At 33.0% G+C, this 72,089-nt stretch overlaps 1 protein-coding gene across 1 annotated transcript; it reads right to left on the bottom strand.

Moving 5' to 3' along the window:
- Positions 1 to 26,878: 26,878 nt before the first annotated feature.
- On the bottom strand, positions 26,879 to 28,017 carry LOC130673837 (uncharacterized). Its single transcript, XM_057479049.1, has 2 exons — positions 27,537 to 28,017; positions 26,879 to 27,452 (listed from the first exon to the last, which is right to left on the bottom strand). Exons 1-2 carry the CDS (start codon positions 28,015 to 28,017, stop codon positions 27,343 to 27,345), a joined length of 591 nt encoding a protein of 196 aa, XP_057335032.1. The 3' UTR covers positions 26,879 to 27,342.
- Between the last annotated feature and the right edge of the window lie 44,072 nt (positions 28,018 to 72,089).

Raw genomic sequence — 72,089 nt, forward strand, 5'->3', positions numbered from 1 at the left:
TCGGGTCCATTTTGTTCAAAGGTGGTGCAAACAACTGTTTATAACAATTTAATTGTTTAAATCGAAATAACTCCCGAACCACTGGTTAGTTGGGGCAGTGTACAGGAAAAAAAATATCCAGAATAAAAAAATACACAAAAAAGGTATCATATGTTTTTTTTTCATCTCGGATATTTCGCGAGATATAATAAAAAAACGAGCCGGCACTCGGACCTCTCCCTCTCGCACTAGCGACTGCCTATGTGCGAGCTCTCGCTCCGCCAAATCGCGTCAGATGCTTAATAGGCCGGAATTTTTCTGAGTTTTTTCCATTAAAAATCATAGAGAAAAAAAAAAAATCGCAAAAATGTCGATATCACCAATCGACAGCATTTTTTCTGAAACGGATTTCTGTCGTATCGTCAAAAGACGTTTTTTTTTTTTTTTATTTACTAATGTTATAAACAAATGGATTTTTTCAAAATCCAAATTTAGTTCAGAAATCGATAAATTTTCGATACTACCAATCGACACTATTTTTCTGAAACAAATTTTTGTTGCACCGTCAAAAAATGTTTTTTTTTTGTTAACTAATGTTATAAACAAATGGATTTTTTCAAAGTCCAGATTGAGTTCAAAAATCAATAAAATGTCGATACCACCAATCGACAGCATTTTTTCTGAAACGGATTGCTGTCGTATCGTCAAAAGACGTTTTTTTTTTTTTTTATTTACTAATGTTATAAACAAATGGATTTTTTCAAAATCCAAATTTAGTTCAGAAATCGATAAATTTTCGATACTACCAATCGACACTATTTTTCTGAAACAAATTTTTGTTGCATCGTCAAAAAAAGTTTTTTTTTTGTTAACTAATGTTATAAACAAATGGATTTTTGCAAAGTCCAGATTGGGTTAAAAAAATCGATAAATTGTCGATGCTACCAATCGACTGCGTTTTTTCTGAAATGGATTTCTGTCGAATCGTCAAAAAACGCAGTAGATTAGTGATAATGATTTTTTGAACCTAATCTGGACTTTGCAAAAACCCATTTGTTTATAACATTAGTTACCAAAAAAAAAAACGTCTTTTGACGATACAACAGAAATTTGTTTCAGAAAAATAGTGTCGATTGGTAGTATCGAAAATTTATCGATTTTTGAACCCAATCTGGACTTTGCAAAAATCCATTTGTTTATAACATTAGTGAACAAAAAAAAAAAAATACGTCTTTTGACGATACGACAGAAATCCGTTTCAGAAAAAATGCTGTCGATTGGTGGTATCGACATTTTTGCGATTTTTTTTTTTTCTCTATGATTTTTAATGGAAAAAACTCAGAAAAATTCCGGCCTATCAAGCATCTGACGCGATTTGGCGGAGAGAGAGCTCGCACATAGGCAGTCGCTAGTGCGAGAGGGAGAGGTCCGAGTGCCGGCTCGTTTTTTTATTATATCTCGCGAAATATCCGAGATGAAAAAAAAACATATGATACTTTTTTTGTGTATTTTTTTATTCTGAACATTTTTTTTCTTGTACACTGCCCCAACAAACCAGTGGTTCGGGACGTATTTCGATTCAAACAATTAAATTGTTATAAACAATTGTTTGCACCACCTTTGAACAAAATGGACCCGATTTTCGTGATCGTTGGGCCGAATATAGTATTATACTGAATAGCTCAACTGGTAGAGCACTCGGTGCGATACCGACATGGTCTGGGTTCGATTCCCAGTTCGGGCTATCTATATTTTTCTCAATTTATCTATAAATGGTCTCATTGAGAAGGTTAATTGTAAGTTTAGATTTTTCACTATATTTAAAAATTGGTGCAATCTACTTGTGATATTCTGTACAATACTAGCAATTTTCTTGCCATTATATTTTACTGTTTTGTCATTAATTATTATAAATAATATCAAGTTTACTAAATATTACTGTACGTTACCAGCGGTATACTCGCGTTATAAATAATCTCAGAATCAAATAATACATTCAGTGTGCTGTAACTACGTTGTCCACGTAGATAATTATTGAACCTCCAGCGTTTACACCAGGACGGTTCTTATATTGTATCTTGCGGAAACGTCGATTGTAAGTAACTGAATCGTAGTATAGTTGGCAATAAATCTGTACTTTTCTAATTAATTCCTTACTCTATCTATCATCACTATTCATTAGGGTGGCTCATTTGAAACGACTATTTTTTTTTTTTGGTCCATTGACGGAATATTGTTCAAGACATAAAAAAAAAATTTCCCACAAAATTTGAGCCCTTAATTTTAATTTTAAGAACTCGCTAATTGAATTTGAAATTTTCCCATTCATTTAGCATGTAAAGTGGAGGTTTTTTTTTTTAATTATCTATAGCTCTGCTGCATTTCACGTTTATTTACTGTCCATAGGCAGAAGTTGTAGGCAAACCTTTATACTTCAAAAGTTCCTACAGTAAAATTTATGTGACAGGAACGGGGTCAGAGTTAAAAAATGTACAAGTCGATTTTTATCGATTTTTGCGTATTTTTCGAGTTTATCGTAGAAAATATTGTAGTTACCGAAAAAAGGTAAATGACAAAATTGTAGGAAATCAAATTTGCTACAAAAAAGGTCCTGTAAGCCAAGGCTGTAAAATCTGTTGTTTCTGAAATAAATTGAATTATTCATATGAAAATTCAAGATATCTTTGCAGTATATGGTTTGTTAAATTAATAATTTAATTTTCATTTATTAAATGTTTTTTTTGAACATCATATTACTTTTTCATGAAAATATAACTTAAAAAAAATGTATCTATATGGGGCATTCCACGCCAAATCGGACGGTTTCAAAAATTGATTTTTCCGATTTTCTTCGATTTTTGGTATTTTTTAGTACCCCTCAAAAGAGGCTTCCCGGTAAATTTTGAGATCTTTTTGATTAATGGTTCAAAAAATATCGAATTTTCAAAAAAACCGCTCTTTTTATGGTTTTTTGATCATAACTTTCGTAATAATGGTCGAAATTCAATGTTTTTTTATTCAAAATTTTCGTTTTGAGTTGGCCTTTTCAGACAAAAATGCATAACAAATATACAAAATGTTTTTGATCGAAATTTTTGAATTTTAAGTTTTCAACCGTGTTTTTAAAAAAGGGTGTATCCTTCGATTTTCTTGAAAATTTCCTATCTTAAACTTCTGTCCATTCTGCAACTTTTAAGCCCGGTCCAGTAGTGGGCCTTCCATAATTACTATTTTTTTTCGATTTTTCGAAATTAAAAAAAATTTTTTTTTTGCTATAAATTATTATCAGTACCGATTTTTGACATTGTACACTTGTTTATCTTGAATATTATAAATTGATTCCGATATTTTTTCGTTCTGAGTAGGGATTTAAAAGCAGTAAGTAAAAGTTAATGCTATTTATAAGCTGTTATAATAAATACTTTTATTTTTTAAAAAGCAACTATTTCGAAGCAGAAGAAACATTAGATTTGCTATACAATACAGCTAAGATCATTACAGGAGCTCCAAAATTTCATATAATTATTCGGAAAAGCGACAAAACTGTATCAAAAACGTTTTTAATTATTTCCGTGTTCTTTCGAAAATTTTATATTAACGATTGTTTTATGAACTAGAGGACTCCTTAGTGAATATAGCTTCGTCGCTTTTTCGAATAATTATATAAAATTTTGGAACACGGTTGAAAACTTAAAATTCAAAAATCTCGATCAAAAACATTTTGTATAGTTGTTATGCATTTTTGTCTGAAAAGGCCAACTCAAAACGAAAATTTTGAATAAAAAAACATTGAATTTCGACCATTATTACGAAAGTTATGATCAAAAAACCATAAAAAGAGCGGTTTTTTTGAAAATTCGATATTTTTTGAACCATTAATCAAAAAGATCTCAAAATTTACCGGGAAGCCTCTTTTGAGGGGTACTAAAAAATACCAAAAATCGAAGAAAATCGGAAAAATCAATTTTTGGAACCGTCCGATTTGGCGTGGAATGCCCCATATAGATACATTTTTTTTAAGTTATATTTTCATGAAAAAGTAATATGATGTTCAAAAAAAACATTTAATAAATGAAAATTAAATTATTAATTTAACAAACCATATACTGCAAAGATATCTTGAATTTTCATATGAATAATTCAATTTATTTCAGAAACAACAGATTTTACAGCCTTGGCTTACAGGACCTTTTTTGTAGCAAATTTGATTTCCTACAATTTTGTCATTTACCTTTTTTCGGTAACTACAATATTTTCTACGATAAACTCGAAAAATACGCAAAAATCGATAAAAATCGACTTGTACATTTTTTAACTCTGACCCCGTTCCTGTCACATAAATTTTACTGTAGGAACTTTTGAAGTATAAAGGTTTGCCTACAACTTCTGCCTATGGACAGTAAAAAAACGTGAAATGCAGCAGAGCTATAGATAATTAAAAAAAAAACCTCCACTTTACATGCTAAATGAATGGGAAAATTTCAAATTCAATTAGCGAGTTCTTAAAATTAAAATTAAGGGCTCAAATTTTGTGGGAAATTTTTTTTTTATGTCTAGAACAATATTCCGTCAATGGACCAAAAAAAAAAAAATAGTCGTTTCAAATGAGCTACCCTACTATTCATCCTATTTATATCTTAGTTTACTGGTAAGATCCTTAAATAGTTAAACCAAAGTAATATTAATTAAGTTATAAATAATAATTCGACCATCAGCGAGAATAATCTATAAATTATAAGCCGTGAGGTAAGTTAGTAAGTTTTTAACATACGTTGCCGAGTTTGAATAAGTGCGGATCTTTGCTTTGCAAGAACCCCAGCCAACTGCTCTGCCCAAGTAAAATAAAATTTGTTAGAGACCAGCCTAAGCCAAGGTTCAACCCGCGAATTCTGGTGGTTGCTGGTGAAAATCGCGATGATAGAAAGCGATTTGTCTCAATATCAAATAATTAATTAATCATTTATAATTCTAATTATCAGAAACCGTATTGGCAGAGAGCCTAGTATATGGTGGGGACAACTGAAACGATCGCAGCGCTCGCTGTGGATACAATTTCGTTAAATCATGCTCTCTTTGAATATAAACACTTGAAAATTAAGTTTAAAAATAGTTCATAATAGTTATTGTGTCGTTAATGTTTGCGTTTGCTCATCGTTTGAGGTTAAAACAATATTTTATAATTTATTGATTCAAATCCGGTTTGGATAATGATTTTTATCATTGCCTAAAAATTAATTTTTAACCCTTCGTTACTCGCGCTATACGGTGATTCCCTGTACAACACTACTTAAGCTAATAGAGTTGGCGTGAATATGAGTGAGACACTAGAGAAAGCGCTTGTAACGGAAGGTTAAAAAAACATTATGTTTTTTTAGTTACGATTTACAAGCAAATTATCATAAATTAAAATAAAATTATTTTCTTCAATTTTGTTAAAAAACTCAATTGACTATTCTACTATTTTCTAAACCATTATCATTGTAGTTGTCATATATTATTTGTTTTGATTTTATCGGTTAACCTTATTCTATTCTAAAATACTAGTGTTTATTATTTATTAAAATTTTTTATACTTAATTTTTTTATCGAAATATATTCAATTTAATTTTCTCTATCAAAAATACAATTACACTTTTTTATTTATATCATTATAAATTTTTTATTTTGATTTTATAACGAATTTTTATTTTTTACACTGATTTTATATATCGTTTATAATTCTCGAGCATGATTTTTTGTAGCCATCAGATGTCGTTTTCGTCGCGCTCCCTGCCAATAGAATAGACGAATTGGTTTCTATGTGATTTTAAACCTATTTCATTGAATTCTATGGTAACTTTTGCATAGGACTACAGTTGCTGATTCCCACACAAGTTAACCATCTTAACGTGAAAGTTAAACCTTATTGTATTGTCAATGGATACACTATCAAGCCGTATGCCAGGATTCGACGAACGTCCAAAAATCACTTTTCTTTTTTTTTTTTGGTTTTGTAAATTAGAAATACTAATTTTAATCAATTTTTCATTTGTTGCTCTCCAATTGTAAATAAAATATAATAAACATTAGTAATTAATAATAATATAGCGGAAGGATACTTATCTTTATTCGTTAAAAATTTAATTCATGTATCCTATTGATAAATACTCAATTTTTTAATGTATTAATGTCAAACAAAATTAAAAATTATAAAATAAATAATGATAACTTTATTATGTTCTCAAGTAAAATTTAACTTTAATAATATAATGTATGCATAAATAGAATTTTCTGATTATTTGTTAATTGTCAAAAAATCTTCGTTTGAAGTTTGTCGTGACATAGGAATAGGATATATATCTTTTATTTTATTATTTATACAAATTCACTTATATTGTCAATATTAGCTATGTCTGCAGTGAATTTTTATTGTTATAGCTGTTGATTATTATTATCATTATCATAATTATTTTTGTTATTATTATAATTATTATCACGACGATATAGATGATGCAAATTTTTTAGGCTGCTTCAACGTTCAGAAGAACTTAAGGTATGATGTATTTAAGCTGCATTTATTATTAAATATTTATCCATAAAACTGAATAGTTCAAAATTCAATACTATAATATAGATTTATTATTATACATTATATCAGTTGTCGGTCTCCTTATGTAATCATTTTTCTTTTTTTTTTTGGTTTTGTAAAAATACAATAATAATTTTAATCAATTTTTCATTTGTTGCTGTCCAATTCTAAATAAAATATAATAAATATTAGTAAATAATAATAATTAAAATAATAATATAGCGAAAGGATGCTTACCTTTATTCATTAAAAATTTAATTCATGTGTCCTATTGATTAATACTCAATTTTTTAATGTATTAATGTCAAGCAAAATTAAAAATTATAAAATAAATAATAACATTTTTATGATATTCTCCAATAAAGTTTAACTAATAAAATTAAAAAAATTAAAATTATATGAATTATTACAGGCTCAGTGCTTTGGAGTTATCAGATTTGAATCTTTCACGTTTTTCGAAGTCATTTATTATAAGTTTAAAATTATTTATTATATTTTTCTTAATAACATAATAATAACCATAATTATTATTATTATTATTTATACTTATATATTGCAACACGAATTTATTCATTATTATGAGCACGTGGTGACAATGCTTCCATTTTTGGAGGTTATACTTTATTCAGATATTTAATTGTACATGTGATGATTAATAGAGATTTTCAAAAACAGCCGATTTTTTATAGATATTTTATTTGTAGAGATGTTCATTTTTACATATTTTTTTTAAGTAGATGTTCAGTTATGCAAATGTTTCTTTGTAGGAATTTTTTTTTTATTGTAACTTTTTTTTAGTTATCTTTAGAATTAGATTTTTTTTCTATTCATTTATTTAATTAACGAGAATATTTTAAATAGATATTTATGATTTTATACTTTTTTAATTTCATTTTTTTTCAATTATTTATTTTTTTGTTTATTGAAATTAAATTTTATAAACTAATTTATATGGAGATATATTTATTTTTGTAGTTATTTTTTTTATTGTTTTTTTAATTTAGTTTTTTTTAATTATGAATATTTTCACATAGACATAAAAATTTTTTACAAATTTTTAAATATTGACCATATTTTTTTTAGTGATTTATAAATCTAGAGATTTTTTTTATAGGGACTTTTTTTTATTCACTTATTTTACAATACATATTTATAATTTTACATTTAATTAATATACATATATTTTTAAATATTGTATTTTTTTTTTACAATTTTTTATTTTTATATTTTTTATTTGTATAAAAAAATTATACATGTTTTCATTTTGAGATGTTTTTGTTTTCCCGATGCTATGCTACCGCGGAAGAATTAATGGCCGATATTGTACATATTTAAATAATTAAAACACTAAATCTTAAGAAGTGGGGGTGACTGGGGCAAGAGGCCCCTTTGAGCCGTTTATTACTTTTTGTGGCATAACCATCAATTCATTTTACTTCTGTCTTAATTCGAACAAATTCATGTATATTTCGCCGAAACTTTGAAAAAAAAATTTTTATTTCTGGACCAAGAAGCCCCTTCAAAAAATGATAAATTAATTTTTTTAATTTTTTTCTTAACGTTAGGAATGTATTTATTTTCTTTGAAAACCATTTTTACTTTTATATCACTCAAAAAAATTTTTCAAGTTCTAATAAATCGTGACCCCACGATCAGAATAATTACTTATTTTTATTTAATAACAAAAAGTTCTATATTTCGTATTTGTCGTTATTTTCATCTCAAAAAATGCGTTTTTTAATTTTTTAGATTGTAGATAATTTTGCTTTAATTTAAAAATTGATCATTAAAAAAAAAATTATGATTTTCAAATGTTTTTAGTGGCCCAATTCGCCCTGGGCATAGAGAATCAGCCGAAAAATGGATTAGTATATTACGTTTTTTATAATTTTACGATAAAAATATGAACAAATCATTTTTTCAGAATTTTTGGCTTGTTCATTTTGCCCCAAGTGTCATGCGTAGGTCTAAAAATGCGCGAATATATCGTTTTTATTATGAATTCATTATTATATAGATTTCCTTATGGTGAGTAGACGCAAAATTTAAAAATTTTTTAGCCCCGGGGCCCTACTCTTTATTTGTCCCTGCTGTTTTTAGTTTGACTGCTAGTAAGTGGCAGCCAATTTCAGTCTGATTTTCTTAATTTTAATTATTTAAAAGACAGCATTATTTTATCATCACGATATTGGTCAGAAATTAGCCTATTTTCACTAATGTCAGACATGAAATTTCCCAATATCAATGCAAGTGATATGCAAAATATAGTGTGTGGCATAGAATGAAACACGAATTTAGACTTCGGGAAACGTCAGCCCTCTCCTTTGGCTCGGGTAGTGAGCTTCATTCTCGTCTGAGATCGTCTTGTTTCATCCCACGTCACACAATATACTATCGATGAATTAATAAATTTACTTCTATCTATGAAATGAGTTATTACCATCTGCATCAACAATGTGTACGGCGGTATTGCCCAGCCCTAGATTTTTATTTTTAACATAGAAAATATCACATCCATGGTCTCAAAAAGCTACTGGCACAAAATTATTTTTATCGTCCAATTTAAAAATATTTTTTGATGGAACAATGTAACATTAATTTTGACGGTATTCCCGTGTAAAAAAAATTTATCCTGGAGGGATCCCGCCGGGATCCCGTATTTGGAACCTGCCACTCATGGAACTGATCGGAACTTTAAGCGGAAGATTGGGGGAACCTTTTAAATTGGTAACAAGCAAATATCACAGCCATAAAATTATTAAAGAATAATGTTGGCATCTATTTTTAACGAAAATTTGTGAATTCTGCGTACTTTTATGATGTCAAAGATTTTAAATAGTGCCGCTAAAACCCCTGAAATCTTCCGATAAGAGTATTTCGGGTACTTTTAGGTAAAGCTGCGGAATACAAACAATGATAAAAGTGCCGCTAACATTTCGGAATTTCCGGAGGCTTGTAGAGCTGACTCAGCACTGCTAACAGTGCTGCCAAAATCCGAGTAATTACTCATTTTCTGGGTAATGCTTGTTTTTTTACTGGTTTTTTCTTAGTTCTTTGATACACTGCACTATTTAAAATATTTTTGCTTTTCATTGAGAATGAATTGAGAAAAATATAGATAGCCCGAACTGGGAATCGAACCCATACCATATCGATATCGCGTCGAGTGCTCTACCAGTTGAGCTATCCGGTCCTATACTATATTCCGTTCAATTTGATCTATAAGTTTTGGTGGTTGACTTAAGAGTCAATACATAGAATGAAAAGAAAAATATGTCAAATAGTGTAGTGTATCAAAGAACTAAGAAAAAACCAGTAAAAAACATGCATTACCCAGAAAACCGGTAATTACCCGGATTTTGGCAGCACTATCCGGAAACCGTCTGGAAGGAGTCCGTAGGGTGCTTTCAAGTGAAACTTCGGAATAGCAAAACTAACAACAATGATGCTACAATCCCTGCAATCTTCTGGAAGGAGTTTCTCGGCTAAAACTGAAAAATACCGCGGTTCTTATTTCCGCAGTTTCTTCTAAAAGCACCCTACGGACTCCTTCTGGACGATTTCAGGAATTTTAGCGGCACTTTTGTTATTGTTTGTGTTCCGCAGCTTCACCTGAAATCACCCTACGATCTCTTTTTGGAAGATTTCAGGAATTTACGCGGCACTTGTGTAATTGTTTGTATTCCACAGTCTCACCTGAAATCACCCTATGGACTCTTTCCGGAAGATTTCCGGAATGTTAGTGGCACTTTTATCATTGTTCGTGTTCCGCAGCTTCACCTGAAATCACCCTACGATCTTCTTTCGGAAGATTCCAAGAATTTTAGCGGCAATATTTAAAATCTTTGACGTTATAAAAGTACACAGGATTCACTAATTTTCGTTCAAAATAGATGCCAACATTATTCTTAAAAATTTTATGGCTGTGGTATATGCTCTTTACCAATTTAAAAGGTTCCGCCAATCTTCCGATTAAAGTTCCGGTCAGTTCCATGAGCGGCACGTTCCAAATGCGGGATCCCTCCGGGATAAATTTTTTTACACGGGCATTTAACGAAAATACTATTTAAATTTTTAGCACAAATAAATTTTTTTTTAAATAATAATATGCATTAAACTTTCAAATCAAAAATTAGTATAAGTAACTATTGTAGTAATAAGCTGATTAATAATTTTAAAAAATATATTTATATATTTCTGAATCGAGTAAAATAACATCCTGATTCAAAAACTGCGCCATACTCAAACTAAGTCGGTATTATCGGCCTCAAGCCAAGAGAAAAAAATTATTGGAAGAAATAAATATGCATCTTGTTTGAACACAAAAAACGCTTCTTTCGAAAATATAATTTTTTAAAGAAAAATTTGTATTCTCCATTGAAGGGTTATAATTTATTTATTCAAGATTGCGCTTTTTTTGAATTGAGAAGTTCGGATGTTTTGAAACAAGAATGATATTTTGAAGAAAATAATTTACTTGATTTAAGTTAATTTTTTTTTCTATGTACGTATTTCAGAGTATTCTATACTTGAAAACAATTCTGGGACGGATACTCCTCTATTATTCGACAGAGTGGCAATTACCTGTTTCGATTGTCATGAATCCAGGTCATAAAATCCCATACATTATATCCCAGGCAAAAATATCACAAGCTAAAATATCCCAACTAAAAATATACCTTAACAAAAATATCCAACGACATAAATCTTCCACGACAAAATATTCTCACAACATTAATATCATAATCCACACATATATCACAATAAAATGAAAGTACATAAATGTGAGTTGATGATTCTACATTTTTACTTACATATTACTAATTAGAAAAATAAACATTTCTTTAAGATACAAATTTCTTACAAAATTCATTATTTTGAAATATTAATTTATTTAATGCCGTAAGATGGACGGTAGAGTTGAGTTTAATATTTGCTATTCAATACTAGCTTTTTGTTACTTGCTGTTATATTTCCATCTCTGAATAGCAAGGATAGTGATAGATATCGGATTAAAGAATCTATCATTATTCTCTTCGAGTCTATTCGCTCTTAAAAATAACAGATCTTCTAATTCATTATTTTAAAATGTTATTATTTTTTTTTTTTTTTTTTCAAGTAGTTTAAGTAAATTAAGTAATCAAAGAATTTTGTTAGAAATATCAATTCAATGGACATTAAAAAATGTTATAAAAAAAAAAATTAATATTTAAAAATTATGAATATAATATTTATACTATTGCTAAGAATGCTATAATGTAAATGAATAATCATAGAATTCATTACTATTTTTATGATTACTTTCCGACATTGAAAATTTTTTCCGATATCGAAATTTTGAAAATTGCTACTAATAGCAAGTAGCAAGTAGCAAATATCAAATTCAACTCCACCGATCCTTCTTACGGAATTAAATACAAACATATTATTCTTCGACTATGGAGTGAGGCTTTGCCCCTGGACCCCACCGGGGCCATAGGATATTTTTGTCATGAAAAATTTATGTTGTTGGATATTTTTGTCGAGGAATATTTTCAGATGGGATATTTTAACTGGGATGAAAGTTACTGGGATATTTTTTCCTAGGATTTTATGACCGGGTACCGATGGGATGGGGTCATATAGTAGATGTTTAATTACATTATGCCATTAATATTCCCTTGAATAATTTTTCTCACTATACACAAATAAAAAATACTTTCTAGTCAACAGAAAAAAAAGTTTTTGAATCAAAACAAAATTTCGTTTTTTTTTCAAAAATTTTTCTGTTCCTCTTATTTTTTGCGTTAGTGTATATTAAATATGTATAAAAATTCTATTTTTCCCTTTTAACTTTTTAAAAACGGTACTTCATATTAAAAGAAATTTTAAACCGATGTATTGCTCAAAAATCGATTTCTTTTTATGATTTAACTCTTAAAATGATAAAATACAGAGCTTTCGCGATAACTGTACTAGTGAAAACAACAGAATAAATTAAGAACACTCATATAAAAATAATAATTGTTCTTTATATAATGAATTATAATCATTATTATAAGCTTTATTTATAACTATAATGATTCAATCAGTATAAAATACTGTTGTTTAGATAACTCAACTACGTTTTAGGGAAGGTAAACTTTCCCACTCAATTATTAGTTAATTCAGCAACCATAAGATGGCACTGTAATTCAAAACTAGTAACACTGTCATCTATCTTCATGAAAACCCACCAGATCTGTAGATAACCTTAAAATTATTTACTGTTGACATTCTAAACAAGTATTGATCGTACTTTTGTCTGTATTTAATAATGAATTTTATCTAACTGTATTATTATTAAAGTGAAAATATGTCGACATCTAAAGCAAATAATCCAAAGTATTGCATTTGTTCGAAATTCATAGAAAAAAATCTGAAAACCGCCTGACCCTGCGGGCAAGTCCCAAAACTTCCCGCTGTTTTCGAGCTCAGGGAGCTTGGAAACATTAATACTTGTAAATTTTTGAGCTCTTCGAGCATATGCAAAAAATCAGAAACAAAAAATTTTGTTAATTTTTATTCTTCGTATAACTTGTAAACTACATGACCGATCTACCCCAAAATCTTATCAATTCTAAGTTTTGATAAGCTCTTTCGATTGCTACCAACTACGTTCACATCGGTTGATTCGTTCCAAAGATATCGTTGGACAAAAAAAAGATCACACACACTCTCACGAACGAATGGACGTCTATCCGGGAATAGTCAGAATAGCTTTCTAGGACCTCAAAACGTCGACATCTGATGAAAACTCGATTTTCGAAAATCGGACCGAAACCAAAAACTTTCCTTTTTTTGAAATTCGCTCTTCGAGCTCGAAAATACTTTTGTATGCCATTGTTTAAAAAAAAAACCGTTTTCTAGCATTTCTTTCTCCCACGATATCTCGCGAACGAATTAACCGATTTTGATGGTTGAGGCGGTAATTGACGCGTTCTATTAAGTTCGAGAGCTGATTATATTTTGGAATTGATCGGATGAGTCACTTCCGAGATATATGAAAAATCTGGGCATCGGTTGGGCTGCAGGCCTGCCCCTAAACTTCCCGCTGTGTTCGAGCTCTAAGAGCTCAAAAACATTAGTATAAATACATTTTCAAGCTCTTTGAGCTCAATAATACCTTTGTTTTCCTTCTTTATAAGCTTTTCAAGCTCAAAAGGGTTACGTTTTATGTAAAAGTTCAAACATTCAGAATCCAAAATAATTAATGAATGAGCGTTTTTTACATATCTATTCACAATTATGTTCAATAATTAGCTCAAAAAGGAGTATTTACGTTATATGTTGTATCTATATCGTGTAAGTATGTCGTCATACGAGCAAACATGGTGATTTTTAAGCAGTCACTTTCAATGACTGACTTAAAGAAGAATATATTACTTTTGAGTAATATTGTTCAGTAATTATGATGTTATTCAATGTAAAAAGCAGATATAGATTTTACATTAATTATTCCGTCGACGATTTCTCTCGAACGGATTATCTGATTGGGACGTTCTTGGCAGCAATCGAATGCTTTTATCGGGTTCTAGAGCTGATTAGATTTTGGAATTGATCGGTCCGACAGTTTTTAAAATATCCAAAAAAAAAAAATTTATTTTTCGTATTTTTTAAATATTTCAGTCTACTTGACTAAATGATCCAAAATTGTCTGAAAATCTAAGTTCAGGAGGAATCTTTCGAATGCCACAAGAGTCATCTAAATCGGTTCATTCATTAAAAAGATATGAGATTTACACACACACACACACACACACACACACACACACACACACACACACACACACACACACACACACACACACACACACACACACACACACACACTCAGGCATCGTTCTGAAAATGTCTGAATAGCATCCTCGCACCTTCAAATATTGACATATGATGAAAACCCGATCATTGAATATCGCGGTGAAACCAATAACTTCCCGAATTTTTCGAAAATCGTTGATTTTCTGAGCAGGAAGTTGAAAACGCGAGGTACTCCAAAATATATACAATCTGATGAAGATGCTGAAGATTTTTCAATGATCTTTGATCATCCAATTGTAGTTGGTGATGTTTTCTGTTTTAATTGTCGTTCAAAAATATATAAGAAAACGAAACTTGACGACGTGGATCAGGATACATCATTGGAGGATGAATTACCTTCAGATACAAGTGAATTGTTGGAAAGAACTGGATCGAACTTATCATCGATGGCTTTGTCTCAGTCAAGTACTGATGATCCGTTATTTAATCTAGAGGTTGTATGTGATGATGATACAGAAGAATGTATTGAAGTTCAAATTAAAAGAACTATTACAAGTCACAGATATTGTTGTGTATGTTCTGTTTCAAATCGAATTCTGGTAGTTATTCCTCAAGATGCTCGTATGCAATGTTTTCTTAAGAAAATAATTTTCATTTCGGATAGAAATAGATGTTGCAGCGATCATCTCATAAAAAAACGCTTTTCTACTGAAGATTTGAATTTATAGAAAGTTTATTCTCACAATACTGATAATACATTATCTGCAGAATTAAACAAAAATGATTGGCAGAGAAAGAAATTTCCATTTGAAGTAATTCTGTCTAGTGATTTGATAGATTTTCCAGAAATGATCGAAAAAGACTTGAAACTTTCATTTACGGGTTCCTATAATTGTAAACAAGCAATGTCATATTTAGCACAGACCATGGATGAATCAAATAATATACCAATATATTGAAGGCTCAAGTACAATCTCGCCATATTGGTAGAAAGGTTTACAGATGTCCTATTGAATATAAACCAAATACAATTGGATGAAGTGGAATATCAAAATAGATTTGCGAATGTGCTAATGGACTGAGGACAATTGGTTGTTGTTCACACGTAGCTGCAATAATTTTTTACCTAGCGCACGCACGATATTTGGCTAAATCTCCAGGCCAGCAGCAATACTTAATACTTTATTCAATAAAGACAATATCACCATTATAATTGATGAAGATAACGACGAGGACTAGTCACAAATTCAGAAGATGATTTTTATCATTAACAGATTAATATAATTGATACATTTTTGAATGGTTTATAATTAAATATTAATATTGAAGTTATTGAATAAAGAACAATTATTTTTATATGAGTGTTCCTAATTTATTCTGTTGTTTCCACTATTATATTAATCGCGAAAGTTCTGTATTTCATCATTTCAAAAGTTAAATCATAAAAAGAAATAGATTTTTGAGCAATAAATCGGTTTTAAATTTTTTCAACGTGAAGTATCGCTGTACAAAATTCCCGAAGCTCATAATTTCACCGAAAATTGAATAAGAAATTGAAATAAAAATAGTTGAATATTTTTATCATTATTGTAACATGGTTAAGAATTGAAATTAAGAAAATAACCTCGTTTTTTTTAACGTTCTTATGAACAGATATTGCTTATATTTTTTTTCTTAGAAACTACCATCATGCCCCAAAACATATCCGGTATGTAGATCAATCGATTCACATGGTAATGAGAATAAAAATCTTCACTGATTTTTAGTATTTTTCGATTTATTCAGAAACGGTAATAGATAAAGATCTGAAACTTGCAGCATTGAAGTATCTTATGAGTACCAACTTTTCCTGGAATTATGAGCTCGATACCTTTCTGGGGCTGGTTCGGTATTCTTATCGTCCCATGGCCTTTCTACGGAAAATAAGTGAATTCTCGAAAATCATTTTAAAACACCTTACTAATTATACATAGTATATAGATTTACCGTAAACATGTACACGTAATAAAATCCGGAAATTATCTTTACGTTAAGTTTTTCAATTCACTATTGTTTCAAGCTTCATAACTTTTTTTCTGTTAGTTGTACGAAGAAAACATTCAGGAGATTTTTTGTAGAAAATTTGATTTCCTACACTGTAAAAAAAGATTCCTGACGTCAAACCAGATTCGTTTGGCTCAAGTACTCCGTGCGTTTGGATACAGCCAAGCGCGTCAAGCGATTGAGTCTACCGCCCTCTACGTTTGACAGTATATTTTGCTCCAACTGAGAGTTTCTTGAGGCAAGGTCCCGATTCATTTGAACTAAATCTAGAGCATTTGATATAACTCAATAGCTTTTTTCATTTAAAAAAAAGTAGGAATTCGTTCAAGTCATGAATGCTGTTGATACAATAATGATTTTCGTTTTACATAAAATAATCAAAAATTTCACTCAAAGTAATTTGTAAGGTCATTGAAGGTATGAAGAATTTTCAGTTAAGTATAATTTTATTAAAGCAAATGAATTTTAGTGTTAAAAGTAATTTTTTTTTTAGGTCCGTAGAAACTCTCCTTGCAATTGATTCAATAAAAAATCGAATTATTTCAAATTGCTGTATCGCATTGATCCAAAAAAAACAGTAATCTGAACCAAGTGATTATTGCCTTTAATTATTTCATCAATAATTAATTAAAAAAAATTTTTTTTTTGCATTTTTTTATTTTTGATTTTACTTTTATTATTATAATTTATTTATTTTTTTTTTTATCAAGTATTGGGACAATTACATTATATTATTATTATTACATTATTTATATTATCACTTTACAAATAATTCTGACACACTCAGTTTTTAGTGAAAAATTAACTAATCGTAATATTGGTATCCGGAGGATTCGAACCCAGTACCCTACGCATGAGAGTCAGACGCTTTACCGCTACGCTACGGAACCTGTAGGAAATTTTTAGTTTAGTTGTGCTTCTAGTACTTTGTTTTCATATTGAATGGATATATACAGTCAATTGCTTATACATTGATCTAAATGAGATAAATATGTGACTATTTTTATAAATGAATTTTTCTATTTAATCGATAATATAAAGACTTTCATTCAAATAGAGTTCGATATTTTGTAACGAATACATTTATATTTTTGTCGAATATTTTTCAGTTTTCATGTGAGTGCGTCAAATTACTTCAACAACCTCGTCGGATTCTCTCCCCAAGAAACTTGTCGGTTGACACGACACGTTCGGTATTATAGGAAACTACTTTTGTTTCATTGAAACAAGTGAAGTTGTCAAATTAAACGTATCGTGAGTTTCAGTTAAATTTCTAAAAATTGAAGAGTTTGCGTTAACAAGTTTTTATTTTTAAATCAAGTACATCCAAAATTTAATTGAAATATATTTTACTATTTAATCAAATGTTACTTTAATTACGGTCAAACTTAAAAACTTTTAACATAAACGCTTAAGCAATTTCTCATAATCGAGTAGAGATTTTCATTCAATAAAAATGATTTTCTTGAGACAAACTAGTTTTCGTTGGTTCAAACGAATTTGGTTTCACTGAAGATGAAATTTGTCAAACTCTTAGGGAGTTCGATGTCAGTACCTTATTTTTTACAGTGTACAAGTCTATGTTCTTCGATTTTCGAAAGAGAATTTCTTAATACTTTCATATATATATGTATATGTAAAAAGGCCGTCAAGCTGAGTTTGGAAGTAACAAAATTTTTTAAAAATTCAGTCGTGAAGACAAATCCAATAGTTAGAATTCTATGAAATCTACTAAAAATCAAGCTGAAACCGCAAAAAAAGTTTCCCATGTTATTTAAATGGGAAATCGGATTTTTTTATATACTAAGCCCTTAATTGACTTACAATTTTTTTAAGCGGGAGTATATATAGTTTTTTTTATAAATTATCAGTTTTTCTAATAGGACAGAAAAGAAAATGAATATTGCCTAAAAATGAAACACCCTAATATACACTTATCCAAAAAATTGAAGGAACAAAAAAATTTTATAAATTTTTTAGTGATTTTTGGAAGGCTGTATTTTCGTGAAAAATGAGCGTATCGAAAAAACAAAAAAAGCAAATTGAAGCTTGAAATCTCTAGTTTGAAGATCTTCCAGCAAAATATTTTTTCGAGCCACGGTCTTTGCGGAATCATAAGAAAAAGGTCGAGACAAAATTTTTCTAAATTTTCTGGTTTTGTTTTTAAGGTCTACGGGTCCGGGAAAAATTTTTTCAAAAAAACGAATTCATGGCTCGCTTAAGAAATTTATTCAGTTACAATTTGCTTTTTTTTGTTTCTCTGTACGTCAATTTGCTGCTGAGATATCAGCCTTCAAATGAAAGAGGATCCTTTTGTCTTTGATTATTGATATCTCAGCAAATAATGGCCGCACAGTAATTTAAAGGGCAGTCTAAGAAACTTGAATAAATTTCCTACAAGTTCCATTTTCGATTTTAAAAAAAAAAAATTTTTTTTCATCCGTGATATCCATTTGAAAAACGCTTAAAAAATGGCCATTTTCGGGTTTTTTAGTCGACTCATCGCTACTCTGCACATATTGATAAAAAAAATAATGTTGCCAGGTAATTTTACAACTTAATGTACCCTCGAAAATCCTGGAAATTTTCAGATTGATCCATTAAACCGTTTGTCTGGTCCGATTGCTCAAAGTTTAGCAAAACAATTAAAGGAACAAGTTTCGTTCCTTAAATTGTCTAATCGTTATCAAAATGAAAAAATCAATTTTTTTCGCATTTTCTCTCATTTTTGTGTTAGTTATTCAATAAATGTAAGGTAGAAAGAAAAAAAAAAAATTTTACCGAAAAACGAAAAAAAAAAAAAAAAAAAAACTGAATAAAACGTAAAAAAAAAAAGTAAAAAAATTCTTGTTTTATCTCGTTTTTCGCAAAAAAATTTTTTACAAAACCTTACATTTCCAGGATTTTCGAGGGTACATTAAGTTGTAAAATTACCTGGCAACATTATTTTTTTTATCAATATGTGCAGAGTAGCGATGAGTCGACTAAAAAACCCGAAAATGGCCATTTTGTAAGGGTTTTTCAAATGGATATCACGGATGAAAAAAATTTTTTTTTTTTAAAAAATCAATAATCACTAAAAAATTTATAAAATTTTTTTGTTCCTTCAATTTTTTGGATAAGTGTATATATTCATATTTTTTACGTTTCCATTTGTAGCAGAAGTATTACTCGTAATCTGCAGTGAGACGTCTTACAAGTAGTGAGGCCGGAACACATTTAGATTGACCACCAACGACCACACGCTGTCGACGATAGCTATGCGGTGGTCGCCACAGCAGGGCATCTCATATGTAAAGACGTCAGACGATCAGGTATTATTAAGACTACATCCACGCTAGTGAAACAAAAATAATAAGTTATCATCCTGTGTGGCTGTGAATTACGGTATAGTGTTGGCAGATACAAGGAAGGACAGACTATTACGGAGAAAATAATAACAATAAAATTTTTTTTTAGTTATTACATATTAAACGAATATATAAACCCACATGCTGCACGTAAACTACTATAAAAAATCAAAATCTTCAAAGAAAACTTGCACTGTGCTATTGTTTAATCACGAATATTAATTCTATCATAATAGTTGTACTTACTATAATTGCAAAAACAATCCATTCAAACGACTTTATTTTGAAGTTTAAGAAATAGTCATCTTACGAGTACAGAATCTTTATTCACCAGATAACAAATTCTTCAATCAAAAGACTTTATGTTTTCGAAATTATTGAACAAACCAATGAAAAAATAACTAAGTTTGATGTATGAGGACGTAAGATCAATATATTTTTCTGACTTGAGTAGAAAGTACGATTTAAAATGATTCACAAGCAAATTTAAAGTGAAATCCTTAAAGCTATGTACAAATACAAATCTAAAAAAAGGCCATTCGGCAGCCGAAATGGAAGGTAGATTTTCCAATTAATCTATATGAAAAGTTTCATACATACATATCTTGTGATACATGTTAGTGTATAGTCATGATATGAAATTAGGCTCGTTTTCTAAGAGTGAGAGTAAAAAAAGACAACGACTATTTTCGATAGAGAACTTCAGATAGTTGGTTTGACAAAACATTATATAGGTAATGTACTAAACTAACCTTCACGTAAACAAAGTATAGTAATTTTAATTAGTATGAGATCATAATTGTAATTACTATTACGATAGCAAGATCAGTTATAATTATAGGACGTACAGGTACGATTGAAACAGCATAAATAATAAAAAAAATACTTTTAAAATATAAAATAGCAGTGAAATTTACAGGATGTTTTGTTCACACTATAATACAACTGACAAAATTGTATTATAATGGGAAATGCATAAGTTATGTGAAATGAAAACCATATTTTCAACATTTTTTGATTCCATTAAAATTTTTAAGGCTATCAAATTATTGGAAGAAATGGTCAAAACATTAAGTTTAAGGTCTTTAATTAAAGCTTATTAGACAATCTTTCAAATACTTTTTACTGGACTTGTCTATCAGTTTTAGTTTTAATGTTATATGAACTTCAACAGTGAATAAAAACTGATTTTTTCGAAAACTCGTGGAAATTTCAAACAGCCATAACTTCACAACTATTCAAACGATTCAGCCCATCTTTGAACTTGATCAAGATAATCGCCTATAGAATAAGTGTGAAAAATTTCATTAAGATCCGATAAGAACTGTAGGTGCAATCGTAATGACAAGACCAGTTATAATCATACGTCGTAGAGGTACATTTGATACATCATAAGTAATAAAAGAAATACTTTTAAAATATAAAATAGCTGTGAAATTCACAGGTTATTTTGTGCACAATAAAATACAACTGACGAAATTTGATTATAATGGGAAATGCATAAATGATGTTGAATGAACACCATATTTTCAACATTTTTGATTCCATTAAAATTTTCAAGGCTATCAAATTATTTGAAGAAATAGTCAAAACATCAAGTTTAAGGTCATAAATTAAAGCTTATTAGACAAGCTTTCAAATACTTTTTACGGAAATCATCTATGAGTTTTAGTTTTAAAGGTATATGAACTTGAAAGTGGATGAAATGTTTTTTTTTTGAAAAATCGTGGGAATTTGAAACAGTGGTAATTGCTCATAGAATAAGTGTAAAAAATTTCATTAGCACCCGATAAGGATTCTAGGCGCAATCGTGTTCTCAAAACTTGGTTCTATTACATATATATATATATATATATATATATATATATATATATATATATATATACATTAGGGTGATCCAAAAAATAACAAACTTTTTTTTTTTTTTCCAAACAGGTTCAAAAGTTTCATTTAGATGAAAAAAGACGCCTGTGAAAATTAGAGCTCTTGATATTAACATTAAGAGGTTCCTCATCGCACTTTTCTATTTCCCATAAGAATAACATGGGAAAAATTTTTTTTACGTCTTCTGATTTTTATAAGTAGCTAGCGATGCGTCATAGGAATAAATGGCAGGCATATTTTTGTAGGGAATTGAATGCTCTACAAAAAAAGATTCTTATCATTTTTTGAGGAATCTATTTGTTCAAAAGTTATTTGAGGTTGAAGTCGAATTCATATTAAATTTTGAGATTTTCTACTTTTCCGGCGAAACTATCAGACTTATTACAAAATATCATCAGACCTTTTTTGTAGACTATTTTATTCCCTAAAAGTTATTTTGAATGAAGTTTTTTCGAATTCCGCATTGTTTTCTAGTTATTTTTATTTTAATGTCAAGCTCTTAAAATCGATCAGAAGACTATTTTTTTATGAGCATGACATTAAAATGAAAACAACTAGAAAAAAATGCGGAATTCGAAAAAACTTTATTCGAAATAACTTTTAGGGAATAAAATTGTCTACAAAAAAGGTCTGATGATATTTTGTAATAAGTCTGATAGTTTCGCCGGAAAAGTAGAAAATCTCAAAATTTAATATGAATTCGACTTCAACCTCAAATAACTTTTGAACAAATAGATTCCTCAAAAAATGATAAGAATCTTTTTTTGTAGAGCATTCAATTCCCTACAAAAATATGCCTGCCATTTATTCCTATGACGCATCGCTAGCTACTTATAAAAATCAGAAGACGTAAAAAAAATTTTTCCCATGTTATTCTTATGGGAAATAGAAAAGTGCGATGAGGAACCTCTTAATGTTAATATTAAGAGCTCTAATTTTTACAGGCGTCTTTTTTTATCTAAATGAAACTTTTGAACCTGTTTGGAAGAAAAAAAAAAAAATTTATTATTTTTTGGATCACCCTAATATACATACATATATAAATTTTTCAACGAATGGTATTTTCGAACTCTACTCAACTAACTATGATAGGTTGTGACAAAATTCCTTGAAAAATCGACCATGAGGACAAATACAATACCTAGATTTTTAAAAAAATCTACCTAAAAAATATAAATATAATTGTAAATTTTTATATCATTTGCATTAATGCTACTGAATTTAGTGCTTTTTCAGCCAGTCAAAATAAACTAATTTCAAACCATCGTGATTAGGAAATCAGAAAATGATCAGTTTCTTTCATTTTCTCCCGCCCGAAACTGCATAAGCTGATGATAAAACATGAAATACACTTGCCACAAGAATTAATAAGGGATACCAAAATAATTCCAAATTTTCAAGTGATTGTCAACATGCTGTAATTCGGAGGGAAATAGTCGTACAGTAAAATAAAAAAAAAATTAAAACTTGAAAATCGTTATTTCTACTGTTGGGAATTTAGCTATGGTAATCGTGAATGAAACAAATCAATTTATTAAACAAATGAAAATTATTTCTTTTTATTAAAATACGCGCTCTAGGGTATGTCTTCACTCGTGAGAGATTTAGCTTAGACTAACTTATTCTTTCAATATTATTTAACACTGAAGTCAAACAATCTCTCCTCTTTTTGTATAACAAAGGTGCCTAAGTTCAATATATATATATATATATATTAGGGTGATTCAAAAAACACACATATTTTTTTTTTCTTCCAAACAGGTTCAAAAGTTTCGTATAGATAAAAAAGACGCCTGTGAAAATTAGAGCTCTTAATATTAATATTAACACTGCACATTGCACTTTTCTATTTCCCATAAGAATAACATGGAAAAAATTTCTTTTACGCCTTCTGATTTTCATAAGTAGCTAACGATGCGTCATAGCAATAATTGGCAGGCATTTTTTTTTTCTTTTCAAAACAATTAATTTTTTTCGAAATTTCGTTTTTGGAAATCTTCCTTCCTGAATATGTTCACAATGCTTCATGATTGTCAAAATAAAATTGTTAACATCATGAGGAAACAAAATTTCCAAAAATAAAATCTAGAAAAAAATCCATTTTTTTTTTTCGAAAATTTTTTTTTAATTCTTTTCAACAATTAATGTTTTTGATTGAAGATGTTGGATTCTCTGTACGAAAATCAATATTCATTCTGGTGTATATTTTCTTTAATATTTTTCTTTACTAAATATTCTGTTCGAAATATTATTTCGAACAGTGTTGCATTGAAGTCGTAGTATATACATTTAAGTTGGGTTCAAAATATGTATATGTTTACTTAAGGGGGTATTCTGGTCTAGAAATTAAAAAAAATCGATTTTTTTTTTTATATTGTCATAGTTTAACTATTTAAGAATACGTCTACGAGAGAATTTTACAAAATTTAAATTATTTTCGGAGAAATAAGTATTTTGCTGAGCTGGCATCCAAACCGGTTGGGCTGCAACTAATCGAACCAGAGGCCAGAACTGCTCGAATGGAAAACAGAAACGCCGAAAATAGTTTTTTCGAAGTCGAGGAAGGTCCGATGTATACAGTAGGAATGGCAGATTGAATAAATGTAAGTTAAAAATATAATTTTATGACTTAGACTGCAAAAATTTTACTTGAAACTTTAAACGCATTTTTCTCAAAACTGTCTTTTCGAATCTGATACCCGTGATTTCTCAGGTTCTACCGAACCGATTTACTTGAAATTTTAAGAGAGTCTTCTTTAGGGACTTGTCTATGTCCGGAACTACGGCTATCCCCGAATTTTCATTTTTACTATTTTTACAAAATCGAAGAATGTCCAAAAAAGTGATACAAAAATTTTTTTTTCTTTAGGCAGTCGCCATTTTGTAAAAAAATTTTTTTACAACTTTTTCGTAGTTCCAGACATTGCGACATTATTATAGATTGATAATCTTTGTTATTTTTTGGTTTCAGATAGCTAGGAGAGTTAAGATCGTGGGTATGGTCACGCACCAAATTTTTGAGACTCCCCACTTCATCAGCTGGTAACTAACGGAATTTTTAATTTTTTTTTCATTTTAATTTTTTTTTGTATGCTTCTAATGTGAATAAATAATGTGTAAAAAAATTGATACTAGAAATATTGCTTGCTTTTTTTTTACAGCACTTCAAAAATTACCTAAAATTCATGTCTCTAGACCAGAATACCCCCTTAAGGAAAAGAAAGCTAGCATGGATCAAATTTTATGACCTTAAGTACTTGGGTCGACGTGAGATTGAGGCCCATATTCCAAGTAAATGCAAGGCAATATGTTTTTCTTCATTTGCACTCATATATATATATATATATATATATATATATATATATATAAGGGTGATTCAAAAAACAAACATATTTTTTTTTTCTTCCAAACAGGTTCAAAAGTTTCGTATAGATAAAAAAGACGCCTGTGAAAATTAGAGCTCTTAATATTAATATTAACATTGTCCGCATTGCACTTTTCTATTTCCCATAAGAATAACATGGAAAAAAATTTTTTTACGGCTTCTGATTTTTATAAGTAGCTAATGATGCGTCATAGGAATAATTGGCAGGCATATTTTTGTAGGGAATTGAATGCTCTACAAAAAATATCTCCTATGATTTTTTCCGAAACCTGACAGATTCAAAGTTATTCGAGGTCAAAGTTCAATTTATCGGAAATTTTACTGTTTTTAATGCATTACAATTAATTTAATGGTCTTAGTGGGAATAGTTATCAACAATTTTGTGTTTTTCTCGAATTTAGTCTTCTAGGCAATGTTTATCAATAATTTTATGCAATAACAAGGCATTTTTAACCTAAAAGCAAAATATTTTCTTTCAGTCCTTTGAGATACTCACGTGAGGTAAAAATGAAGTGACGTTTGTTTAAAAATGAGAATTTATTTACTTTACTTATACCTATAACTTGTTTTAAAATTATTCATTTATAAATCTAATCTAAATTATTATTATTGAAGATTTTTTTTAAACAGTTTGGGTAACGTTGCCGATGCTCTCGAACTATTTGTAACAAATACTGTAATTGATCTTCATCTTGAGTGATGTAATTATTATATTCTTCAATTAACGCAATTCCTCTTTCAGCTAAGTCATTTGTTTCTTTTAATGTTTTAAAAAATTCAGCACATTCTGTATAACTCTCATCATCAGACCAAGTTAATATATCCTTTTCTAATAAATCGCTCGGCAAATCAAATTTTGTAAACAAATCCAATGATTTTTGTGATACGAAATCATTTAAATCTTTTTGTTAAAATAAATCTAATTCATTTTCGAGCACTTGATCCCGCTGATTCGTCGTTGTAAAAGCTGGTCGAGAATTAATTGCTTCAATCATCTTCATTTTTATTTCTACGGAAACATTGGCATCAAATAAAGAGATTGCAGCTAATTCCTCATTTAAATACCACAAGTGGTCCCTTATTTTGTCACAAGCTTTTTGTGAAATTGCCGGATCAACATCATCATAGGAAATCAATTTCTTTAACAATTCTAAATCATTATTTGGTGCCAGGATAGCAGATGTCGACGTATACCACGATTTGATATAGAATATTATAACAAAAATACAAACTTGTCGTAAACTTTTTGTTTCGCGGGTTGAAAGAAAGAATTGATCTCGAAACATGAATATTTTTAAACTGCAGATAGCTTTCGACATCCATCGCGCGTGATGCATGGCACCAGGACGCTTAAAAATGAATTTTTCTGTTGACCAGCTATCAAGAAAAGCTAGTGATAGTAGTAACAATTCTCGATAATCGTCTCGGGGTTGGGATATCTAAGAAAAAACGTTAATAAATTATGTTAGACTGAATAGTTTTGAGCATACCAATAAAGTAAAGCAAACAATTTTTACCTGTAAACAATCGTTAATAAATGTGACGATTTCAGCACGTTCATTGATCAAGATGTTTGTGACATTTTCATCGTCCATTCCACTTTCATACTTCGACTGATCAAGTTTGTCCCAAGAGTTTTTAAATCGACCAAATATCGATACATTAGGACCAGATGTCATATTCCAATATACTTCAAAAACTCCCCGCAAAATAACTTCCATTATATGATGGCGGCATGGGAGCCATACTAACTTCCGGTTTAACTCTTTTTCAATCAAGACAGATGTACCTTTGTGAATACCTATAAGTGAAAAAACATTTTAAATCATCAAATTAGATTCAATATGACAATTTTAGTGTAATTTATCTATTGCATAAGCTTTACCAGTATTGACCGGTGGCGTGTCAAAACACATCGCTTTCACGTACGGAACTACGTTCCATCGGTTCAAAGTAGAAATAACAGCAGAAGCCTGTTGATGTGCTGCCCCACTGTCAACTTTTAGAACTGCAAGAAGCTGATCAACTCCAGCAACGGATAGAAGAATCGCAATACGATCAACAGATTTATTTTCAGAAATATCGCATAGAACTCAACCGTCCCAATGCACAACAAAACGGTCTTCTGAACGGAATTCCTTTTTCAAATCTACTGCGATGTTTGTTTTAAATTTAATACGCTCACGATGAAGTGTACTGTAACTAAGATTGGGGGTTGAAATATCAATTCCCAAACTCTTATATGCAGCAGCTAATGTGAAAAGAGCGTTTCTATTACTAACTTTTCCTCGATCGAGTGCTCCATTAAGTTCGGGTGTCATTATGTTTATTTTCTTTGGTTGCCTCATCGGAATTTAAAAATCAGATACTGGGTTTGACGTTTGACTAGACGTCGTCGCTGATGAGTCAGATTGAACTATTCCAGATTTTTGAGCGGCTAATAACAAATTACTTTCATCCTCACCTAAATTTCAAAGAAAACATTGATTCATATCAAACTATTAATTATTTCAAATTAAAATAGCTTTAAAAAATGTAATGAACCAACCAGCACAATCAACAATCATATCTTCATGGATCTCTTCTGATTTTAAAGTATAGTCAATTAATCCAAACCGACTTTTTGATCTTTGACCGGCCAGAAATAACTTCTGATAGTCATTAATAAATTTTTCGACATTTAATTGAGCAATGTCGAATAAATTTTTCAATTTGTGACCAAAAATTGACACTTTCTGCTTCTGAGTATTTGAATGTCTACGCTTAGAACTTTTTTGTAAATTTTTCACTTTGTCTAAAAGGTTAGAAAGTTTATTGACTGCATAATCTTTTCCGCACGTTGAGATTTCCGCTTGTGACCACTTTTCTCGAACTTTATCAATGGTAATTAAAAGACACTCTCTTCGTTGTAATTTTAAATTTTTTCTGTGAAAAAGGTATACTGACAGAGTCTCTTGTACAGATAGAAATTTAGGTCCAACAAAGTCTTCAATTGGATCATCCCCAACAATACGACTTAAATAATACATGGTTAAAGAATAACTCTTACTATAAAATAATACGATAAAAACACAAAATTATTAGGTAACTATCAGTATTTGATAGAACTAAAATTAAAAAAAAAAACAATCTACTGACAAACACCAATTTCAATTTTCACAAGTATCAGCACCAAGTAGAAATATAGTTGTATTACCGATAAAGTCTAAAAGTTTTCTTTTTTATCGGTCATTTGATAACGATGAGACGATTGATCTACTATAATATTGAAAATTGAAATTAATAATGATCAATTTTAGAACATAAACAAAAACTATTAATAAATTTAAAATGAATTGAATGCAGTACTTAACTTAACGTGATTTATGATTTCCCGCCAAGAAAATTAACAAAATTTTTTTCAATCAAACAATTTTAGGAAATTTATATTAATAAATTTTTTCAAACTGTTCGATTTCTTTGAATCACTGCAATAAAATTATTGATAAACATTGCCTAGAAGACTAAATTAAAAAAATACACAAAATTGTTGATAACTATTCCCACTAAGACCATTAAATTAATTGTAATGCATTAAAAACAGTAAAATTTCCGATAAATTGAACTTTGACCTCGAATAACTTTGAATCTGTCAGGTTTCGCAAAAAATCATAGGAAATATTTTTTGTAGAGCATTCAATTCCCTACAAAAATATGCCTGCCAATTATTCCTATGACGCATCATTAGCTACTTATGAAAATCAGAAGGCGTAAAAGAAATTTTTTCCATGTTATTCTTATGGGAAATAGAAAAGTGCAATGCGGACAATGTTAATATTAATATTAAGAGCTCGAATTTTCACAGGCGTCTTTTTTATTCTATACGAAACTTTTGAACCTGTTTAAAAGAAAAAAAAATATGTTTTTTGATCCATGCTAGCTTTCTTTTCCTTAAGTAAACATATACATATTTTGAACCCAACTTAAATGTATATACTACGACTTCAATGCAACACTGTTCGGAATAATATTTCGAACAGAATATTTAGTAAAGAGAAATATTAAGGAAAATATACACCAGAATAAATATTGATTTTCGTACAGAGAATCCAACATCTTTAATCAAAAACATTAATTATTGAAAGAAAATTTTAAAAAAATTTTCGGAAAAAAAAAAAATTGAATTTTTTCCAGATTTTATTTTTGGAAATTTTGTTTCCTCATGATGTTAACAATTTCATTTTGACAATCATGAAGCATTGTGAACATAATCAGGAAAAAAAATTCCAAAAACGAAATTTCGAAAGAAATTAATAGTTTTAAAAAGAAAAAAATAAAAATTTTTTTTAAATATTTTTTTTTTAAACAATATGAAAAAAAATATTTTTTCCAATAATCAATGTTTTTGATTAAAGAAACAAAAAATATTGCTTGAAAATAACATTTGGAAATTGACAAAATCAATGAAAACCGAAGAATAGCTCATGACGCGATTTTTTGGGAAGACGTAAGATTTGGGTGTATGCCAAAGCCCCGGCGTGGCAAAGTCCCGGTGGTTCATTCGCCCGGTTAAAAAAAAGGCGTCTTCAATAATTTGACAGCAGAGGCATCTAACGGGGAAAAAAATTACAAAAAAAAAATAAGAACTGTATTGCCTCAAGGATGAAAATTTTTGTAATAAAGCGATGGCGCTGCAATCGGATATAAATTATAAAACTTTAATTACTACATTACTAGTACATAAGGGGGATCATTCATAAAATTGCCTCCGTAGTATCGCTTTGAAAATCGGTGTGCCTACCCCCTGTAGTGTCTACAGCATTGCCCAAGGGAGGTCAGGCTTGAAAAAGGGGTCTACGTGTTTCCCATTGGAGAATCGCTCTAAAACTCGGTGTGCCTACCCCCTGTAGTGTCTACAGCATTGCCCAAAGGAGGTCAGGCTTAAAAAAGAGGTCTACGTGTTTCCCGTTGAAGTATCACCCTGAAACTCCGTGTGCCTACCCCCTTTAGTGTCTACAGCATTGCCCAAGGAAGGTCAGGATTGAAAAAGGGGTCTACGTGTTTCCCATCGGAGTATCGCTCTGAAAGTCGGTGTGCCTACCCCCTGTAGTGTCTACAGCATTGCCCAAGGGAGGTCAGGCTTGAAAAAGGGGTCTACGTGTTTCCCATTGGAGAATCGCTCTAAAACTCGGTGTGCCTACCCCCTGTAGTGTCTACAGCATTGCCCAAGGAAGGTCAGGATTGAAAAAGGGGTCTACGTGTTTCCCGTTGGAGTATTACCCTAAAACTCGGTGTGCCTACCCCTTTTAGTGTCTACAGCATTGCCCAAGGGGGGTCAGCCTTGAAAAAGGGGTCTACGTGTTTCCCATCGGAGTATCGCTCTGAAAGTCGATGTGCCTACCCCCTGTAGTGTCTACAGCATTGCCCAAGGGGGGTCAGGCTTGAAAAAGGGGTCTACGTGTTTCCCATTAGAGTATCACCCTGAAACTCGGTGTGCCTACCCCCTGTAGTGTCTACTACATAGCCCAAGGGAGGCTAGGCTTGGACAATGGGTCTAGGTACTTCTTACTGTGGCATTGCCTTGAAACTCGGTTTGCTCACTGCATAGAAGTATCTATATGTGTATTTATTTGGACTTTGTACAAAAAAGTTCTCGTATTATTTATTGATAAATCCATTTTTTTTAATTTATTGTAGTTCGAACTAAAGTTATTGGAAATTTCGATATTTCCTTACCTTTCCGGTGAAACTATCAGAATTTTTAAAAAATGTTTAGTAATGGTTTTTGTTGATTATTTCATTCTCTACAAGTTATTTTCAGTACAAAGCCATATGGAATTTCCAAAAACTTTAAGAGAAATAATTTGTAGGGAATAAAATCGTCAAAAAAATTGTTTGGCGACTTTTTGGGATAAGTTTGATAGATTTGCCAGAAAAATAAAAAGATCTTAAAATTTACCATGCCCGGGAAAGAATGATCATACCTGATCAAACATGAACAGGCATCTGCTTTCAGGCCTGATTAGACATGAAAAATGTTCATGTCTGTTTATGCCCATCCGAGTAAAAAATTGTAGATAAAAAATGGCCCTGTATAATTATGTCTAACTATATACAATTATTTATAATTATTCCTAATAAAATAAAAAAAAAAATTCGGGAGTTCGCAGGATTTGAACCGTGGACCTGGCGCTCGAAAGCTTAACTCACTACCCGTCGACCTAAGAGATTGACTTGAAAAGCAAGTTTTGTATGAACTTCAAGTAATAAAAATCTTATACGTGGAAATCGTTGGCTCTCATAAAATATTTATAGTCTGTCGTCCACTGGCTCTTACTTATTCCAAACCAAACGTTTTAAAAATTTCAGTTAAAATCTTATAAAAGTTTATTGTTTGCTTCAGTCACTTTTTAATTTCGAATAAAGCACATCCGCAACTTACTTGAATTTTATTTCAATATTCAACCAAATATTGTTTTAATAACGTTCCTAAAAACTTAGAGAACAACACTTAAGCCGTTTTCAGAACTGAGTAGAAATTTTAATTCAACACACGGAGTAACTATTCTCGTTTGAAATGCTATGGCGTCATACTACAGCCGGACCATGCAGGCCTCCCTGACGGAAATTTAAATCAACACATGCCTTAATTACTATGATCATAGTAGAATTCATAATAGTTACAGTAATTTGTGATAATAATAATTGTAAATTTTACAAGCGTCAAGGTATCTGTGGCATGTGTTAATTTTAATTTCTGTCAGGTGGCCAGCATGGTCCGGCTGTACTATGATAACATCGAATTTCAAATGAGAATAATTTATCCGTGTAAAATATTTTTTTTTCGGAATAAGTTATTTTTCGTTAGTTCAAACGAAATCGATTTCGTTGGAAAAGTAATCCGTCAAATTACTCAGGAGTTTGACGTTAGTATCTTATTTTTTACAGTGTGTAATCACAAGCAATTAATAGACTTTAATCGTTTCTCTAACTAAATAAATAATTTGAAAAATAGCATATTGAGGAATCAACTTTGGCATAAATTAATCGTTTCTTGATCATTTCTCTTTATGATGATATGAGTTAAAACCTATCTTTCTACACTTTTAAAAGTATGAAGAAGATTAACTGTAACTTAAGTATAAAAAAAATCGATTGTTGTAAAGGACACTCGGTCGTTTGACGCGTGAGATGTGCAAAAGCAGAATTGCATGTCATGGATTTTTAACTTGAGGCCCACCCTCCTCTCTTGTCACAGGAGGATTTACCTTTTGCAATTAAAGAGAATCTCATTAACAATTCAAAAGTAGTTGAGTGTATTTAATAAAAGCTGAAAAATTCGATATGTGCTACTTATGTCCAATGTGAATTATCTAAAATTTAAATGATCAGACCACCAACAATTACTTTTTATCATGGTAACAACAGGCTTTTAAGCAGTTTAACTTCAACTCTTTAGAAGTAAAATATGATTTAGCAGCAACTTGTCCAGTTAATCAAGAAGGCTAAGTTAGTTTCTAACAGAAAAGATAAGTGAACCTTTATTTTAAAAGAAATAAAATTAAAATATATTTAGATATATAACATTTATCTGCAATACGTTTTATGAATTCATCAAATTTTGTGTCAATTATTCGTTAGAGAACATCCTCAATTTAATTGAAACCTTTTAACAACTTTTATCTTCGACAATTTATCTGTTGGTGTGTATGCGCTTTCACCCGCTCACCCGAAAATAGCTTAACCATTTGCATTGAAAGTTGCAAAAGAGTGAAACCCTTCGATTACACAAATTATAGGCTACATATCATGTCGATCAATAATTTTACAATAAAAAAATTAATTATAAAAGTCTCTGTGTTAATTTGTTTCTGACCGTTATCTTCAATGAGTATTTGATTGTGAACGGTTTCTATTTTAATCGGCCTACAGGCGTGAATTTTTGAATAGAAAATAAAAGTACTACTGATTTTTTACAATCGGGTTTAGAGATCTGGACTTTTGAGCAAATGCATCTTACGTCAGTGAGAATCCATCATTACTTATATTTTTCGAAAATTCAACTCCAACAAGGGTTGGTGGGGGCGTTAAAAATACTATTTCTTTGTATTTATACTATGAAACCAAAAGACTTCAACTTTTAATCAAGTGTTCCTAATATTTAGGAAATTCTGCCACTACGTTTTTTTTCTTTTTTTTTTTTAAATCAATTCCGACAGGGATTGCGAGCCTGTCTATGATTAAATTACTCTCATTTATATAATATATGAGCTATGGACTTTCACCGTGGAACAAGTATTTTTGAGATTCGTTCTTACTTGTATTTTTTCATCTCTAAATTAAAATTATTAATATTGTCGGTACAATTCAGGGACGCAGGACTTTTTGTAGGAAATTTCGATATCTCAAATTATTTTTGAAATATTTGCAAAAAACCGAATAATTCTTTTTTTTTTCTTACGCGGAGAAAAAAATTAAATAATTTTTTCTCACCTCCGGGCGGAAAGTGCAACTTCGTCCCGCTGTGCAAAACGAATTTGCCGCTTTCCGCCTCCGTCGAGGAGAAAAATAGTATACACTCCTCGAGAAGTAAAGTAAGAAAGCCTCAGATCACATGTTTGTTGACCTCGGCTTCGCCTCGGCCAACAATTACATGTGATCTGAGACATTTCTTACTTTACTTCCCTAGGTGTGTAATATACTATTACTAAATTTGAAAAAAAAAATTACAATCCGAGAAGTAATCTCGAAACGTTAAAAAAAAAATCGAAACTTTTACCAAACTCAAAGTAAAAATTGCAACATATTATTTACAATAATAATTTCTGTTAATTATAAAAATTACTATATTGATGGTACAATTTACTAGCAACGAAAAAAAAAATTATAATGTACCAATAATTTTTACTATTGTACTTAGTAAATATTAGCGACATTATAAAATGTACACTGCCTACGTAGTATTATATTGGAAATGTAATATATATCCGCTACGAAATTGCAATTACGATTAATGTAATAACTTCAAATAATTATATTAACTATTTCTACTTTTTATAAGATAGAACTATTTTTATATGAATAAGTACATATTAATTTTTTTCAAGCGAAATTTAACGAAGCTTTAATTTCATTTTAACAGTTAACTATAATTTTCTACAATTGATAGTTATTTTTAGTAGATTTTATAAAAATCTAACTATTGTATTTGTCCTCATGACGCAACTTTACAAAAATTTTAACATTTTCTATCTATTTTAGTCAAGTAGGTTTCAAAAATACTATTGGTGAAAAAATTTATATATGTATATATTAGACTGCTTTTTTTTTGCGACTATTTTTGTTTTCGCTCTCATCCCGAAATTTTGTTGGAAATACCCCCAAAAAAATTCCCTGAGAGTTTGAGCCCTTAATATTAATATTAAGTACTTTCTCAGAGCATATGAAGATTTCCCATTTAAAATACACGTAAACTTGGGTTTTTATTTTTTAAACTTCTATATCTCCGCGGCAGTTTATGATATCATCTCGCCCAAAGTCGGTATTTCCTCAAAATAAAATGTTCTACAAAAGTGCCCGTGGTTGTGAAGTCGTAACTCATAAAGGTGGGGTAGTACGGACCGCTAAACTATATTTTTTCATAGGATTCTTGTTTTTTCTCGCAACAACATGACCTACAGAGAAAATGTAAATGATAATTTTATAGGAAATTCAATTCTCTACAAAGAAAGGTCCTTTGCACCGAATCACTCAGAATGATATTTTCTGAGATGTTAGTAAAATAAAAAATCAACATTTTCTACGATTTGATTCGACAATTTATGGGAATCCGAATGCTACGTAAACTTCAAGAATTAATATCTCAGAAAATATCAATCGTATCAATTCGGTGCTAGAGACCTTTTTTGTAGGAAATTGAATTTTCTATAAAATTGTTTTTCATATTTTTTCTGTAGGTCTTGTTGTTTATGAGATAATGAGAGAAAACAAAAGAATTCTATGAAAAAATTCGGTTTAGCGGTCCGTACTATCCCACCCGTAAGAGTTACGACTTCGCGACAATGGGTACTTTTGTAGAGAATTTAATTTTGAGAAAATCCTGACTTCGGGCGAGATGATATCATAAAATGCCGCGGAGTTATAGGAGTTTAAAAAATAAATACCCACGTTTAGGTGCACGTAAACTTTTAAATTATTAATTTAAAAAACCATAATAATAAGTTAATTGAACAATTAATATAAAACCTGGGTTACCCTATTCTGGCCCAACCCTGGCCCAGGAGAACCTAGCCTTAGCTTAAATTCGGGTAATCATTGGGTCGGCCAAGGCTAGGTTACCCAGTCCTAGCCCAAGCCTGGGTCGTCATCGAATGGCCTAGATAGGAGAACCTAGTCTTAGCCCAGGCTCGGGTTATGATGGGAATGACCCTGATTGAGTAACCATTCTTGACCCAAGCATGGGCAAATATAGACGTGCCAAAGCTAGATTCCCCAGTGCTGAGCCAAAGAGGACCCCTTCGTTCAACTCTGGCAGCTCTTGCATGGGAAGACGCGTCGAATGCCACCTCAACCATCAAAATCGGTTGATTCGTTCAAGAGAAACCGTTAACAAAAAATTGAAAAAAAAAATTTTTCTAGTTTTTTTGAAATTTCTCAAAAACCACTGGATAAATAAATTTTGAAATTTGATCAGCTTTAGAACTTGAATAAAACGCGTTGATTGTCACGTCAACCGTCTCAATCGGTCAATTAGTTTTAGACATGTCGATGGAGAAAACATGGTAAAAATAGCTTTTTTTCGAAAACAACGGCATTCAAAAGTATTTTCAAGCTCAAAGAGCTCAAAAATGTATTTTCAGTGGGAAGCTTTAGGGCTGGCTCGCAGGGTCAACCGATAGACTAATTTTTTATATTATATATTGGAAACAAAACTTTTCTTCTAACGAAAAAAAATTTCTTTGTCAAAATAAATTTTTCTTACTCTAAGAAAATTTATTCTCGCTGTAAGAAATTTTTTGTTTTTAATTCATAACATGCGAAATTTCTTGAGACAAGTAAAAATTTATTTTCCCAAAAAATCCTTTTTTTTGTGTATAAATAAAAAGATACATGATGAAATGAGAGTAGATAGGCAAGGAGTGTTCTGTTCCATTTGGGGCAAGATGGTCATGATCTGTTGTACCGGCGGATGGTAAGTTATCGATTTGCGATGTTGTATCGACTGTTGGTTATCGATTGTCGGTAATGTATCGACTGTTGGTGTGGTTATCTGCGGCCTTTCGACATCATTTGAGCTTATCTGGGACCTTTTTGGCATCATTTTGAAGCTAATTGACATCATTTCAGCTTACCTGGGAACCTTTCACCGCCTGAGCTTATCTAGGGTCTGTTTAATGCTAATCGTCTACCATTTTGAGCTCTTATCTGTCATTTTGAGCTCGTGATAGATGGCGCATCTCGCGTATATTTTGAGCGGGAAATTTTTTGAAAAAATGTGTATAACTTTTATTTATGTACAATTTTCATTAATGTACAATACACGTAAAATTATGTACAATTTCCATTATTGACTAGAGTGGGTTCTCGGCTTGCCTATCAGGTTGTAGGTTTTGACATCGTGTTTGTGCGTTACGCCAGAGCTGACACTAGCGTAGCCTACCCTGATTAATACAATATGTACACGTAAATGTATGATTTAAAGTTTTATATATTGAAACTTGGGGATGTAAGGGTACATGCGAGAACCATGCCATCTAGTTGTGTAGTTTCTCCCCCCTCTTTTTTTCTGATGATGACGTCATCCAACAGGTTTGAACTTGTTTTTTCCTTTGTTCTTTTTACTGCGTAGTAGAATGTTCTAGATGATGTCGTCATCTAACCGGTTTAAACTTGTTTTTTCCTTTGTTCTTTTTAACTGCGTAGTAGAATTTTTATTTTTAGATTATGACTCATCCAGTTCCAAAAAAAAACTTTCCTTTGTTTATTTCTAACTGCGTAGTAAAATATTTATTTTTTAACTGCACAGTAGAATTTTCTAGATGATGACGTCATCTAACAGGTTCGAACTTGTTTTTGAGCTAGAGTGGGGGAATTGAGCTGAGCGCTGAGCTTAAGAGCTCGCAGCAGCAGTCAGTCTACATCGAGAAACGTACTAGTTAACAGCATGTGCAAATGGATAATAAATTCAGTGAAAGTGAAAGAATTTTTCTTATACATAACCGGCCGTACACTGATAATCTTGACGATATTATTGAATCGTTATTTGGTGACATACTTTCTGAAGATATTGGTAAATTTATCAATGATGTAATTGCATTTGCCAAAAATATTGAAATTATTGAAAGTGTGCAAGAAGTATCGTGTCCAGGCTGTGCTGAAAAAAGAAAGTTAGCGAAGAATCTATTCGAAATTAGTAAAAAAACGGGAAAACTACAATTACGTATACTTAGGAAATCATAAAAAATGGGTCCTCACGGTTCAAAGTATGTAAGAGTTATTATTTCAAAAATTATTATTTTTTCTTTAATAACTTAACTATAAATATGTAATTGTTAATTTTTACAGACTTCATATATGCACTGATGAGTGTAACCACGATGCCCAAATCGAGTTTGAGGATATAAGCAGCAAAAGTGATATTTTTGATGATTACGATGACAACGACAACGACGCTATCCCAGATTCCTATTACTTTAGGAAAGCGAATGAGGAAAGAGACAAAGAATTGGCTATCCGAAGAAAAGAAATCAACTTACAACTGTTTCATTGGAAAGAATTATTATTAAACTTTAATGATCGCAAAGATTACGAAGAAGTGTGTCATGAAATCACATTTATATTCACTAAGTCATTGTTTAAAGCTAACAAACCGCAATAATGGAACTAATAATTGATTTTGTGGGTTTTGAGATGCCTGATGGCAGATTTGTGATAAAAGAACTTTGTTCTAGTGATATTTGTGTTAAAGTCAATCCATATAAACGTGTGCAATGTGAACATTGGTCATTCGAACCACCTTTAGATCAGATTGATGTTGCAGTAATGCAAAAAAGTGTTGATCATTGTGGACTTCAACGTTCAATTTCATGGACATCTGGTGTGCAACCACATGAATCATTGAAAGAAAATCTAGATATTTTGGTGAAAAATGCACGTTACTTTTACGTTCAAGGTGAACGAAAGAAAAAATGGCTTGATGATCTCATTGAGTCTGTTGTACCTATAATTGATATGGAAAAACTAAGACATTTTTCTTTATTTGATGCTAATGATTTTCCGAAACATCGCTGTCCATACCATGTTCATCATAAGAAAAAGTTTTATTCTTCATGTGCATATCAAAATGTTCGATTTTTCAAGAAGTGGTTTCGAACTTGTTATGGAAACCAACCAACCTATGAAAAGTCGGTTCAGATCTTCAATCAGTTGGGGAACTTACTGTGTATGGATAATCAAGATATCGCATGTCTTGATGTTGCATTTATCATTGAAAATGCAACCCAACAAATCGATTTCGCTTGGCACAAGCTACCGGAACGATTACAAAATAATGAAGAATTGATTGGCTATCCCTGATAGCCTTGCATATCCATTCAGAAAAGATTGCTACAATTGTATTTCTTAGGTTAAGATAAAAAAAACTATAGTTTATGTAAGACTAAAAAATGTATATTTTTAGGTTAAGAAAAATATCTATAGTTTATTATGTATTTGAGGTAATGTAAGACCAAAATGTATTTTTTTAGGTTAAGAAAAATATCTATAGTTTATTATGTATTTGAAGTTATGCAAGACTAAAATGTATATTTTTAGGTTAAGAAAAATATTTATAGTTTATTATGTATTTGTGGTAATGTTACCCCAAAATGTATATTTTAGGTTGAGAAAAATATTTATAATTTATGATGTATTGGAGGTTATGTAGAATAAAAAATAGTTAAGGTTATGTAAGACTTAAATGTATATTTTAGGTTAAAAATAATAAAAAACAATATACACTTATCCAAAAAATTAAAGGAACAAGAAAATTTTATAAATTTTTTAGTGATTTTTGGAAGGCTGTATTTTTGTGAAAAATGATCGTATCGAAAAAATAAAAAAAGCAAATTGAAGCTTGAAATTTCTAGTTTGGAGATCTTTCAGCAAAATATTTTTTTGAGCCACGGTTTTTGCGGAATCATAAGAAAAAGGTCGAGACAAAATTTTTCTAAATTTTTTAGTTTCGTTTTTTAGGTCTACGGGGCCGGGAAAAATTTTTTCAAAAAAACGAATTCATGGCTTGTTTAGGAAATTTATTCAGCTACAATTTGCTTTTGTTTGTTTTTCTGTACGACAATTTGCTGCTGAGATATCAGCCTTCAAATAAAAAAGGATCCTTTTGTCTTTGATTATTGATATCTCAGCAAGAAATGGTTACACAGTAATTTAAAGGTCAGTTTAATAAACTTGAATAAATCCCCTACAAGCTCCATTTTTGATTTTTTCAAAAAAAAATTTTTTTTCATCCTTGACATCCATTTGAAAAACCTTTGAAAAATGGCCATTTTCTGGTTTTTTAGACGACTCATCGCTTCTCTGCAAATATTGATAAAAAAAATAATGTTGCCAGGTAATTTTACAGCTTAATGTACCCCCAAAAACCCTGGAAATTTTCAGATTGATCCATTGAACCGTTTGTCCGGTCCGATTGCTCAAAGTTTTAGAAAACAATTAAAGGAACAAGTTTTGTTCCTTAATTTGTGTAATCATTACCAAAATGAAAAAATTAATTTTTTTTTTGGATTTTCTTTCATTTTTGCGTCAGTTATTCAGTAAATGTAAGGTAAAGAGGAAAAAAAAAAAAATTTCCAAAAAACGAGACCAAACAAGAATTTTTTCCAATTTTTTTTTTTACGTTTTATTCGGGGGGTTATTTTTTGTTTTCGTTTTTCGGAAAAAAATTTTTTTTTTTTCTTTACCTTACATTTACTGAATAACTAACGCAAAAATGAAAGAAAATCCGAGAAAAATTGATTTTTTCATTTTGATAACGATTACACGGATTAAGGAACAAAACTTGTTCCTTTAATTGTTTTGTAAAACTTTGAGCAATCGGCCCGGACAAACGGTTCAATGGATCAATCTGAAAATTTCCAGGGTTTTTGGGGGTACATTAAGCTGTAAAATTACCTGGCAATATTGTTTTTTTTATCAATATTTGCAGAGAAGCGATGAGTCGACTAAAAAACCAGAAAATGGCCATTTTTTAAAGGTTTTTCAAATGGATGTCAAGGATGAAAAAAAATTTTTTTTTTAAAAAATCAAAAATGGAGCTTGTAGGGGATTTATTCAAGTTTATTAAACTGACCTTTAAATTACTGTATGACCATTTCTTGCTAAGATATCAATAATCAAAGACAAAAGGATCCTTTTTTATTTGAAGGCTGATATCTCAGCAGCAAACTGTCGTACAGAGAAACAAAAAAAAGCAAATTATAGCTGAATAAATTTCCTAAATAAGCCATGAATTCGTTTTTTTAAAAAAATTTTTCCCGGCCCCGTAGACCTAAAAAACGAAACCAAAAAATTTAGAAAAATTCTGTCTCGACCTTTTTCTTATGATTCCGCAAAAACCGTGGCTCAAAAAAATATTTTGCAGAAAGATCTACAAACTAGAGATTTTAAGCTTCAATTTGCTTTTTTTATTTTTTCGATACGATCATTTTTTACGAAATACAGCCTTCCAAAAATCACTAAAAAATTTATAAAATTTTCTTGTTCCTTTAATTTTTTGGATAAGTGTATGTCAATATAAAAAAGTTTATTATTTATAAATGTAAGTTTTTTAATTAATACAGGTTTAATAATTATATTTAATTTATTAATTCTTTGTTTAAATCGTTCTCGATTTCTTGCTGCTTGTTCCCATTCACCTCTTCTTGCTTGTTCGTGTGCAAATCAATTATACTCAACTATGCGATCATGTATAATGCGGCAATAAGCTGATGTCTGCGCAGGAAATTGATTTGCAGATTCAAATTCTAGGCGAATGTCCACTGGTCCAGATTTAATTGATTCGTTTTGTTTCGAGCAATCGATAACATACAGTGGCGCTTGTTCCAAAAATTATTTCTTTGTCAGCAGTGGCTCTGGTTTTTTGTTGTAGTATGAAATTTGGAAATTTATATACATATCGTACAACAAAGCATATTGATTATTTGCAATGTTGAGATTCAAATTCCCATAAGGATAACTCTGAGAGTTTAAAAATAATTTTATGTCTCTGATGTTGCAGTGATCAAATCCACTGGCATTTTTAGTTGGGTCATTTTTTCTTGCTGTTTGAAATTCAAGAATGACAAAACGTGGTTTCTCGAGCTGCGTAGATGTTTCGAGTGCCCATATGTGCTTCGAAGTATTTGGTAATAGAGGATACTCATACAGCTCCCAAGCACGGAAACTGATTGAGATAGCTGGATCACTTGTAATATAATTCAAAGCTTTAATTTTTTGCTTATCAGCCATAGTCACACACACAGCCATAGTCATACAATCCACTCGATTTTTTGCAGTGTAATTTTAACAGCTTCAGCATGAGCTCCAGCAGCAGGTGTGGCAACAATGTATGCATTCAAATCAGAATTTGATCTTATCAAAATTAATTCATGTCTTGCATTGATGACAATTTCATGGTAATCTTCAGCAAAACCAAGCAGGAGACTCAGTGGTATAGATATATCAAAGAAACCATTGTCATTGTGTAATTTGTTTTCAGCTTTATCCATAATCCAGCCTGAATTTTCAAGTATATTTTCTTGAGCAGGACTCAGTGATGTGTATCCTTTCGTGAGACTTGTGATACCAACATTTTTGCTACGATCAATCTCAACACCATTGAGTTCGTAACGTATTTCTTTAAACATATGACAAACTGTGATGTTGACCATGTGAGTCGTTGCACTCCCAGCTGTACCATCGGACTTTGTGAATTTTCCATACACATGTAATGTACTTTTACTTGGAAGTAGACACAAATCTTGGTGTTGAACTGCAATTCTTATTTCATCGCTGTTGTTGAATGTTGATGAAGCATACGGGAGATGAGCATGCGTTTCATAGTGTGCAATTGACTCATCAAAAATGATTTGTCGTTGAATATTCAAGATTTCCGCTGCCATGGTCGTGTACACGTTAAACAGTAAAAATAAATTTTTATTTTCTTAATTTTCCACGTAATTTTAGTCCAGGGCTCTGTAGAAACTGAGTGTTCTGATGTGTTAACACTTTGTGAGGTACTCGGTGACTGATGTTGCTTGACCATGTTGCTGTCTTTTTATACCCAGCACCACTTTTTGTCTCATACACGATACCCATTATTTTATAGACTTTATATGCAGTCTTATGGTTATCGTTTCGCCTCTGAAATTAGCCAGTTTTCTGTCTTGATCTACAATTCTCAGTCTGAGATTTTGTATTGCTTGTACGGCAATCGGTAGATAAATGACGTGTGATGGCAATTCAACAATCTTATATCCTGGTGGTACACTTAGGAAAAATTGATGAATAGTGTAAACTTTGTGGTCATTTATGTAAGCACCAGACGTGATGTTGCACTCAACTCTCAGAGCATTGAGTTTTAATATCTTCACTGGTAAATCTAATGAGTGAGTTTTATGTGGCATCAGCTTCCGATTTGTAAATCCCAATAGCCGACCAATAGAATCTTGAGGTGTAAAATTTATAAATTGATCACATTTTATCTCACTTCTCAATTCATTATTATTGGCTCTGATGCTAATGCTGAGTCTTCGTAATTTCTTTTGAATATATTTTTCAATGTCGGTTATCTCGTAACTTCCTGTTGGTATCGTCAAGACTCTCTCTTCAATAGTTTCATATTTTTCAGCTTCTATATTCTTTTCCGTCACTGAGATATTATCATCAAACTTTGTAATTATTGCAGCATTTCTTTTAGCTCTTTTTTTCTTGGCTATTTTTTTCTCATCAACATTATTATCAACATTATTTGTATCAATTTTTTCGATATCAATATTATCCACAGGATAAGAAACATAGAATTTATTAGCACCCACATCAATATTGGGTATCGAATTAAATGTTAATAACTCTACAAGTCCCAGAACATAATTTTTAGCTGATGATAATTCAATTGGAGGGAAGTAGTTAGCCTCCAACTCGGGTGAAGATTCTGTCAGTGTTAATGTGAATGACTCAGCCATGACTGATGTGCTGTACACAAAGTCACATCAATTTATAGTTGTCCAGTTAGAAATTTGAGACATAGATGTCCACATATAATTATATCAAAATCCTGATATCTTTTGTGATTATATTTCACGCTACCAACATCGAGATATTCCATAAGATCTTGTGGTGGTTGTAAATTACCAAAACTGTCAAAATAAATAACTTTATCATTATTTTTCTTGTATGCAACCCAGTGAGTACCAGGTCCATGTTCATCATCAAGATTAATAATAGCTGATTCATTTTTTCTCGGTCCAGTTTCAGGTAAATCGTTTCTCATAAAAACACCACGAAAGTTTGGAATTTTTAGAGCTTTAGCGTACTTCAGTAACTCGATGTTTGTGAGTGCTCGATGTGGTAGCTCTACTTGTTTTTTGACTTGCATCCTCTGCCTGCTGGATATGGTCTCAAGTATAAACCCATACCACGCCTGTAAGGCTTCAAGTATAAGCCTTTACCCATGGATATTTGTTCCATTTGCAAATTATGACGTTTGCTCTCATTCAATCGATTTTTAGCAGCACTCGCATCATTTACAGCTTTTGCTATACCAGCAGCGCCTCCGGCTAAAGCTCCTGTTGCACTCAAGCCGGCAAAAAGTAGTATCAAAAATAGTAGTATACCACCAACTTCAGATGGAACTGGTAAAATTCGAGGCAGCCTGATATTTTTTTTTCCCACCAGATTTTTTAACCGCCTGACAAGCACCCTTCAATGCTGTTTTGATTGGATCACCACCAGAAGTCATGGACTTTTTGGCAGCTGTGAGAACTTGTCTTAGTGCTACTTGTTTCTTCACACTTATCTTTCTCTTGCTAGCCTTTCTCTTGCCAGTTTTTCTCTTGCTGGTCTCCCTCTTACTGGGCTTTCTCTTGCTAGTTGTTCTTTTCTTCAGCCCCATACCAAATCTTTTTTTCATCTTCATGATTTTATTTACACTCCACGCAGCAGCTTTTTCACCAATACCAGCGTCTTTTGCTTGATAACGTTGCCACGCCTTCTCAGCAAGTATTTGATCAGCCTCGTGACATGCTTCCAAATTTTCACGATTATACGAGTATGCGATTTCGTGTTCTTTACACGCAGCGTCCAGAGGATTAATTCCAGGATCACCACGAGCTAATCTCTTGGCTAGCTTTGTGCCTGGTCCACAGTACTGGTATCCAGGTATATGTAGTTCAAATAGCAGCTTATTAATTATACTGTTTACAAAACCTCTACCACTAGTATTCACACATCTGCTCTCCATAGTAGCAGCATCATGACTGACTAAAAATCCTATAAAACCTGGTACTTATACCTTGCTGAGTGAGTTGTTGTTGTGACCAGAAACTGTCAACATGTAGTTTAAAAGTCAAGAGGCCAAGTTGCCGGTAATAAATTTTGATCAAATTGTTCAAGGTACAGGAGTAAAAAAAGTTAAAAGACACGGAGCTTTATTGCCAAACAGTGTACGTGCTATATTTTGTGGTCCATCAAATTGTGGAAAAACAAATGCTCTGCTGTCACTCATCATACACCCCAACGGTTTGAGATTTGATAATATTTATCTCTACTGAAAATCTCTAAATCAGCCGAAATACAAATTTTTAGAATCATTACTTAAACCAATAGAAGGTATTGAATTTTTTACATTCAACGAGCACGAAGAAGTACTGAAACCTGAAGATGCAAAACCAAACTCATTGGTGATATTTGATGATGTTGCTTGTGAAAAACAAGATCATATCAGAGCATATTTTTGCATGGGTCGACACAAAGATGTTGACAGTTTTTATCTCTGTCAGACTTACACAAGTATCCCTAAGCATTTGATACGTGACAATGCAAATTTTATAGTTTTCTTTCGTCAAGGTGAGATGAATTCAAAACATGTGTATGATGATCATGTAAATATTGACATGTCATACAATTTGTTCAAAGACTTGTGTTCAGCATTTCGGAATGATGATGGTAAATATGGGTTTGTAGTGATTGATAAAGACAGTGAGCTAAATAGTGGAAGATATAGAAAAGGATTTGACAGTTTTATTAGTATAAATTAACTTGTACTTGACGAACAACAATCAGAGATTAAGTGAACTCTGACGTATCAACATGAAGACTGAGGAACTTTCAAAGCAACGAGATGTTTTACATCAGATATCTCAGGCTAGTGATGCTATCCGACGGAAGCACAGAATGCTCAAGTTGGGTAAAGACACAGCTGAGAAGGCAATGGGTGAAATGTTCAAGCCTATTGTTACACCTCTGCAGAGTCTAGTCGAATCATCAAAACAAAATCAAACAAGAAGTCAAGTCTGAAGTCGAAGAAAAAAATAATTCAACTGTGAATAATAATACAGAACTTGATGATGCAAGTAAATATAACATTATCATCTCTGAAGATAGAAGCGGGACTCTGGAAGAAACACAAATATCTCCTGCTGCATCAAGTACCCCCGCTAAACAAAACAGTTCAATAAAATCTTATTTAGCTAAAGTAAATAAAAAAAGTAAAGATATGAGATTGATATGAGATATGGCGTCCGTCAACGTTACAATGACTTTTATATTGGTAATTCTAAAATTACTGTTGATGATACTGAGATTAATATAAAAAATAAAAATTACTCAGTGACTCCAGGTTTATGGGAATTATTATTTAAAAAATCACCTGATGATTCAAATGTCACACAAGATGATAAAAATAAATATCTCGAAATTATAAAGATGACAAATACTCACAGAAAAAGTTATAAGCCAGATGGTAGTTTTTATGAAGACTCAACAATCAAGTATAATAATTATATTGCCGATTTTCTTGCTAAAAATGCAAACTTATCAAGAGGTAAAGGATTACCTGATTTTATGATTGTGAAAAAGAAAAAAGCACGTATGGATTATGTCTACTGGGATGATCCAAATGAACTAGTTGACCGTCTTCGTTTACTCATGGCATCTCAAGCAGCTGGGAATCTAAGTCACACCAATGAAATCATATCAATTATTGAAGAGCTACGAGAAGCAGGAATTATTTATTAGCAGCCGCTACATCAAATTTATATCATTTACTTGCTGACTGTTGAAGTGAAAAGAGCAAAAATGAGTATCGATATTTTCGGACGTTCGCTACCAACTGGTGCTGCAATCAGTGGACTACCAGGACCACCTGGACGTGGATTTCAAATAACTGTTGATGGACAGTATGATGTTGAGAGCAAGAGACTGTGTCATGTTGGCAAACCTGCTGAAGACAGTGATGCAGCAACCGTCAAATTTACACGTGATCTTGTTCACAAAGAGCTGTCTCTATTGTATGATAGTATGAGGAATGATCAGTCAGAGATCATTTCACACTTGCACTCTCAAGTGGTAACACTGGACTCTACTGTGACGCTTTTAAGAAAAGAAAATCAAGAATTGAAAGTTATAATAAAACGTATGAAGTCACGAAAGGAATTAATTAATAGAAATACACAGCGAATAAAAGAACTGGAAGCTAAAATTTTTGTTGACAATGGAGTACAAAAAATCAGTAATAGCGTATGAGCTGCACAGACCAGCACGCAGAAATTACCAACGTCCTCATGTTGACATACGAACACTTGATGAAACTTGGCAAGCTGATTTAGTTGAAATGATTCCTTATGCAACAGTTAATAAAGGAAACAAATACCTGCTAACTGTCATAGATATTTTTTCAAAGTATGCTTGGGCTGTACTGATTAAAAGTAAAAGTGGCAGTGATGTCACTAGCGCAATGAAATCTATATTCCAACAAGGACGTGTACCAAAAAATCTGCATGTTGACCAAGGCACAGAATTTTACAATAAAGAATTTCAAGAACTGATGAAACGTAAAATCATCAACATGTACTCGACATTCAGCAACTTGAAGGCATCAATATGTGAACGTTTTAATCGAAAACTTAAGAATAACATGTGGCGTCAATTTACTGCTTGTGGTACCTATAAATGGATTGATATATTGGAAGATTTGATACACAAATATAATACTAGAAAACATCGTACTATTCAACTGGAACCTATTGATGTAACTGCTAAAAATGAGAAGCAGATATTTGAAAAAATATACAAACCTCTTCAAGCTCAGCGACAAGCACGAAAAAATAAATTCAAAGTTGGAGACAAAGTTCGAATCAGCAAGTACAAACATACATTTGAAAAAGGCTACACACCCAACTGGACCACTGAAATTTTTACAATCAAGACAGTGCAAAATACAAATCCCACAACATACAAACTTGTTGACTATCAGGATAAGCCAATTGAAGGTGGGTTTTATGTTGAAGAACTCAGCAAAGTCAAGCATCAAGATGTCTATTTAATAGAAAAAATTATAAAAAAACGTGGAAATAAATTATATGTAAAGTGGCTCGGCTTCGACAGCTCTCACAACACCTGGATTGATAAATCAGACCTGTAAAAATTTATATTGTAATCTTATATTCTAATAAATAAAAACAAAATTGTTTATTGTATATATACATTTTTTTTTATTTTTAAACCTTAAAACGATTTTTACAAAAACTTAGAAATAATGTTTATTTACATAAGTTTTCTTTTTTTATTTACAACTATTGACATAAGTTTTCTTTTTTTTATTTACAACTATTTGCATAAGTTTTTTTTAATTTACAACTATTTACATTAATTTTCTTTTTTAAATTATTATTTTATCATCATCATCATCTACATTTTTAGGCACAGTAAAATGATAGATGAGACTGTCTGTGTCAGTATACATTAATTTTGACTCATCATTTTTAAAGTTCTTTTTTACATAATGAAACGAAGTTGAGGTCCACTCCTCTAGTAGCGATGAATCAACCGTCCGTTACCCATTTTAATTAAATGGGCCCGTGTCCCTTTTAGCTAGTAAGCTAACAATTGGGTAACTGATCCTGGTGTTACCTGGTTCGTAAGGACCAGACGACCGGTTGGCCATAAATTTATATACGCCAAATGCGTATAAAGGATCGGGAGTCGTGGGGCATGTAATATATCAGTAATATATGAGAAAGAGAAAGTAGACTACAGGTGTTTGCAAAGCAAGCCAAACTAGTGAGAAGCACACGAAATTTTAAAAGGTATAATAATAGTATTATTATACTTACCTGTGAGTTGTTGGTTCACTGGTGTCAATAAATGAGAGCAACAAATAATTAAGACAATTGTGAGCTCTGTATCACAATTGTCTGGTACAGCTACAAGCAGGTATTGTAGGTGGACATCGCGGCAGGTAGGCGCTTCTGTAAGCAGGTATTACAGGATAGGTCGCGGTAGGTACGCGCTTCCACAAGCAGGTATTGTGGGATAATGTCGTGGCAGGTACACGCTTCTACAAGCAGGTATTGTAGGAAAGGAGTGCAGCAGGTATGCACCTCTACAAGCAGGTATTGTAGGAGAATATCGTGGCAGGCACACGCTTCTACAAGCAGGTATTGTAGGAAAAGGATGTAGCAGGTATACATCCTACGGGGTTACCGTCTTCTATAGGCAGGTACTATAGGCTAGGATGAGGACACAGCAGGTATGCACCTCTACGGGGTTGCCGTCTTCTATAGGCAGGTACTATAGGCTAGGATGAGGATACAGCAGGTATGCACCTCTACGGGGTTGCCGTCTTCTACAGGCAGGTACTGTAGGCTAGGAAGTGTAGGTAGGTTTACACAAGAATAATCATTGCAGTTAATGATTATTCTATTATTTAAAAAGTATACTTAAATACTACTGGATACTTAGTCGTAAACAAGTGGTTAAAAGTTAAAAAAAGAGTTAAAAGAATAAACTGTATTCATTATAAAGACATATTGAAGGTTAGAAAACTAGTATAAATCTGAATAATAAACGGCGCGCAGGCCTTTTTATAGATTCACGTCGATGATTATGCGTCGACGTGATGCGCATCCCTTCCATTAAAAATGCGAAAGGCGAGGGATTATGAAATAATAAGAATAATTAAATAATACTGGAGCAGGTAAACCAGATAACAAGTGGTAAATACCCTCAGTAAACGTCTATTATCATGGTATGATAATGAGGTATTATAAACCTCGTTATAATAATTATAGTGAAAATCATGAATAAATGTTTTAGACAAATCTAAAATACAAAAGCCCACATAGTTAGGTTTATTGAAACAGACTTTTACTTTCTTCGTCTTAATAATTACCATATCTTTATCAAACATGGTAAGACTATGGAAATTTGGCTTACATATCAATTCTTTGACGCTATATCTACCTTCCCATTCAGTTTTTAATTGTACATCTTTGTGCTTTCTTACATTTTCCATAGTCTTACCAAATACAGCGTTGTTCGTCCGTTTGTAAAAATTTTTTTCAAATTCGTTTTTTGCTAATTTTCTACAGTCAGTGTTTTTATCAATATATGATTTGAGCCAAGGTGATTGTTTGAACTGCAGTACTCTGTGGACTTTTGTTAATTTGAATCCTAATTCTAGACATTGTTTTAAATTTTTATAATGTATGATATAATTTTTTTTATCATACAAAGTTGTTGATAACTTTGAGTGTTTGGATCCTGGCGGAACAAAGTGCTCAGGAAACAAGGGTAAGTCCTTGTGAAGTTCATGTAAATCTTCTGGATACTCTAAGTCTACTTCTAAAATGTATCCTATATCATCATTATCATTTAAAAATTTATTTACATCATCATCTACATTTTCCACCCACTCAAATGAACCTGTCGGCAGTGACATACTCATAGCTGCGCCGTATAAATTATTTACATGATAGTACATCAAGTATGATTCAGCTTTGCTTGGATCAAAGTCTTCACCCATGTACCGATTATTAGCAGCAGCATATCGGTTTGTACACTGAGATACCCCACCTCTGATTCCTTTCTCAATAATAAGAACCATTTCAGGATCAGTTAAAAGCTGAAGTTCCACGCCTGTGTATTTTAGCATTGCATCATTAGACAGACCGGGAGCAGTATAGTAATGTAACGGATCTAAACTGTAAGTTTCAAAGCAGCTACGTCCAAAATTTTCAAAGACATCTGCTAGAAGAAGTACATCAGTTTTAAGATATAAATCTGAGTACTCTCCTAGTGTGTTGTTGTTAAATTTGTTCCAGACTAGCTGAGCAAAAAATTAATCTTCATCAGAGACACTTTCATTTTTTAATTTTGAAAAAAATGATACTTGATCAGGCAATTGTTTGTCATTAAGTTTATCAATGCTGGAAATATATTCATAAGGAAATATACCTTTGCGTGTAACTAATTTGAATTCATCTGGGTCGGGATAGTGAAGTTTCGTTATAAGCTTTTCATCATCACCAAGATTTGAAGCTAATTTTTCAAGGCTAGATGCCATAAATCTGAATGAGTCTATGAAACGTAATGTCACTGAAGTATTTTCAATCGATTTTGTAAAAGATATATATTTTTCTTTATTAGTTGGTAGCAGAGTTACATCACCTTTAATTAATGTAGCTAAACTTTTAATCAAAAAATGTGAATCATAACCGGATAAATTGTGAAAGACTATGGGAATAACATGGGACTTTGGATAATTGACATTACAAGATATATGAGCTGGACCGCGATAATTACCAGTGAAATGACAGTGATCATTACACTTATCAGTATTGGTAGTGATTGTTTTTTCACAAATATGACAAACAGTTGCCTGGTCATGTGTCTCTTGCTGCTGTTTGGTGAGTGGTTTCATCGGTATAGGATTCTTTAAATATCTTTCGAATTCAATAGCTAATTTTTCCAACTTTAAAATAAACCACCCAATACAAAATTTTGAACGATTTAATTCAAGTTTAGATAATTTATTATCATAACTGCAATGCTGAAAAAATGCTACACTGTGTGGAACATGCTTCTGAGTTTCATCATCTCCTGGGGTTTTCTCTAGTGTACATTCCAAGTCAGCATATACAACAAAAGGCACCGTGTCTTTATATTGGTAGTTTTTGAATTTTAAAATTTGGTCTTTTCCTTTTGGAAATGTCATATGGACTTTATTCATTTTTAAACAATCAGCTTTATGATTTTGATATGAATAATCATATCTAAAATGATTCAAGCATCTATCACAAAAAAAAAAATTTGTAGCTTGACATTGTAATTTGGGTTTTAACTAGTCGTGAAAGATCTTTGATCAAAGCAAAGTGAAATTTAGGTTAAAAATTTTTTACATCAAAATCAGATGTATTTAATTTAATATTTTGCTGTACCATTAAGAGATGAATAACTTTTTTGTCAGACTTTATGAGCTTACTTAGATACAAAGGACTTATTATACTTTTTTCAGATTTTTTATTACAAAATTCTGACTCGATACCATAGACATTAATTGATAAATTATTTAATTTTCCAAATTTCGGGATATCATTTAACGTGATTGGAAATTTAAGGCATTTATATTTTAATACAGAACTAAAGTGAGGATATGATGTTTTTCTCTCAGGATGTCCTTTAGTAGCAGGATGTAATGCTGCTACAACGCTCCATAGAAAACAGTATTCATCTGAATTTTCAATGTTTAATACTGCTTTTTTCGCCTGTATGTCCTTGGGTAGCTTCACGAACGTTGAATCTCCAGCTTGAAAAGGCGCATATCTCGACATTGTAATTATCAAACTGTGGATTTCAGTTAAACTCCACCCAGAATCTTTTTGATTGAACTCCTCGACTTTTTTCAATAGTTTATCATTGATATGATCTTTGTACCAAGTAGCAAGAGATGTTGCGGCTAAAATTTCTCGGCTCTTGGTGTTGAATGTCTTTGTTTCTTCAATGATATTATCAGCTTTTACATTTCTAAATTTGCAAACTAATTCGACATTTACTTTAAGTCCAGCAACATCTCTGAGCATATTCTCAACTTTTTCAATGATTCGGTCTTGAGCATCATCGAGAAAAGCACGAAGATCTGTATGAGCTTGATTTGTCACACATCCTGATCTGATGTTATTTGAGAATGCATTTTCAAGATCTTGCCACTTGATGAGACGTCAGTTCGCACGCAAATCACCACCAGTTACTTCTCCGCTCAATTGTGCAAATTGATCAGCATACCAGTACAAAAGTATAATATTTGCTCGTACACTTCTCCTGACTTGAACATTCATCTAAGGATCTAGCAAGATCTCGTTGAAGTACCTGATGAAAAAAGATTTTGTCTAATCATATATGATCATGCATAATTGTCTATATATGATCAGATCCAAAAATTGGCCAGGTCTGATCATACATAACTGGATCTGTTTATATATGAACAGATATGATTATATATAGCCATGCATGAACGAATATAGTCATTTTTAGAATCTCATTTAGAATATCTGTAAATTATTAATTAAGTATTTTAATCAGGATTTATTGTCTTTATCAATATAAATGTCGGTTAAAATTAAATAATAAAAAAAAAAATTATTATCCGTTTAATACTATTTTACTACGAGGTCACCCATCCAATTAATGTCCCATGCCGATGCTGCTTAACTTTGATTATCAATGGATTATAGTCGGATCCTCTAGTCTGTTCTACACTTATAATTAAGAAAAGTTTATGGCATTACTTAACTCAAATAATCAAACTAATACTGTATACTTTTAAATTGCTGCCGAAACCTGTGAACATTTTTTAAGTATTGGGGATTTGAGTTTGATTGATAGTTGACAGAATAAAAATTTAATAACTTTAATATTAAAAAACTGTCAAATTATTTAATATATATATATATATATACATATATATATATGCATATATGATTATATATGGGGTTATAACAGCTAGGTATGATTATATGTAATTATATATAGACTCAAATATGATCAGATCTGATCATATATAGACTTATATATGGTGATGAATGGAGTTAGAACAGCCAGGTATGATCATATCTAATTATATATAGACTAATAAATAATCAGATTTGATCATATATAGAGTTGCATATGATTATATATGGGGTCATAACAGCCAGGTATGATCAGATCTAACTATATATAGACTTATATATAAATAGATCTGATCATATATAGACTTATGTATGATTATATATGGGGTTAGAACAGCCAGGTATGATCATATCTAATTATACGTAGACTAATATATGTTATGTCCACCGCTTAATTTTTAATTATTTATCCGGGATTTCTTCCTTTGGTAGCGATAGTAATTTTTTGGCAAGCGGGTTGGAGGGTGCGGACAACAATAAAGAATACGAGGAAGAAATTATCTTCCTATAATTTATTATTTATAGTGGACCTTTTCGAAAATTAAGAACCCAAACGACTTCGAAGAGACTGGTGCTCTTGTTTAAGCCAAAAGTATTTGATGAATGATAGAAAAATAGTTCTTTCACCTACCTTTCGATGTAACTTCTTCTAGTACGGCAGATTTTACCCCTCCAGAACGTTGCAGCTCGCTTGACCTTCCTCCTAGGATTTGGGTTGAGTGGGCGCGGCTAGGTTATAGGATAATACCTTATGTACTACTCTCGAATGAAAACCGCAAGGTTGGAGTGATGAACTTTGTCTTTATTTTGATGGTTCAAATTACAACGTTTTTAACTAAACGTCACTTACTCACTCTAGTTTTCACAATTTTTATGTTTACTTTATATTATAGGATTATTTATCCTTGACAAATATTTTATTAAGATTTTAATTTATATTCAATGCGGCCTTTTTACACACCCGAAAAGTGGTTTTATGCGCAAATTAACTCGGCACGAGATGGAATCACAAATTCACGTGATTTGCGTCACTGGTTCGATCGTACCGGATGATTTTTAAAATCCGACAAATATTGTACTAGACGAACGATTACAACAGTTGCGTCAGATCGAATTTTAGATCAATATTTGAGAATTTTTAATATAAAATTTAAATCCCTTACTGACTTTTCGACGCCTAGGGCGGATTCCTGCAGTAAGGTTAATAGAATTTAGCAATCTTTGACTATTTTCTTATTGACTTTTCGACGCAGATGCGGATTCCTGCAATAAGAATGAGCCTAGATTATTTAAGAAGTGCCCTATTGACTTTTCAACGCAGATGCGGATTCCTGCAATAGGGTTTAAGTTAAAAATTATTAAAAATCTTCTTATTGACTTTTCAATGCCTAGGGCGGATCCCTGCAATAAGAGTACACGAAATTTCGACGTTCGAATATTCGCGGACCGTAAGTTTTATGAACCGACTAGCCCTGAGCTATGGGTGCTCAGGCTTTTTATAAACTTTGGTTGGTAATTTGATGGGGAATTTATAATCATTGTCATTGGTGGAAAGTGACGACAGATTATTATTTATTCGTTAAACTTATTGCAGGTGTCTTCCCACTATTCTTTGCCGCATAAAAAGGTGAAAAAGCTGACGCTGCGTTTTCGCGCACTTTTCAAAGAGAAGCTCAGAAATAATTATTTTAAATAATTATTAACATAAAAAAAAATTATTTGGACATAACAATCCCCCGGAAAGTAAAATATAGAAGATTACATCTGAGTTTCCCAATATTTATGGTGTATTCGTTGTAATACACGTATATATGTTTGTTAGTACAAATTTAATAAGTTTTTTCCCTAAACTACGATTTCCATCACCAAAAAAAAAAGAAAAGAAATGATAATTATTCATAAATATAGGGATGAAATATTAGACTATGATCGATTAAAATTAGGGTTACATTTATTTATTTAATCTTTTCCCATCCATATGATGCATACCCATATACTTGTATATATATATATATATATATATATATATATATATATAGGTGACCTTGAGAAAAGTTTGTCTAACTACTGAAATAAGCTGGAGATAATAGTTTCGTGATTAACTGCAAATCTGCATTGACCCGACATCTAGCGATGTTTAATTGCGAGTTCGTTTTGCCGCGTCTGCACGAGCGAATTTGATCTCCGGCTACTGTCTTATCTCGGTACGCATTCCAATTGCCTCTCGGTGTGTTCAGTGCGATACGAACAGTTGAACGAGAACGATTGCTCTATTCAAATAATAAGAAAACCAATAATAAAAAAAACAAAAATGTACACCACTGAGGAACAGTACCACGGATTTTCAACGTAGTTACAGTGGGTCATCCACCGTGGTGGTTCGAGGGTAAGCGTAAATTTGTTTATTAGTAGTTTATATGTATATATATGTATATAACGAAATAATAATAATTTTTCCTTTTTGTAGACGATCTTGACCTTCGGGGTGATGGTAGGGAGTTTGGTCGGGTACATAAACCCGACCAACGCCCTCGAAGTAATAGATTATGTTTTCTTGTTGGCTGCAGGACATCTTCCTCCGGAGCTCGTAGAGGCCCGGTGGTTCTACAAGGGTGCCCTGCAGACGTCTGGGCTTTTTGAGGTGGTGATGGCCCCGAATCACGAGCAGATCGAGATTCTCTCGGTCTGCCTTATGGAGACGGCAGAAGGCCTCTTGAGGTAAGTTTTTCTCTTTTTTTTTTCTTTGGAGTTTTTTGTTTTTTTTAATCTTTCCCCCCCCCCCCTTTTTTTTTTAGAGATTGGACGCGAGCCTTAATGGAGCTAGAATAATTCGTCCTTGGGCCCTCAAGCCTCTTCCTATAAGACGTTGAAGGGAAAAATAAAAAAAAGATTTTTTGATTTACTTTTACTTTTTTGAATATATATATAATTTTATGAATAAATATATAATTGAATAAATATATAATTAAATAAATGTATAATTTTACTTTTAATGAATATTTTACTAAAATAAAAGAAGAACAAATAAAAAAATAATAATAATTTGGTTTCAAAATAATTTATTTCCCCCCCCCCCTTTTTTTTTATTTTTACTAGGTAAGTAAGTAAAGTAAGTAAGTAAGTTTACTAAGTAAGTTATTAATATAAGTTAGTTTAATTAATTTAGGTTTTAAGTTTTTACTTGATAAGAGGTAAGTAAATTTAGTTTGAAAATCCCTCCCCTCCTTTTTTTTTTTTTTTTTTTTATTTAGGTTTAGACGTAATTTTAAATTATTATTTTTTTTATTCGATTCTGGCCGCGTGGGATAGAGAGAGCGCGCGATAGATTTGAGTCGGGACGTGAGAAGGAGAGAGAGAGCGTTGCGCGACCGTGAGCAACAGCTGTCGCTAATCGGTCTCTTCTTTGCCCGCGTTCGCAACTCTCGCGACGGTGTGACATCAATGTGATGCTAAATATCGACCGCTGAATTGATCTTAGATTTACCGGCAAGTGTCTCCATCTTACAGTCACTGAAAGGACTATTCTCTAAGCCAGCTTATTTCGTGTATAAATCAATGGTATGATTTATATCACGAGTAAATTGAATAATTGGTGGCTTTTTAAGGATAATGTTGAAGAATTAATCTTGGAAATTTTAGAGTGAAGGTCACTTATATAAGTAGCATGCATGTGGATTGATTTTCAGATATTATTCTCAATATACCCATTGATGTTTCAGTGGGATATTTATGGGAGTTTTTGATGATTCTTTTCGTTACTTTTTCGTATATCGTTTTATTTTATTCGCGGTCAGTTTTTAATTTGCTGATTTAGCAAGGCCACGGTTATTATTATGTTTGTTTTTTTTTTTCTTTTATAGAGTAAGAAAAGATGATTTTTAAACATATTGTTTTACATCAAGTTGTTCTTAAAGCTAGTGGACGTTCGTTACAGTTGAGGGGTAAGTCGGTATTAAAACCCATTTTCAATTTAAAAATAAGGAATTTGATAACTCCTTGTCTGAAAAAAAAGTTTTATTTATACACTGAAATTCGTAATTTCAGGATTTATTGAAAATGTGTTTTACTCGCCAACCTGTTGAGATTGCTGATCCAGAAATGGATCTTTTACCAGTTTCACTGGATGAAATTTTGATAGAGGTGCGGGCTTGTTGGTATCTAGATTCGGATCCAATCTTTTCGTTCGTTTCTCATCAATATGAGGTTGATTGGATCCATTCGATAGCACCACCCTTGCCCCCGATAGCAGCGGATGGTCGCGCTTTTACCTTACTAGAGGTATTTTTATATACTCATATATATTATATAAAGAGGAATTCTTTAAAAATGTTTTTTTTTTTTGATCATTTTAGTATGTCGTGACCAATTTACATTGGTATTTTACGGACGATACTCTCATTGGTAACAGCTATTTAATGGAAGTTTGGAGATATATCCGTCACATTCGAGGATGCAGAAATAATTTGCGTGTGTTAAATTCTACTTTGAAAGATTCTACTATCGCCTGGCTTTTCAAAAGTCGTTAATGTTTTGAATTTTGACCGAATAAATTGCGAATGAATTTAAAAATGTATAGCGTTTTATTTCTTTAGTCTTCAAGAATCATTCTCATTATTTAATTCTTAAGTTTAGTTTGTGTGATTTCAACAACCGTTTTCACAGCTAGCGCGTCTAGTTACCGCGGATGGTGCGTTTATGCGTTAAGTCGGGCATTCAGTCATCTGATTTGAAACTGGTACAATGTGCAAGTCTGAGGTGAGTAACGTTCTGAAGTTGGTTTTTGAAAGAAAAGTTTCTATCTATTCACTACTTCCATTTTCTTGTTATAGGTGGTGGAAAAGGAATATTTTTAGGAGTTTTCCAGGATTCATTCTTAAAGGAGAAATTGGCGGAGAATTGGAGTCTGTACGAAAATTTGTCAAGGTAGTGGTGACATTGTCAGCGGCTGTCATCTGTGTTCGGACTCGCGCATGCGCTGAGAGAGGTAAACGTTTAAATAATTTTCTTTAGTTTGAAAAGTAATTTCGCGGTTTTTAACAGGGACTCAACAATTATCCTGTTTCCTCGAATGTTCAGGTGATTTTAAATTTCTTTAATGGTTTAAATGTAAAACCCTATTATTAAATTTTCTTTCTTTTTCCAAAATCTATCATATAACTTAAGTCTAGTAATATGTTTATTAGTTGAAAAAAAAAATTTTTTTTTTCTGTTTGTCTTTTAAAAATAAAGTGGTGGTAAAATAGGAATCCTCTTCAAAGATAATCATAGATATGGTTAAATGAATACAAAAATTTTGTAGATGTTTTCCAAATGGCCTCAAAAATTATTTCGGGGTCAGTTTCGGAATAATTAGAAGAGGATTGCTATTTTTACCACGCGAAATTTTTTGTTTGATTATACATTATTCTTATCTTGTTCAGGTTGATTATATTGGTGCGTTGAAGTCGGAGAGACGGAGACCTCTGGATGTACGAGTTAGAGTTGTTCGCCGATTTGCGGAGAAGGAGACACGAGTTGATGTCGACGGATGCTCTTGGAGTTCGATGACCTCTGATTGGTCGTTAGTTTGGACTGCCTTTGGTTTGAGATCAGAGGTACGTTTGGTTTCTATAATTGTCTTGTGTAGTACCTCGCCTGGCTGCTTGTTTTTCTTATAGGTGAAGCAGCGCCTCTTGCCTGAGCAGATACAACATTTGAGGAAAACTGGAACGATGAGAATGACACACAAGATGACGATGATGGACATATTTCCCGCCGTCATCGTTCGTTGTATCTCGTTCTCCTGATGATGCAGCGCTATTTCAGACATCCGGTTTTCTGTCTCTTCCAATCCTGCTTCCCAGGGTTGGAATTTATCGATTGTGTTTAACGGGTCGATGTTTTTTTTGAAGAGAAACCCTGAGACTTTAGGCTCAGCTGTTAAATTTGTTGACAGTGTTTCCAAGGTTAAATTTAACTTCGGCAGCGTGATATTCAGCTGGGTGATTTCTTCATCTATACTTTTGATTAAGTATTTTCCGTTTTTGATTTCGCATCTGCCTCGGATATGGATCATCCCTGTTCCATTGATGTAGTAGTCTTTTTCGACTGGGTCCAAACATTTGAGACTTAATTTTTCCTATTTGCAGGTCGAATAAGCCCAAGAGTTTGGTTAATTGAGCTTTATCCACCTAGTTTTGCAATCGGGGATAATGCGGATGTTGCAAGTTCTCGAAATGTCTTCTGTCGATTTCAAGAGCAGCTTCATTTCGCAGTCGATTTCTTCAGGATCTTCTGTAGTTTGGAATGGGATGTCGGGACGACACGATAGATCTTCTCCGATGGTTCTGCATTTATTTATATATTCAGAGGCTGCCAGGAAAAATCTTCGCAGGCCTGGATCTGTAACCAAGAACCTTTTGGATGGTAAAATGGTCAAAGTTTGAATTTTTCCGTTCACGTTTTCTGGTTTTGGCAACGGTCTCATTTCATACGATAATAGCGGAATCTTGTGGAACAGAGGCAAGGTTACTATAATGAGTAAATAACATTTTGCCCTCGCTACCTTTACTGTCGATACTGCTGACAAGGTTGAGATGTCCATCCTGTCAATCGGCTGAGGTGGATTTAAATCAGGATGTTTCCGCATGATGTCGACCGTTGCTTTGTAAAGTTGTTTTTGGACTCATAGGTGGTGATTGGCGATCTCCAAGCACTCATCCCCCAGCATGAGGACTTTCGTGACATAAACGACTTTTTCTAAAGAGTTTAGCGTTGCGTTTATGAATGCGTGAGTGACGTTCGCAAGTTTGTTCAGATTGGACTGCATCTGAGCCTCACTCTGAAGGATGGTATCAATCTTACTCTTGACGATGTGAGTGGCGTTCTGTACCAGGTGCACCATTTCGGCATTATCTTAGTATAACTTGTTAATTTCCTTCTTAATGTGTTCTTTGTCTTCATAATCCATGGTCCCAAACAATTCTCGAGAAATCGTGCCTATGAAACCGAACCATGGATCTCTCTGGTTACGGTCAAGTGGCGGCGTTTGGAAATTTGTTTCGTCAAGGAGTTGGTCTAAGCGATGTCTGGCCTGATATATTCCGACCTGTACCCCGTTTATCATGTCGATTTTCAGGTAGTGCATGCAGGACCCGACGTCGATGATCTTGGCACAAGCGAGCATGGTTGAATGTATATGTTCCAACTCGAAGGGGTACAGGTCTACCAATCCCTTGACGTTAATGGAAGAAATGATGCACCAATTTTCTCCAACCAAGTGGATCTTCTTGAATGGGTCATAAAGTAACCCTGGGTTGTCCACCAATGGTTGGGAGGTCATGACGTCCTTGGATCGGCTGCTTTCTATGATGATGACCAAGAATATCAACAACGCCTTCATGGTGGTAAATTATTTCCTTGGATCTAAAACAGAGAACTTTATAAAGGTTTAGCCTGTTGATCGACAGCAGGTTTAGCCGTATTAGGGTTGACCAATTTTCGGTTCCCTTTGTCATTCAGGTAAATAAGACTTCCAAATTCGTTAATTTCGACAATTTCATAAGGCCCGGTGTAATAAACATCGAGTTTATTCTTCCTTGGCTCTTTTAAAACATAAATGAAATCACCTACTTTAAAGGTTCTGGCATGTATGTGTCGATCATAACGAATTTTGAGATCGTGTTTGGCCTTATTGAGACGATCAGCAGCGATTTCTCTAACTTCTGATAATCTTCCCATAAGGTCAGCGAGATAATCAGAATAAGTTTCGATTATGGAATAATCGGGGAATTGCGTTGGCAACCGAGCTCTTCGACCAAACATCAACTCAAATGGAGTGAATTTGGTGGAAGTATGCACATTGGTATTGTAGCTCAACGCAGCAAGACCCACATATCGATCCCAGTTCGGATACTTATCTGAGATTACTCGCAAGAAGTCTATTAGTGGTTGATGGCTCCTTTCTAAGGATCCATTTGACTGAGGGTAATAACCCGAAGTCGTTAATCTTTGTATTTTTAAAGCTTTTGCAAGCTGTTCTATTATTTTCGAGGTAAATGACGTACCTTTGTCTGAGAGGATGACTCTCGGACACCCATAATAACACATATATCGATCGACAAGGGCTTCAGCCACTGTTGTCGATCGGATATCGGGTATTGGGATCGCGGTTACGGCTTTCGAAAAATTATCCTGAATCGTCAGGATATGGACATTTCCACTTCTGGTCATAGGAAGTGGTCCAACGGTATCGATGGAAATTTTCTCGAAGGGCTCGAAGGGAGTGTCGGTTATCATCATTCGATGTTTAGTTTTTATTCGCGTGAGTTTGTTCTTCTGGCAAATTTCGCATTTCTGGATAAATCTATAGATCTTTTCCTTCATGCCGGGCCAGTAGAATCTCTCGCGGATTCGCCAATAAGTTTTCACGACACCTTTGTGGCCTGCTATAGGGCTACAGTGGTTTTCTTTGATGATTTTATCGCGTAATTCTTCGGCAGGAACTTCTATATTTCCTTCGCAAAGAGTTACCTCGATTGGACAATCGCCCAATTCTTGTATGAGATAAGGCTTTATGTTTAAATCGTCGAAGTCATCCCCCTGTTTCGCTATGCGGAACGTATAAATCTCATGTTTGAACATGGACGCTCTCAAGTTTCGTAGTCCTTCGATTAGATTTGTTAAGTCGATTTTTTCAAAATGATTTTTCTTGACGAAAACGGTAAAGATGGAACATTGACCCAATTTTGTGACAAGTACGTCACCCAATTTTGGTCTAGCCGCTTTCAGGTCTTCTCGATTGATGAAAGTGAGGTCTCTCAACAGCCTTGAAACTGGTTTCATCATTTCACAATCCAGAGACAGGAAATGCACCATGTGATCTCTCACATACGTGATTCCATCTCGACTGTCTTTGAATTTAATTTGACTTTTAGGCAGTTTCTGAGGTCTGTCAGATTCAGAACCAGATGAAGTGGAAACTTCAGGCGGTGAGTAGCTTTGACCACTCAAATCTTCGGCTATGTCAGAAGATGGAGGTTCGAAGACGCACCATGGAGCTTGATTCGGAAATTTAGGTGGCAAATCGTCATCCACAGCCGGCTCATCCCCCAGTTGTTCGTCAACAACTTCCGGATGTATCACATGGCGAGGATCAGATTCGTTTGCCTGCTCATTTCCGTCATCTTGTTCTTGGTGTACCTTTATTTGAATCACCGTGGCTTCGTCATATTGTGTGGTCTCTGATTGGTCTGATTTAGAAGAGCTCTCCACCCTTCTCGTCTGATCATTTGTAGAATTTTTATTTGGTCATTTGGGTTGCTGGTTTATGTTCAGCAACGTTTTTTCATTATCATTAGTTTCTGGAGAAACTTCCCCCACTCGCTTGGGAGTTTCCGGGTGTGCTATACTGGAAGATGCATCTGGAAAATCTTCAGTGTTTAAGGTTTGACAAGTAGAAGGTCTTGCTATGATGGTAGAATCTCGATTGTCTGCTTCTACCTCGTCCTTCCAATAGAAGGTTTTGGAATGGTCATCGTATTCCAGCCCTTCATGCTCTTTCTGTGCAGCTCTCAACACAGTGTGTTTCCACATGGGAGTAGATGGACTTGAACCACCACTCAAATATTTTTCGCGAAGTTTGGTAGCTCGCGACAACGGTGGAGTTGCTGGATTTGTTTCAACTTGGGCTTCTGGTTCAGAGCAGCTGGCTTCGCTGGAGTCTTTATCTTCTTCAGTATTTTCATTATCTCGAAGAAATTCTTCTTCTTCTTCTTCCATTTCTTGGATTCTCCTGGGTCTTCGTTTTCTCATCGTATTCGTGCGGAAGGTAACTCTGTTAAAGATATTCTCTGACTTTCTTGGCCACCTGAGGGCTAACTACTGGCAGTGGATTGTAGTAGTCGTCTGGGTGGACAGAGCAATCCGCTTCTTTATCTGGGATGTTAACGGTTCGTTGTTCAAGAGCTCTGTTAAAACGTTCGAATGATTTTCTCAAATCTTCCTGCATTTGTAGTCAATTGATCGCCACGGGCGAATTTTCATCTCCCTGATCGCTGGAACTTTTGTTCTGTTCGTTTATCAGATACTTTTCGTTCATGAGTCGGACTGCTTCTTCTTCCTCCTCATCTAATTCTTCAGAATTTGTTTCAGGCTCTAGTTCTGGATCTACTGGAGCTTGGGGTTTTGATGATGGTCCTGATTGATTTTCTTCGAATACGTCTGCTGCTATTGCTTCGTCGTCAGGAGAAGAATTTTTCCTGAGCGGTAACATTACAGCTTCTTTGATGGGTGTTTCATCTGAATTAATCTCTGCCGGAGATCTTCCTTCGGGATTGTAAGATAATCCTTCGGCATATTGCTCAGAGATTCTATGACGAACAACAACAGAGAATTTATATTCACTTAATTTAGATCTCCATTTGATTTGGCGTTCTGTAACGGTTTGGCTATCCTTTAACCGGGACGAACAAGGACTACTGGTATACAAGGTGAAGGGCTTTCCATAGAGGTAAGGCCAAAATAGTTGAACTGCATACAAAACCGCCAAACATTCTTTTTCGTTGTGAGTATATCTGGTTTCAGTTTCTTGCAAAACTCTAGATGTACATGAGACAATTTTTTCGACATTTGCATCTAGGTTTTCGGGAGTTTGATCTTCGTTATCGAGTTCTTGGCTCAAGATACCCGAGATGCCAACATCGGATGAACTAGTTGCTAGTATAAATGGTCGATTAAAATCTGGATAAGCGAGGAATGAATCTTCGCAGAGTGCATTCTTTATGTCATCGAAAGCTTTTTGAGAATCAGCTGACCAGACGAACGGTTTAGTTTTTCTAGTAAGGTCAGTGATCGGTTTCGCTCTTTCGGCGAAGTTTTCGATGAAACGTCGGTAATAGTTCGCTAATCCCATAAATTTGCGCGCCTCCGTATGATTACGGAGGTGGGATGCATTTTTAAGAGACGAATTTTCTTCGGGTCGGGTTTCACGCCATCTTTAGTGATAATGTGACCCAAATATTCCACCTCAGGGCAGATAAATTTACATTTCTCGGGCTGAACAATTAGCCCAGCCTCTCGAAGGCGGTTGAAAAGTCTTTGCACTCGTACTTCGTGCTCTTCAAGTGAAGATGCGTAACTTACAAAATCATCCAGGTAAATGAATAATTCAGTTCCTTTTAAACCACTCAAAGTGGAGTCCATCATACGTTGGAAAATTGCCGGAGCGTACTCTAGCCTAAAAGGCATACAGCAGTATTCCTAATGACCATCAGGGGTGGAAAACGCAGTTTTCTCAGCGTCCCTGGGATCCATTGGTACTTGATGGAAACCGCTTGCAAGATCAAACACGCTGAAATATTTCGCTCCACCGAGTTGATCTAGAATGTCAATTATGAGTGGTAGGGGGTAAGCATCGCCGATGGTTATCTTATTCAACTTTCGAAAATCGATAACCATTCTCCATTTTTTATTACCTTGTGCGTCGGATTTCTTAAGGACGATCCACAAGGGCGAATTATATGGAGATTTTGATTTACGCATAATTCCTTGTTTGAGTAAATTATCGACTTGTTTCTTGATTTCCTCGCGATGTTCTTGAGGAAAACGGTATTGTTTGATTCGGACTGGCGTATCACTTGTGGTTTCAATTTTACAAGTGAACTTTTTGGAGCGTCCTAAACGATCACCCGGAAGGTGAAATATGTCATGATTTTTCTGTATAAGTCTAAATATTTGTTTCCTTTCCGTACAACTGAGGTGGTCAGTGAGAATTTCGTCAAAGATTAAATGGACACGTTCTTGCTTAGAAAGTGAGTTCGTTTCGGGTGGAGCTTTAGCAGTATCGGAATATTCGTCGGATGAATCGAGGTGATCGAATTCGAATTCTTCAAGCATTTGAGGTTCGATCTCGATTTTCGCTGGGTCAGATGTTGTGTTGATCACCATACACATCGCCTGGCCATTATCCACAGAGACACCGGCTTCACCCATTAAGAGTCCCTCTTTAAGAGGAATCTTGCGGAGATAGCCTTGTCTGATTTTCGGATTCAGGACAGGTACGGACACAGAGATTCGCATACGGGGTGGAATGACATACGAACGAGATGGCTTTACCCCTAGGCTGAAGTATAGAGGTCGGGAAGGTCGCGAGAATAAATTCAGAGATTGGTGATGATATGAGAGTTCTGCTTGCTCTTTTCTCAAAAAGTTGTTTCCCAAAATGCCCACGCCATTGAAGGGTAAATTACCCTCACAAACGTGAAATCGAATTTTGGATCCCAAAACTTTCAGTTCGACAGTACCGATCGTCTCCATGGGATGCCCATTCAAACCTCGGAGTAGCATCGTGTCACCACGATCTACTCTGATTTCGGGATTAAGGGCAGAAGAATTTATCAGACATACATCCCCACCTGTGTCCACAAGAAAGCATTGTAATTCTCCATGAAGGGAATTACACGAGTCAAAAATTTTTGGACCTGTCCCTAAGGACAGGATATAACCTCCGTCAAGGTCGTCTTCCATCGTAAAAGGGATAGGACGGGTAGGTCGATTTTTGAGGACCAACGTATTCCAATAAAAGGAAATGCCAGCTCGTTCTTTGATGAAAAATTCGTTTCCAAGGATACCCGGGTAACCTCCAGGTGATCTAGGTACAACCTGGAAACGAACATCTACTTCAAAGACGTTGAGCGTCACAGTTCCGATGATTAGCATACTGCTGGTCGCTATGCCGCCCACTTTACCTCCGTTTTCGGGGTAAAAGATGGTATCATCCCCCAGAGCGTCGATACAAAGGAGGTTCTGGTCAGAACCTGTATCCAATAAAACTTCGCAACCACCCTGGAAGAGGTCTGGAGATTTCATCCAGACTCTCGGACCTTTACCGATTACTAGTGCGAGGGCTTCGGGCGTTGAAGGATTTTGAATTCCTTCGCGGTCTGAGGTCTCTGCTGGACACTCATGGATCGGCGAGGCTCGCGGGGCAAACTCGCAGTCGCCTCGGCCTGTCGAGCGCCCATTAAGTTCAAATGATCGTCGTTGTTTTTCCTTGGGGCGGATTTATTCGAGTCGCGGTGAGGACAGAACGGACAGTCGCAACATGGAGCGTTTAATTTCAGATGCTCCAGTTTTTCAGTGTCTATGTCAGCAGGATCAAACGTCACAGTCTTTGGTCTGGCTGGAAACTGCTCTTCTGTACGAGAACGTGAAGGGCTTTTCTTGTACGTTCGTGGAGTCGAATCATCGTCACGGTTCTGACTACGTTCCCCTTTACTTGGGGTGTAAGCGTAAGTTAAGTAGTCTGCGGACTCTGTACTGGCGTCAGAGTCTACACTGTCTTCGTCGTCTGTGTCATATTTACTCCGTCTGTGGTTATTTTTAGAGTAAGTAGATGTTCGTCCTCTAGTCTCTCTACGATCGTCGTAATCGTCATAATCTCGACGAGGTCTCTGATAATCGTCTTTCGAGTAGCGTCTGCTATAGTCTCGGTCATAGTCTCGACGGTCATTATGAGGATTACGTAAAAATTCGTTAGAATCGCGTTTCCGAGCAGGCCGCAAACATTCGCGAGTTCGCTCTTTTTTAATCGCCTTGTAAAGCTCTTCCAGCGTTCTGGGATCTTTTAGACGCGCAAGACATTTTGGAAGGTCAGGCAAAGCGGAATAAAGAAGGTCGAATGCAACCTTTTCTTGCTGCGACATGATGGCATCTCGATTTTCGGCTGGTAGTGCAACTTCCGGGCCTTTGATCACTCTGCGCAACCTGAAATAAAAGTCTTCGATGGTTTCCCCGTCCTTCGGGGACGCTGCGGCTAGACGTTTGTGCGAGATAAGAGCAGGATCGCCGTGACGAAACCTCTCGCCCAGAGCGTCGAGAAGTTCTTTAACGCTGTGAATCGGAGTATATTCGATGATACTCTTAGCACGACCCGAAATTCTCTTTGCGATTTTTGCAACGAACATGTTATGGTGGTCTGGGAGGATGCATGGTAACCAGCTTCGTACGATCGCGTCAAATTCTCTGAAATCTTGTTCGCAAGTTGGGCCTTCACCGTTAAATTTAGGTAGCTCTCGATAGAGATCCTTGGCCATATCATACTGGGTTGGAGGGTGTTTGCATCGTGCAGAGTAGCATCCAGCCGGATGAGGGGTCTCTCGTTATCGGGCATTTCTGCTTGTCAGCCGTGAGCTGGGGGAGGCGTTAGATTTCTTTGCCTCCGGTGTTGTCTATTACGAGTAATGGTGGTGACCACACCCTAAGGTGATGGTGAAACGACAATTTTATGAGTCGCTAAACTCGGAATGTAAATTGCTGACTTAGTCAGAAAGAGAGAGAAAGAATTACTTTCAGCAGCTCAAAGCTGGGACGATGAAGTCGATGTTTGACTTTTCGCTGACTCTGCGGTTTAATCGCGGAGTCGCGGACTGTGAATTCAGGTGTTTCGCAACTTGATTGAGGGGCAGAAAACGCTGAGTTCGCAATTCGTGGAATTGCTAACCGTTAAGGTGTGGCAAGTCCACGAAGACCGGGTGTGGCACTTTCAAAAATGCCACGAAAATATAATTTTGGAATTTTTAGAATTTTGAAAATAGGAAAATTACCACAAATCTGCCTTTAGTCTCAAAATTGGTAGAAAAATGATACCTGTGGCTCAAAAAGAAGGATTTTTAACTTCAAAAATCCCACCGCTGCCACCAGTGTTCATTATGTTATGTCCGCCGCTTAATTTTTAATTATTTATCCGGGATTTCTCCCTTTGCTAGCGATAGTAATTTTTTGGCAAGCGGGTTGGAACGTGCGGACAACAATAAAGAATACGAGGAAGAAATTATCTTCCTATAATTTATTATTTATAGTGGACCTTTTCGAAAATTAAGAACCCAAACGACTTCGAAGAGACTGGTGCTCTTGTTTAAGCCAAAAGTATTTTATGAATGATAGAAAAATAGTTCTTTCACTTACCTTTCGATGTAACTTCTTCTAGTACGGCAGATTTTACCCCTCCAGAACGTTGCAGCTCGCTTGACCTTCCTCCTAGGATTTGGGTTGAGTGGGCGCGGCTAGGTTATAGGATAATACCTTATGTACTACTCTCGAATGAAAACCGCAAGGTTGGAGTGATGAACTTTGTCTTTATTTTGATGGTTCAAATTACAACGTTTTTAACTAAACGTCACTTACTCACTCTAGTTTTCACAATTTTTATGTTTACTTTATATTATAGGATTATTTATCCTTGACAAATATTTTATTAAGATTTTAATTTATATTCAATGCGTCCTTTTTACACACCCGAAAAGTGGTTTTATGCGCAAATTAACTCGGCACGAGATGGAATCACAAATTCACGTGATTTGCGTCACTGGTTCGATCGTACCGGATGATTTTTAAAATCCGACAAATATTGTACTAGACGAACGATTACAACAGTTGCGTCAGATCGAATTTTAGATCAATATTTGAGAATTTTTAATATAAAATTTAAATCCCTTACTGACTTTTCGACGCCTAGGGCGGATTCCTGCAGTAAGGTTAATAGAATTTAGCAATCTTTGACTATTTTCTTATTGACTTTTCGACGCAGATGCGGATTCCTGCAATAAGAATGAGCCTAGATTATTTAAGAAGTGCCCTATTGACTTTTCAACGCAGATGCGGATTCCTGCAATAGGGTTTAAGTTAAAAATTATTAAAAATCTTCTTATTGACTTTTCAATGCCTAGGGCGGATCCCTGCAATAAGAGTACACGAAATTTCGACGTTCGAATATTCGCGGACCGTAAGTTTTATGAACCGACTAGCCCTGAGCTATGGGTGCTCAGGCTTTTTATAAACTTTGGTTGGTAATTTGATGGGGAATTTATAATCATTGTCATTGGTGGAAAGTGACGACAGTTTATTATTTATTCGTTAAACTTATTGCAGGTGTCTTCCCACTATTCTTTGCCGCATAAAAAGGTGAAAAAGCTGACGCTGCGTTTTCGCGCACTTTTCAAAGAGAAGCTCAGAAATAATTATTTTAAATAATTATTAACATAAAAAAAAATTATTTGGACATAACATATATAATCAGATCTGATCAGATATAACAAATACTAGTTTAAATTTTGCGACGGAGACGCGAATTACTCCAGTACTGTATGCGGTCACCCACGTGAAAAACAAATAATAAAAAAAATTATAAATTCAAAGTCCGGAAAAATAATACGTTGATAAATTTCACTTCAATTAAATTTTAAATTTTATAAATAAATAATAGTGTTATTAAGTTGCAAAATAAGAATAGGGTGTGCCTGGACCAGCCCCTCAGGCTGGGTTAGTGCACGTAGGCGTCAGACCGTTTCTCAAAAACGGACAAAATTCTTATCAGGGGGAAATTTGCGAGGGAAAATCCGAGCAAGTACAGCCAGTAACAAGGCGGATAAAATCGAAAGAAATAATAAAAAGAGAAATAATCAAGAAAAGTAAATAATATGCACAGTTGAAAATATATATAAATAATAAATTAAATTAAATATAGCAGGAAAAGACCCAGGAAAATAAACACAGAGTATTTTCCCGAGAATTGTTGGATACCATTATTTATAAAAATTATCAAAATTCTTTGACACAATATTTCACTGATTACAAATTATAATCTTTACTAAACCCCTGGGGGCTGAATCTATATAATGCCAAAATTCTAAATTTAAATCTAATATAAAATATAAATATAATATAATAATAATTCACTTAAACAAATTAAAGAAAATGTCGATAAGAAATTATCACCACCTCAAACCTTGAGTTACCCCTTTACACTATATAGGGGGAGAAAGATACGGCACACACTCACTTTCAATATAAATTTCCAGAAAATTATTACATTAATTACTTTAAATACATAATCATCCCCTTTTCAATAATTATTTATAATAAAAAAAAAATATAATATCAATTACTTGTCCACAGAAAATTGGGCAAATTGTTCACAGAAAAAGAAAAATATAAATAATAAATCGGGATTAATTAATTAAATAATATTGATAATAACTATAATAAATAATAAAATAATAATAATAATAATCCCACTGAACAATTATTATTATTTATCCAGGAATTTTTCCTGTGAATAACTACGTCATCGGCTCAAGAATTTTTCCTTAGCCGGTGTATAGCTATAGCTATAGGTATAGATATAGGTAGCTATCGATATATCGATATATCGAACTACCAGAAACGCGCAATTCCCAATATTAAATCATAAATTAAACAACATACAATTAATTTATTGTCCCCAATTCTTTTTATATATAAAAATGTATCATTCAGGGGTATTTAAACATAAAATCCGTCGAATTATTCGACTCGCGAATTCCAACAATCCCCGGGGAGGTCACAGGTAACAATGCATGGAGAGAAATCAAAGTACTTACTATTTACTGCTTCAACTTCCAGAAAGCCTAGTAACCACGCACCCGGTGAATAAGACAATTTAACAATCTTTACTAGATCGATCACAAATAATATTAAACAAACTTAATTAAGTTAAATTCAAAACGTATCAACAACGTATCAATGACACAGCGTCTGCTCAGTTGTACTCTCCGTACCTTTCTGAGTACTTAATGGGCCGGCCACTTGTTGGCCACCCACGTGGCGCAACAATCGCCCTTAATTATTATTATCATTGTTACCTAGCCCCGGGTCTTTAAATTAATTAAATAAATTATAAAGACATTTTTACCCCACCTGAATGATACAAAGTAAATTAAATACATATATTTAGTATGCATTTTTACCAAAATCATAATCGTAAAACATATATATAATTAAGTAATAATTATTGAACACCGCATGTTATCCATCGATATGGCAGGGGAAAATATCGATTTTTCCCCTCCTCTATGGTCACTATTTTCATCTCTTCAATACCTGGATATCCAATTTAAACTAAACAAAATAAAAACAATGATTGGGGCATAATGTGACCACACATTATGTCCCCTGAATAACGCAAAATCATAAATATTCCCTTATAAATAATAAATAATAAATGTAATTATTTTTAAATTAAAAATTATAATTTTCGCACACACGTGCTCTCAGTCATACCGCGTGCATGCGCGAGCAAACGCTGTCTCACCGGCGTGGCAACGAAATGCCCGCGTAACCATTCAAATTTGAACTTAAATATTATTTTTATTTACTTATTTCTAATTAATTATTAATTAATTTGAATGGTTACGTGACACAGATCTAACTATATATAGACATATATAATCAGATCTGATCATATATAGACTTATATATGGGCTTATGACAGCCAGGTATGATCAGATCTAATTATTAATGGGGTCTTATATTATTATATATAATTATATATGACCCCATATATAATCATGCATGATTATATATAACTTCATATATGATCATTTATAATCATATATGATCATATATATGAACATATATAATCATATATGATTAGACAAAATCTTTTTTCATCGGGTAATCAATTGTATCAGCACACACTTGGTATCACTTCTGACAATGTTCTTTGGCTAATGGCTTATCACGTAAATTATTGAATGATTGAATCATTGAATCTACTGGACGCTGCAGCGCCGCAATAAAATCATTTTGTGCCATTTCTTTCAAAAGTTCATCACTCAAGTTACTGTTTATAATTACACTTGAAAGTTTATCACTAGTATTGTTTATTAAGTGGTTTTTAGGTAGATTTTTTTGAAAATCTAGGTATTGTATTTGTCCTCATGGTCGATTTTTCAACGAATTTTGTCACAACCTATCATAATTAGTTGCGTAGAGTTCGAAAATACCATTCGTTGAAAAATTTATATATATATATATATATATATATATGTAATAGAACCAAGTTTTGAGAACACGATTGCGCCTAGAATCCTTATCGGATCCTAATGAAATTTTTCACACTTATTCTATGGTCGACTATCACGGTTAAGTTCGAAGATGGGCTAAATCGTTCGATTAGTTTAGAAGATATAGCTGTTTCAAATTTCCACGATTTTAAAAAAAAAAAAAATTTTTATTCTCTTTTAAGTTCATATAACTTTAAAGCTAAAACTCATAGATAATTTCCGTAAAAAGTATTTTAAAGCTTGACTAATAAGCTTTAATTTATGACCTTAAACTTTACATTT

This window comes from Microplitis mediator, chromosome 8 (genome assembly GCF_029852145.1).
Source record: "Microplitis mediator isolate UGA2020A chromosome 8, iyMicMedi2.1, whole genome shotgun sequence".
Classification (NCBI taxonomy): domain Eukaryota; kingdom Metazoa; phylum Arthropoda; class Insecta; order Hymenoptera; family Braconidae; genus Microplitis; species Microplitis mediator.

What these genes read in the sequence shown, in the direction of transcription:
- LOC130673837 (XM_057479049.1), bottom strand. Translation starts at nt 28,017, where the DNA reads ATGTATTATTTAAGTCGTATTGTTGGGGATGATCCAATTGAAGACTTT. An exon ending in TATGATTGTTGATTGTGCTG is followed by an intron (nt 27,453 to 27,536) that starts GTTGGTTCATTA and finishes TTTGAAATTTAG; the next exon opens with GTGAGGATGAAAGTAATTTG.